We start from the raw sequence: 72,089 nt of genomic DNA on the forward strand, positions 1-72,089 counted from the left end.
GGAGCCCGAGATGGTTCTGCCTACGCAGGAGCCGGCGGGGGCTCCTTATGCCGAAACCACGCACACTGGGGCTCCTGCTTACTCCGAGTTTGACCATACGCGAGCTGGGCCGTCGGGCTCGGAGGCCCCCGGGGGCTTCAGGAGCGTGCTGTCGCCTGTTCATGCTCTTCAACGGAGTAAGGAGGCGATGTTTCCCGAGGAAGTTGCGGCGTGGACCGAGCTCCCTCTGCACCAAGTGGTCTGCCGTGCCGTTACTCACGCTATGGTGGTAAGTGTTCCCTTCTTTAGAGTTCTTCGGCTTTTATTCTTCTATTCGTTCCTTTGATCCCGCTTTTCCTTTGGTAGGTGAACTCTTCTATTCACGCCTTAGCGAACCAGGTGGAGAGATACTCGAGGCAGGCGCGAGCTGCTGAGGAGGCTGCTCGAACTGCTGAGGAGGCTGCTCGTGCTGCCGAGGCTACTGCTCGCCTCGCGCGGTCTAGGCAGGTGAGGTCTCAGAGAGATGCTGAGGCCATGGGAGTGGTGGTGAAGAATATGGCGGAGTTGAAGCTGGACCTGCAGCACCAGGTCGAGTATCTCTAGGAGGATATCAGGGAGAGGACTCAGATCTTCTCTCAAGGCATCGAAGACGCGAAGAAGAAAGCTGTCAACGATTACATTGCTTCGCCGGATTTCGATGATCTGATGGTAGACTCCTACAGGAGGGGTTTCAAGCTAAGCCGGTGGATGATCCGGAATACGTACCCCGAGCTCGACACTTGCGCCATATCCACTTCGCGCATTACTCAAGAAATGGCTAATGCTGCGGATGCCGAACCGGACTCCGAGGGGGAGGCAGGTCCTTCGGGTGTTGTTGAAGTGGCTTCTGATAACGATGAAGTAGCCCCTGGCTTGTGAGATGAAATGTACACACTTTTTTTTTTGAATGTACACATCTATTCTGAAATGAAATGCCTTTTTGTTCATGTACTGGTCCTGTCTTCGAGCTATGTTTTTTGCCGAACTGACCATTTCGGTCCTTCAGTTCGTTTTGACATGAAATGGCTTCGGGGTACTTGCCTTGGTGGCCTATAGGTAGTACCTTCTTAAGTTGACAACGTTCCATGCTCGAGGTACTTGTTTTCCTTCTAGGGTTCCGAGCTCGTATGCTCCCCCACCGAGTGCTTTCTTTACTCTGTAGGGTCCCTCCTAGTTTGGTCCAAGTTTCCCTACGCCGGGTTCGGGCACCATGACCTTACGGAGAACCAGGTCGCCGACGGGGAAGTTCCTATTCTTCACCCGCGCGTTGTAATACCGAGCTACCTTTTGTTGGTAGGCCGCAGTTCGGATGTGCGCGAGGTCTCTCACTTCGTCCAGTAGGTCGAGGTTGGTGCGTAACTCGCCCTCGTTTGTCTGTTCATCGTACGCTTCTAGTCGCAACGTAGGCACTTCAATTTCCATCGGGATCACCGCCTTGGTGCCGTAGGTGAGGTTAAAGGGGGTCTCTCCTGTGGCGGTTTTTTCCGTGGTTCGGTGAGCCCATAGAACACTTGGTAGTTCGTCTCCCCACAAACCTTTGGCTTGGTCTAATCGTGCTTTCAGTCCGCGGAGGATGGCTCTGTTCATTACTTCTGTTTGGCCATTTGCCTGCGGGTGTGCGACCGACGTGAAGTTCTGACTAATTCCCATACTTTGGCACCATTCTTGGAACTTGATATCTTCGAACTGTTTGCCGTTGTCAGAGATCAGTACCCGAGGTAGCCCGAAGCGACATACAATGTTCTTCCAAAAGAAGTTCTGAATGTTTCGGGCTGTAACTATTGCCAGGGGTTCAGCTTCTATCCACTTTGTGAAGTAATCTACTGCCACCACTAGGAATTTTCTCCCGCCTGTCGCTGGTGGGAATGGCCCCAGGAGGTCGATGCCCCATTGGGCGAAGGGCCATGGGCTGGTGAGGTATTTGAGGTCGGTAGCGGGCTAATGGTGGATGCTGGCATGCTTCTGACACTTGTCGCATTTTTTGACGAGCTCGATTGCCTCTGTCTTCATTGTCGGCTAGTAGTATCCTTGTCGAAGTGCCTTTTGGGTGAGGGCTCTGCCCCCCAGGTGTCCGCCGCACAAGCCTTCATGGATGTCGCGGAGTACCAGCTCGGCTTCGGCTCGGCGCAAGCATTGCAGTTAGGGGAGCGTGTAGGATCGTCGGTACAACCGTTCGTCTATCATGACGTATTTGGCTGCCTGGCGCTGCACCCTCTTGGCTGCGTTGCGGTCCACGGGGAGGGTTCCGTCAAATAGGAAGCTTGCGAGTGGGTCGATCCAGCTCAGCTCTGCTTCGGTGACGGGAGCGACCTCTTCTGCCCCACCGAGAATGCTGGGCTGAGGTAAGTCCTCTACGTACACGGTTCTCCTGGCGTTGTGGCTCGTGCTAGCCAGTCGTGACAGGGCGTTGGCCTCAGCGTTCTCTGACCTCGGGATTTGCTTGATGAAGTGTGACTGGAAGTTGAGCAGAGCCTCCTTTACCTTTGCCAAATATGCAATCATTGTGAGCTCGCGCGCTTCGTATTCGCCTGTAACTTGGTTGACCACGAGCTAGGAATCACTGCAGATAACCATGTGCTTTGCTCCGACCTTGTGCGCTAGGTTTAGCCCGGCTATCAGTGCCTCGTATTCCGCCTCGTTGTTGGACGCCGCGAACTCAAAGCGTAGTGCGTATTCCAGTTTTGTTCCGCTCGGGCCGCGTAGCACTATTCCAGCGCCGCTGCCTTGTTGGTTCGAGGAGCCATCTACGTGAAGGATCCAGGGCTCCTCATCCCAGTTCGCACTTGGTCTAACTAGGAGGGATGCCACACTGGCTGCTACTTCACGGGGTTCGGACTCGTTTGGCTTGGGAGCTCCGAGTTCACCCAAACTGGGGATCTCGGGCTCGACCGGCCTGGGGGCTTCGAGGCTAAACGTGCATTCTGCGATAAAATCTGCCAAGGCTTGGGCCTTAATGGCAGTTCTTGGCTTGTACTGGAGATCGTACTCGCTGAGTTCGATGGCCCACTTCGTCAACCGGCCGGAAACCTCAGGTTTGAGTAAAACTTGTCTCAGAGGTTTGTCGGTCAGGACGATGACGGTGTGAGCCTGGAAGTACGGGCGGAGTTTCCGTGCTGCTACTACCAGTGCATACGCTAGCTTTTCTATCTGCGGGTACCTTGTCTCTGCTCCCTGCAAGATTTTACTAACATAATATATGGGTCGTTGGACTCGGTCTGCTTCCTTTACTAGTACCGAACTGACCACCTCGTCGCTAGCCGAGAGGTACAGTTTTAAGACTTCGCCTTCCTCGGGCCTAGCTAAGGTTGGCACACTGGCGAGGCAGCCTTTTAGCTCGTCAAACGCGAGCTGACAATCTTGGGTCCATTCGAACCCTTTGCCTTTGATTGCTTTGAAGAAGGGTAGGCAACAATCTGCCAACTTGGACATGAAGCGGCTTAGAGCGGCTATGCGGCCGTTTAGCCTCTGGACTTCTTTTATTTTCCGAGGTGGTCTCATATCTAGGATGGCTTTTATTTTGTCCGGGTTGGCCTCGATACCGCGTCGATTGACAACGTAGCCCAGAAATTTGCCCGAGGTGACGCCAAAGACACATTTGTTGGGGTTCAATTTCATGTTATACTGACGCAGGATTTGGAAGACAGAATCTAAGTCTTGTATTAATTCTTGTGAAAACTGTGTTTTGACGACCATGTCATCTACATAGCACTCTATCTTTTTGCCGATCAGGGGCCGAAATAGCCTATTTACAAGTCTTTGAAAGGTCGCCCCGGCATTTTTTAACCCGAAGGGCATGACCTTGTAACAGTATAGACCGAACTCGGTTATGAAGCTGGTTTTTTCCTCGTCGGATTGGTCCATCCAGATTTGGTTGTAGCCTGAGTAGGCATGCAGGAAGCTTAGCAATTCATGTCCCGAGGTCGCGTCCACTAGGCGGTTGATCCTAGGAAGGGGGAAGCAGTCTTTCGGGCAAGCTCGGTTCAGGTCGGTGTAGTCGACGCACATGCGCCACTTGCCGTTCGCCTTTTTCACCAGCACAGGGTTGGCCACCCAGCTCGAGTAATGGACTTCCCTTATGAAGTCTACCGCGAGGAGCTTCTCGACTTCCTCGTCGACCGCTTTCCAGCGCTCTGGGGCTAAGTTCCGTTTCTTCTGTCTAACGGGTCTGACTAAAGGGTCAGTGTTAAGTTTGTGAGTTATAAGACCAGGGTCAATACCGGGCATATCGACCGCGGACCATGCAAAAATATCTAAATTTTGGAGTAAAAAACTTACCAGTTCGGCCCGTAGGGGTTCTTTGACAGAAGCACCAATCTGGAGTGCGCGAATTGGGTCCGTAGGCGAGGTCGGGATCGCGACTGTTTCTTCTGTGGGCGAGGCTCGTTCTTCGCCTTGCTCCGCGGGCCGCTCCAGATCGAGGTCGCCGGCCGCCTTGGTCTTTCCCTTCAGGGTGGCAACGTAGCACTTGTGGGACTCGAGCTGGTCGCCCCACGCTACCCCCACACCGAAGTCTGTAGGGAACTTCATGGCCAAATAGTAGGTGGAGACCAACGCCCGCAGGATATGCGTGATTGGCCGCCCTATTATGGCATTGTATGGGGAGGGGGTCGCGACTACCAGGAAGTCATGGTTGAGTCTGACCGCACAAGGCCACGTGCCGACTTCCACGGGTACCGTTATTTTTCCAAGGGGCTTGACTTCCTCTCCGTTGAAGCCCACCAGGGGAGTGCTTGCGGGCTTTAGTTCGCTCCTTGGCAGCTGTAGCCGATCAAACGCCGATTTGAAGAGGATGTCTACCGAGCTGCCCGAATCTACGAGCACGCGCCTAACCTCGAAGTCGCTGATCCTTAGTTTAATGACAAGCACGTCATCGTGAGGGTAGCGAACTCCTCGCACGTCGTCTTCTGTGAAGAGAATTGGCTCTTCGGTCTTTGGCCTTTTCGGAGGGTTCCGTTCCTCGAGGACCGCTTCGTGAACTGAAGTCCGGGCTGCCGCCGATGTGCACCCCGCTACCATCGAACCTCCCACAATTACATGGATGGTTCCCCGAATTGGGCTCTCTGCCGGAGGCTGTCACTGCATTGGTTCGGCAGGCCTGCTGCTAGTCTCGGGGGCGTCCTTTTCGTGCTCGCCTAGCCGATCCGCTTTATTGCCATTATTGTTGTGCTGTACAAAATTCCTTAAGTATCCGCGACGGATGAGCCCCTCTATTTCGTCTCGGAGGTTATTGCACTGCTCGGTACTGTGACCATGGTCCCTATGGAAACTACAATACAAATTCTTGTTTCTTTCGTTCGGATTTCCCTTTAGGCGAGTTGGCCATTTCACGTACGGGGCGTCCTTAATCGTCATTAAGATCTCGGTCCGCCTCGTGTTCAGTGGCGTGTAATCCGTCCGAACTGGCAGGGGAGCTCGGAACGACTGGTTCAGTTTCGGGTCCCGGGCCGGGTTTTTTCGGTTGGTTGAGTTAGAGGGCTCACCATCCCTCTTTCTTTTCTCGTTCCCGCCCTCGGTTCGCTGGTTGATTTCCTCCTCCATTCTCATGAACTTGTCCGCGAGCTTGAGGAACTCGGCCACGGTCACGGGCTGGTTGGCTACCATGTGCCATTTGAACTCCTTGTGCGTCACCCCTCTTTTTGCTACGGCGAGCTGCACCGCGGGGTCTAACCGCGGTATCTGTAAGCATGCTTCATTGAATCGTTTGATGTAGCCCCGTATGGGTTCTCCTTCCCTTTGGACTACCCCGAAGATGCTTTCCTCTGCTCTCGGGCACCGTTTGCTGGTGACAAAGTGTGCAGTGAAGACCTGCACGAACTGAGCCCAACACTTTATCGACCCGGGGGCCAGGTTCCTGTACCAAGTGCGGGCTACCCCCTTAAGGGTGGTGGTGAAAGCCACGCACATGCATGATTTGCTGGCTCTGGCGAGGTGCATTTGGGACTGGAAAGCGTCAACGTGGTCGTTGGGGTCGAAGGACCCGTCATACTTGTCTAGAGGCGGGAGCTTGAAATCTCTGGGCAGGGGGACTGCCAGGAGTTCTGACGCGAGGGGGGAAGGAACTGAGAGAATCGGGGCAACTCCTACCTCGTCCGAGCTCGTCTCGCCTTTGCCTCTGAGATCTGACAGGACGCGGGTGGTGGTTCGTCGACCTCGACGGCGCCTTCGTTGCTGAGTGGGCCGTGTACTGGCGCTGCTAGCCTCCGTGTTGCCGAGCTCGATGGGCCCGGTGTGCTGGTAGTCCGCTGCTGCCAGTGCGCCGAATCGGTTTTCCGCGAGTGGGAACTCCGGTTTGGAGCCCCGAGGTGCCGATCTCGCGGGCGAGGTTCCTGACCCGCTTGCGAGCTGCGAGGCGGGGATGACTTTTCTCTCTCTCTGGCCTGGGGACGAGGCCTGGCTGTTTGGGGGGATCTGGGGCCTGGAGGCCTTTCCTTGGTGTAAGCGTCCATCCTGCGGAGAGGCCTTGACCGGCTTCAAAGCAGGGTGGCGAGGTGGAAGTAATGGTTGGTTCGGTGGCAGTTGGAGGAACTGTTGTTGATAGTGATATTGGGAGAGGTTGTGCAACACTTGGTGCTGGTGAAGCTAGTGTTGCTGGAATTGTTGCATCTGGGCTTGCATTGCCCGCATGCACTGCATTAGGTCGTCCAACCGATTTTGGCTGGCTACCAGGGGGACGGCGGTTGGTTCAGTGAGGGTAGTTTCGATGGGGAGAGGAAAGGGGATGTTTGTGGCAGGTAGGTTTGCAGGCGCCACTGCTTGTGGCGTATTCAGATTGGGAATTCCGTCCACCGAGAGGGGGATGGTGAACTGTCCAACACACACCACGGGAACTTGAGGTTGTTCCCCGGTGGTGTTTGTCTCTGTGCCGCGTCCGGCGTTGCTGGAGGAGGCCATGAGTATTGAGTTTTTCAAAGGAGAAGAAAGGGGTATGAAAGTTTTGGAGGGAGGCCTTTCGAAGCGTATCCCACAGACGGCGCCAATTGATGGTGCACGATCCGGTCGATCTTAGCTGTCAACGATCTTGCCTCTGAACTGAGTGGCAGGGACCTGAAACGGAAGGAGAAGAGAAACTCCGGGGAGAACCCGGCGTAAGGGCTCCGAAGCTCAAGTTAGAGTCTTTCAAAGGCAAGATAGACCAGATAGCGCAAAAGTTAGCATACCTCGTTTCTGGGGGGTAGGAGCCTTTTATAACCACCTCGCACACTCACTCCCAGGCTTCTATCAGATCGGGCATGATTACTTTTGAACTCCTGCCAGTTCGGATGTCATTTCCTCTGGCCGGTCAGAACCGCCACTGTTCCTTTATCAGAGCCGTCTCTGCGGTTTGTAACGACGGTGGCAGGTGGCGGTAGCAGGAGGCTGTTTGAAGTGCGGCTGTCAGGCGTCAGATCCCAAATCAGTCAGGTGCGTCGCCCAAGGATACGGACGTCCCTGGTGTCAGGTACGTTTGATCAGCCTGGTGTTTCGGAGGCGAAGTGTTGGAGTGAGCGAGATGTCTTGAGTTCGGTTTGGGGAGTGTTCGGCTTGGGGCCCAATATAGTTTGTGCTCCTTGCAGGGAGCTCGGGTTCTCAGTAGGGAGCTCCGAGTTCTTAATAGGGAGCTTGGGCTCTTGGCGGGGAGCTCGGGCTCTTATCAGGGAGCTTGGACTCCTAGTAGGGCGGTCTGGAGTTCGGGCTCAGTAGCGAGCTTGGACTTTGCTTTCGGTGCTTGCTTCGGGCGTTCTACTGTCCCGAGTTGCTTGTTTCTGCCACGTGTCGGGTAACTGCGAGGTCGGGCCAAATTCCCCTTCATCAGGTGTAAATGTTGGTTTCCCCATGGAAGATATTTGGTTAGTTAATGAAACCTGTTTTGTGGTTTTCTTCTTTTATAAGTTATAAAGGACTGATTGGCCAATATAATTCATCATCATCCATGCCTTATCCAATTATATGGGTTGGCTATTTAAAGCCAGCTGTTAAATTATTAGTACTTAAATCATTTCTTACTACTATCCATCTGGTCTTTTGTTTACCCCAATCTTTTCTAACCTCTTCAAATTGACCATTATTTTTAGGGTATAATACAAAACACCTCCACTAAAGTTTCTAACAATCATAAAAACCTCCCCTATGGTTTCATTTTAATAAATACCTCTCCTGAACTTTTGAGAAACTCGACAAAAACCTCCCTTCTATCATCTTTTCGGACAGAAAACGTTAGACTGATGCACCAGCTTTTCACAAATACCCATTATACCCTTTTATAAGTTATTTTTCAAACCTCCTCTAATGATCATCTTCTGAAGTTTTTGTTGAGTGAAAACAGGATTATTTCAATAATTTTGCATGTAAAATAGTTTATGAAAGGGTAGAATGGGTATTTGGAAAAAATTGGTGCATCTACCTAACATTTTCCATCTGGGAAGGTGACGGAAGGGAGGTTTTTGTCAAAATTTTCAAAAGTTCAGGAGAGGTATTTGTTAAAACGGAACTATAGGGGAGGTTTTAATGATTGTCAGAAATTTTAGGGGAGGATTTTGTATTTCACCCTTATTTTTAAAAGTGAATTTATGATTTTGATGAGAACAATGCGCCCCACTGCATTTGAGAGGAACAAGAAATTCTTGTTTATCAAGACACTTATCATTTTGTATTTTTTGTCTAATATTTATGGAATTGAATCGATTAATGCAAGGTCGTGAAGCTGATTTGGTGTTAGTATAGGCATCATCATCATCATCATCATCATTTGTTGTTGATAGAACATTGGGCAGCAGAAATCTTGTTCCCTCATCCTATACCTCTGCCCATATGAACAGAGTGAAGAATCAGCATTTGTTTGGCTGAATGATGATAATGTTGTCTCTTCTTATCTGAAGCAATTCCATGAACATTTGTTGTTTCAGGCAGAGCCGCAGTGCATAGCAAAAATCAGCACGCAGTTTGTTGTACCGTAAAATGAGTTATAGATCTCCTGCAATTAAAAACTCTACTCGTTTATCATTCAGCTACATTGTGCGGTTAAATTCTCATGCTTTTATATTGTGTGGAGAATTTTTGCTTTCAGAGAATCCCATTGCTTATAAAAGAGTTCAGTTCAGATCTTCTGCAAGTAAAAACTCTATACACAGCTTTCTGCATATTGGGAATATTTTTCTAGGGTTCCACTATGATATGGAAAAGATATGATATTAGAAAAAACAATTGACCAATAAACTGGAGTCATAAACATAGCAGCGAATCAGTTGTTATTTATCAAAATTCATGGGTGGATTTTGATTGATCAAAACTCTTTCCATATCATATCTTTTCTTTATCATAGATTTTCCCTATTTATCAAAATTCATGGATGAGTTTTGATTGGTCAAAACTCTTTTCATACCATATCTTTTCCGTATCATAGATTTTCCCATTTTTCTATTAATATATGTTAAATTCATTGGTAGATATTATTCCCATGCGCTACTGGATTTCCATTATTTTAGAGTTTGTGCAAAATATTTGCTTGTAGGGAATCTTGTTGCCCTCTAAAATGCCCCTAGCTATATCGCAAGAAATGGAATAGCATTGGCATTTTTCATGGCCTGCCAGGCAATCACCCAATCAGCAAAGAGTTGGGTCGTTGCCTTCTCTTCGCTGTAAACAGCTGGATGTGTGGAAAATCGGGGCCTTACCAAGGTTCAAAAAATCGATATGATACACCCCGTATTGGGTGTATTATATCGTATCTTTTGGGTTCAGATGTTTCAGGATCCCACCCTTTTTTAACTCCCAAAATCCAAAATTTGAAAAAAAAAACACTAAAAGAAAAAGTTAATTCCGTGTGTATCCAAGTACCGATACGTGTCTACTAATACGCAAAAGCGTATTGATACTTTGAACCATAGGCCTTACCGTAATATCTAATAAGTCATTTAATTCAGCCACGCAAAATTGGTGGGATTAATAAAATAGTCCACATTGCACGTTTACTTTGTGAACTGAACGCCCACTGTCTCCAACCATGATCACCCTCTTTGCTGTCCTGTGTGGGACCCACACAGAGCCTATAAATTATGTTTAGTTAAAACTTTGGAGAGATCACTCAAGGCCATCTGTCAATTAGTTGAAGGGCTTTCTGCTTCAATCTTTTTAAGAGATTACCTGGAGTGGCTTGCCAAGATTCTATGCCTTCTTGCGCTAAACCAGTTGTGTGAATAAAAACAGCTTAGTCCTCCAAAACGGGAAACTTAAAACTCGAGGTACAAGCTACATTCCTATGCTAAGGTAACCTCCCAATCTATATAGTTTTCTTAGTTGGAAAACTTAAAAATCTGGCCTCTGTTGTTTTGATCGCTTTTGATCAAGTGGGTGTCTAGTTTAATGCAAGGTTTTAAAATATTGATATAATACGCCTAATACAAGACTTATAGTATTAATATCCAGATGTGTGGACACATAGAATGTATTGAAAATGATATGATCTATGTACAATTGTCAATGGGTCACCAACTGCCCAAATTGAACCGTTTATGTTGGTTCTCGTTTCATAATTTTGTCTTAATTAATAATTGGGTCAGTTCTGATTCTTTCTTGTCTCGAATTAATTATTTTATTAACTACATAATGTTTTGAACTTTTTTATAATTTTAATCATACTTTATGTTTGGAATGATGCATTTGATAGATAATATTAGTTAAAATTATTTAATCTATTAAAATATGACTAATTTAATATGTTACTATCATTTTTATTAAGGTTATATGATCAAAATTTAAATTTTAAGTTACTATTGAAATAAACTGCTAAAAACTAGTATATGTTTATTCTTTAGTGCTGCAGTAGGGGTGCATTTGTATTTTTTCTCTTTATTTTTTTCTTGTCTTGGGTCACCCTAGTAATACATAAGCTGGTGCCGCTAGCCTACATTTATGACTCCAAATCTTTCTTCTCTCTTTTTGAAGGAAGGTCAGGATCCACCATCTGGATGGCTGAACCATGCTACATGGCTGGGTGAAATTTCAAAAATTTTCTTAACCTTCAAGGAATTGAATTCCTTGATTTTCAAAAAACTGCATTTTTCTAAGATCGTGCATTGAAACCGAATCGGATTTGAAACCAAAATAAGAGGGAGATGTATACCTGATACGGATACCACAAGTATAGCTCCCAAGGTGGAAGTTCACCCCCAAATCAGTCCCTAAAATCAACTTCCACTGAATATGACACAGCTTGATGTTGAAGCCGGTTCAGCAACGCAATTTTCAGCAAAATTGCAATCCAACTGCTTTGATCGAATTTGGGAGGTGAGAACGAATTTTCTCCGAATTTTTCTTGCAAAAATCAAAGAAAGAACTAATCTTTATCAGTCCCAAAAGTTGAAGACGAACTAGGGTTTCTTGCGTAACAAGAGAAGAAGAGAGATAGTAGAATTTGCAGTATTCTTGAGTAGTTCACCCTTGTCTTCTTTTATCATTTTGTGGAACACTACTCCTATTCAAATTAGGAGATTATTCAAATCCTTATTTGGATCTAGACTCTATCAAGAGATAGGTCTTATCCTCTTAAGAGAATGGGTGCTCCATACCCATTTCCAAACCTAGATTTGCCCATGTCACATGACAGCTTAAGTGGTCATGTGACATCTTAATTGATTATATTAATTATGGGCTTAGGCCCATTAGTTATACGGCTCACGACCCAAGAGTGTTGCTTGGCCAATTTATGTTTGATTTGTATGGCGTGGGAGCCCACAATGACCTTACATAAGCTCACATGGGTTAGGCCTAGCTTATGTGAAAAAGCTTGGCCGAATTAATTACCAAACGCAGTGAACCCCTGAATTCATCACTCTGGGCTCAAAATGGGCCCAACATTTACAATTAAATAATCCTTGAATTTAGTCATCCTATGAAGACCCAAGGATAATGGACTTAAGTAAGATAAAATTCATCAAGTAATCAACCCTTAATACACTTAGCATCTCAGCCCTCAACGATCAAACACTGCTTGACAGAGAATGACATCTCCCTTGACTGCAAGGTATAGTGTCACATTCTCTGCTCAGATCTAGAATTAAAACCTTTTGCAAACACTTTTCTTAAAACACACACACACACACACACACACACACACACACATATATATATATATATATATATATATATATATATATAAGTATATGTTGCAAAACAAAATCTCAAACATGGTTGAAATCTACTGCTGGCAGTATAGGTTTCCATAAGAAAGAGTACAGTCCCGATCATTTACTTTGTCCAGCAAAGGGGCCAATCCTATCACTATGATCAACCATTTAAGTGAATTCTCTAACTGCCCCAACATACCTAGGTTTTGACCCATAATGGATCTCACTAATTGGCATATCAAAGACAATCCAATTTGACACCCAGTGTAGTACTATAATCAAGTCTAGGGGTTATGTGTAAATTTTCCAGTTTTATCCATCAATCCCCAAGGTCTAGGGTATAACTGGAAAATGGTCCAGATTCAGTGTTTCAACCAAACACACACTACATGTGCTTCGGGTCTAACCCTAGCAGCTGAGATAAGCTGTCCCAACTTCTTTAGCAACACATTAGTGTCAGTCTTTGCAGGATAAACTCCCCAAGTCTATCCAACGGCTGAGAACATTCTAAATTAACACGAATTTCATAAGTGTCCAATTTAAAGGGTAAATTCACAGAAATATACCAATGTCAACATGAAATAATAATATACTTTTATTCATTTACAATAAATGTATATGTACATCAATCTAATTGGAGTTAAGGGCATATACTGTCTAACACCTCTAACTTTCTAACACTTCCTATTAATAAAACATAAACAAATATAGTTTTTTAGTATAACTAGGTTTATCGGTGGTGAACTTTAAAAAATGAAAAATCATTTATTTTATATATTCTAAATGATTTTGATGGTAAGAAAGAGCTATAAGATGGTATATATATTGTTGATTGTAATGTATTTTCATATAAATCATGAAAGATTACACTTCTCATTTGTTTATAATTATTTCAATTTTGATTTATTATTATTGATGTATTTGTGGGATTTGTAAGAATTCCCCAATGTATTTGTGGGATTTATTAGTATTGTGCTTTGAACCTTGGTTTAATGCTGCACGAATCTAAGGTTCAAGTTTCATGTAAGTCGTCTTCCAAGTTCTAAGCTGGTTCATCTTATTGATAATATATAATCTTTTGATCATTTTTAATTAGCATGAATTATGAACTCATCAATGGATAAGGTTTGATTGGAATCCAAATATTAATTGATCAAATTTAGATATGACGATATTTGATCCGAGTCTAGCCCATTAGAAATCAGCATGATAAAATGATATATTAAGCATCGATTCGGCAGACAATGAATATGAAAGAGAGATTAGCCCATTAGAAATCTTCCTGAACGTAGAAAGAGGTCAAAGAACAGATAAACAGACCAACAGAGTTTCAGGGATTTAAGATCTCTAGAAAATCAGAATGGGTAATAATCTAGGGAGAAAAGTGGAATTCCACTCATGTGGATAGATGTAGGGATCTTCAGAGTCCAAGTGTAGAAGCTCTGGATGGGTATGCTGTCCTCCTTCGCCTAACACCGTTAGATTACAACTCCTAATCTATACGATTGATGGGATGTGCTGAGACCCCACAGCTAGAACCGTAGATCGTATGACCAAAGATAAAAAAAGATCCCAATACAACGGTTTTCATGCATGACCCTTCGATGTTCAAGCCAAGTTTGAAACCTGGAAATCCTACATTTAGGATTCCGTTCTGTTCAAAGCCGAATCCGGTTCTGCTGCCGAGGATTCAGAAGTAAAAGTTGCTGCTACAAAACAGAAGCATCAACCCAGATTCTGTTTACAACCAAATGCCCACTCCTTTCCCGCTACTCCACCACTCTGATGAGCAGATAAACAAGTCTCCCTCCTACCTATAAAAGCTTAACTTACCGAGGGCTTCAAGTGTGCTTAGCCACTATTTTCACTTCTCCATAACATTACACTGCTGTGCTCTCAGAAATTAAACAAACAATCATGGCTTCAGCTTGCCAATGTCGATCTCTCTGTGTGACTTTATTCATCCTTAGTGTTTGGGCTCCTCAAGCGACCTCCCGCCGGCTGCAAGAGACATCCATCGCCAAGAAGTATGAAGAATGGGTGAATAACCATGGTCGCGTATACAACAATGTTGCTGAGAAGGAGAAGCGTTTCAAGATATTCCGGGATAATCTCAACTTCATTGAATCGTTCAACAGCATCAGAAACCAGTCCTACAAGTTAAATCTCAACAAATTTGCAGACTTAACTAACGAAGAATTCACATCCACTAGCAAAGGGTACAAGCCATCCTCCAAATCAAGGCCGTTAGCTGCAAGATCGTTCACGCATGAAAACCTGACTGACTTGCCATCCAGTGTGGACTGGAGAGAGATGGGAGCAGTGACTCCTGTTAAGGACCAACAAAACTGTGGTAAGTGATAATTAACAGACACCATCTTCCATCTCTAGTGAATTGGATTCAAGATTTACAGCTATACAGTTGATTGTAATCTCAAAATGCAGGAAGTTGTTGGGCTTTCTCGGCAGTGGCAGCAGTGGAAGGGATTACTAAGATCAAAACAGGTAATCTGATCTCATTATCGGAGCAACAACTAGTGGACTGTGACTCTGAATATGATGACTATGATAACCATGGATGCGACGGTGGTTTCATGGAAGATGCCTTTGAATACATCATAGCGAATGAAGGCATCACGACTGAAGCCAACTACCCTTACTTGGGGCATGACGAATATTGTGAGATGACAAAGGAAGCAAACCATGTAGCCAGAATCAATGGTTATGGACTAGTAGAATTCAATGATGAGAATGCACTAATGAAAGCTGTTGCCCAGCAACCAGTTTCGGCTGTCGTGGAGGCCAGTGGGAAGGCCTTCCAGTTCTACTCTAGCGGCATCTTCACTGGGCAGTGTGGCAGTAACACAGATCATGCTATTACTGTAGTTGGTTATGGTATATGTAAGGATGGGATGAAGTATTGGATTGTCAAGAACTCATGGGGCTCAGGATGGGGAGAGGATGGATACATGAGAATGCAGCGAGATGTGCCTTACCAAGGTGGACTTTGTGGTATTGCCACAGATGCCTCCTATCCAACTGCATAAAACATCTAGAAAGTCAGTCATCCTTTTTAGTTTTTTTTTTTCCTTTTTTTTTTTGGTAAGTAAACCAGCTTTGTTACTATTATTAGTTTTGCTACTTTGTACAGATTTGTTAGTTATTGGATAATGGAAATGCATGGCAGTTAATTCTCTGGTTGAAATTCTGCTCTAAAGAATACTGTTTGAAGAATGACTTTTGAGTCAAAAATGACTTTATTTTAGCTCCAAAGAATCAACTCTTAGAATAAGTTTTGAGCCCCAAAAAAGAATTAATTGGAGCCATTTTTATACATCCAAAGCTTAAAAACGACTCTTAAAATTACAAGAATCATCAGAGTTGATCCTCTGAAAGCATGCCAGATGCAATCCCTTCTTAATATTAGTTTTCTAGTTTTACTGTATAAGGTGTCATATGTATGTGGTGATGATATATCAACAACCCAGCAACAAAAACTCAATGGACACATTCCACGATCACCTGTTGTTGATTGTTTATCAGCAACAGAAGCCTGTAACTTTCCACACCTGTAGACTTTCCAGCTTTCGAAGGATGACAAGTAATAAGCCTGAGTATGGTTATTTCTTATTAGAGCTTTTAGAAAGACTGGTAGTTTCCAATTGATTCAGGAATAAAGAATAACCTGAAAATGCTTGCCCAAATGAAGCTGTTTATGGAAGACACAGATTGTAGTGATCATGAATTCTGTATTTATAAATTATGGAAATGGAGAAAGACATTCTAAACACATCATACACAGAGGTCCTGAATTAATTAAGATGCAGCCCATCTAGTGAAAAAAAGTTAATAATATCTAAAGTTTGAATATCCTGGCATTACTTGATTTGCTTGGTTTGGTGGGAAAATTCTTAAAAAGAGGCTTCCAGCAATAATTACTAACAAGGAGAAACATGAATAAAAGAACAAGAGATAAAAGGTGAAATTGATTGAGAAAAAAAAAATCCCATTTTGGGAAAACAGTTGCATCTATCAGAGAAAATCTTAAAAATAGAACCAAGTTTGCATCAATCACCACACTAGGAACTTTCTATGTAAACCTGCTGAATTTTATCCAATTCAAAGGATGATGGGTCAGGCCCGCTTCCCACTATTAGGGTAAGACTTTGGGCAGAGAACCTTTCTTCCCTTGGCTCGTCTGCGTTTCAGAACAGCTCTCCCGCTAGTGATTCTCATTCGCCTTCTGAAACCATGAGTCCTAGCCAGCGACTTCCGGGACCTGTTCCTCTTGGTCTGACAAAGAGCAGCCTTCCCCGCCCTAACCACGAGACCTCTACTCTTCTCCCTTCTCATCACATTGTTCAAATTCAAGTCAACCCCCAATGACAGCCCTGCAATTTATGAATGGTTGTGTGTAAGCTGAGGTATGAAATAGCCCAGATAGAAGAACAACCACAGCAACATTATTGGCTAATGAAGAGCATGAAATCCCGTCCAAACTTGTATTTTTAATCCTTTCAAATTTTAAAAGCAATAACTAAATGGAAAGAAATGCAGATCGTTTCAGGCCCAAATTCCTTGGAAAACAGCAATGAAATACCCACTTTATTACCCACTAAAGCAAGCATAGTGTAGAAAGCAGATTTAATTGAGAAATAAGAATTCGTGACTGAGAACAATAACACGTTCAAGTTGGAAGCTGAATCTAGATAAATGGGAAGAAACCCAGGTCATATGACACCCAGATATCATTAAGAACATTAAACAATCCCTAATTCCTGTAGAAAGCAATGAATTGAAAACACTCCATTACCTGCTAAAAGAAACAAATACATAGAATAACCCTGGTTAAATCTTTATGATAATGGCTAAGCTCAATTTGGGTTTTCCCCTTCAAAGGAGATTATATCGAACGAGCAGAGATATAAACAATTTACCTGCGAAAGAAGAAGGGAAAGAAAAGGGAGTTGAAGAAGGAACAAAAGAGCAATGAAGCAACCCAGTACGCGTATTAGAGTTCGCCAAACTGACAGACGCAGTGCTTCTCCTTGAGCCCGTAAGAAAAGTTATAGAAGCTGAAGGACTGCGACTACTAATTCTTGCGCTCGGCAGAGATACTAACGACATCGAAGCCATTCTTCCTTCTCGCTGTCTCTTCCCCTCTTCGACATAATCTTTCGTCCAATGCCCGCAACCCCACTCTAAAGATTATCATTCGGGCCAGGTCCGTACTTGTGGCCTGTGGGCCATAACCCGCGCGAAGTACCACCTGTTGCTTGTATAATGTATATTCAGAATTTCAGATATGATCAGGAACCATTATTAGATGGATCACGCCTGAGTGATCAGATGATTTCCAGCCTTTGGCCTGATCGATTCCTTTCAATAATATACAAGGGGCAAGTCAAAGGGGCTGGTATTCAAGTCCAGGCCTACCCATGAAGCATTTAGCATTTTCCAGTTTGTAATTGGCGAATGAATCGAAGATAAAAGATTTTCTTGTACATTGATTCATCAAGGGAAAAATGACGAGGAGCCACTAGAGGTGTAAAATGGGCCGTGCCGTGCCTGCGGCCCGTGTAAAGTGTCAAACCACGGGCCGACTTGGGCTGTGGTGTTTTCTCCAGCGATAATTTGGGGGTCAGTTTAGCACAGCCCATGGCCCAAGCCCATACGGGCCTGTGCTATGCCATGCCGGGGGCTTGGGCTGGGCGGGCTACAGGTCGTGTTGTGGATCTGGATTGTGCCAAGTTGGGCCATAGGCCGGCCCTTAGACATGGGCCGAATTGGGCCGGACTGTTTTTTTTTGTTTTCTTTTACATTTTTTATTTTTATTTCTTTGCTAAGTAAAACTAAAATATTTAACATTCTTTTGAAAATTATTTGAAAAGTAAGAAATCTAACAAAGAAATGAAAAAAAAATACTTAACTAAATAAGAAACAAAGAGACAAAGACTCAAAGTGAATAACAAATTGGAAGAAAATAGGAAGTTTATTTCATTTAAATTTGAATGATACAAAGCATACAATGGTTGGATGAATGAAATAAGAAAATTGGAAAATAGAATAAATTAATAAAATATAAAAAAAACAATATAGTTACAAATTGATAATAAAAATTACATTATTAAAAAATATCAAATAAATTAAATAAAATTAAAACAATATTTACAATAATTTGAAACATCAGGTGTAGTGTCATGCCCTCCTTTGTTTTGTGATCTATCTTCAGCATCCAATTAATCTTTAAAGCAGATGCACATCTCTAGGCTTTCATCATTCATATAGCTTCTCTTGTCATCCAACACCCTAATACCTACTAGGGGTGAGCAACAAAAACTGAAAAACCGAACCGACCAAAAAAACCGATGGAAACCGAACCAAAAGTCGATTAACTGAATCGGTCGGTTCGGTTTTGGTAAACCATTTAAAAAAACCAGTGGTTAACCGAACTGACCAATATATATTTTTATATAATATTATATATATTAATTATATTTTATTTTTTTTAATCTAATAAAATCGTTCGACAGTCTGAGAGTGTTCAAACTGCCCAACAAAGAGCCTAAGACTTTCAGGTTTGCCAGTTTGCCAGACTGGAGAATAGCCTATCTAACACTGATAGTCTGAGTCGTCACACCCGCCGCACAGATCCCTTTCTTTCCCTCTCTCTCTCTCTCTCACTTTCTCATACTCCCTCTCTCTCTCAATCTCTCTCTAAGCTCTCTCTCTCGCCGCACGGATCCCTTTCTTTCCCTCTCTCTCTCTCTCTCGGACTCTCACTCTCTTGTATTCTCTCTCCGTTAGTCTCTCTCTGAGCTCTCTCTCTCGCCTCTCAATCTCTTTCTGAGCTCTCTCTCTCTCTTGCCTTTCTCTCTCTCTCAGTCTCTCTCTAGCTCTCTCACCTCTTGCTAGAGGCTCGACTACAAGTTAGAGACTACTGCATCTTGGCAGCGACACTGGCGATCTATGTTTTTTCTTTTTTCTTTTTTAATTTTAAGGGCAAAAAACAACCAAAATACCAAACCACGGTTAACCGGTTGTAGTGGTTTGATTAAATATAAAAACTGAACATATCAGTTCGGTCTAGAAATTTCCCCCATGGTTCAGTTAACTGAACCGTGAGCACCCCTAGTACCTGTACTAAAACAAGAATCCGATGGAACTGTAGACGCCAAAGGGGTTAGTAGATACATGCCATGACGACGAGAGCTGAATAATTTTTTGTATGTTCACTCCACCTGGCTAAAATGTCAAAATTATTTGTTCCCTTCGTGGTGAAGGAAGAATCACCTAAAGTAGAAAATTTTGTTTGTAAATAAAAATTAAGTTCAATAAGTGAACTTGTTGTCGAGGTAGTGAATTTCCACCTCTTATTAAATAAAAAAGTTTTTCTCTTCCACTATTGGACTCAAGTTCAAAAGTGGAAGAGGTAGCTGTACAAGTAGAATTTTTATTTATTCTTTGTTACTTCAGATTCATATAAACTATACATTTCAAATAATAAACTATTAATTTCTTCTTTTTTTAGGGTAAATTACAAAGACCCCCCTGTACTATGGGGTCTGTGACAAAGACCCCCCTGTACTTTGTTTTGCGACAAAGACCCCCCTATACTATGACCGTGAGACAAAGACCCCCTTGACCGTTAAGTCAGATGACAGAATGTTAATTTACCAAAATACCCCACTAAACTTTTTCTATTTTCTATTTTTGGCCCTTTTTCTCTTAAAACCTATTTAACCTATTGTTTTCCCTTTCTTCTCTTCTTTTCCCCTCCCTCACCGTCCTCTCTCATTCTTTCTCCAACTCTATCCAAACTAGACCAATCACCTCAAATTGGTCTGTCACATCCAAAAACCTTCAATACCAATAGATCAACATTTACGGGTTCCTTTTGGATGATATTGACGACAGCAAAGGGGAAGGGGCATTGTGATTCAACAACTAGACAGTCCACATCCCATTCTTGGGTACTTCTTTAAAGAAACAAATCCTTTGTACGTTGGGAGAGAGACAATCCCATCTTTATCAGGCACGTCAATTTCTGGGCAACTAGACAATCCCATGGAGGCAACTATATGCAATGGTGGGTCAAGCACGTGTACAGTCCCATGGTTTGCCATCTATAGAGGATTTGTATCCAACACATGGCAGGCAGAGGGTCAAGCATGTACAGGGGCAACTGTATGCAACCAGACAGTCCCATGGAGGCAATTGTGGATTTGTTTTGGCAATCAGACAGTACACATCCCGCTCTTCGGTACTAATAAATCAACATTTTTTGGGTACTTATCTAAAGAATGAGAATAATCGAGCCTTGTTTCTGGTTCTGGGTTATCTTTGTTTTCTTATTGAGTGCAATAGTATTAAAGAGGAGTGGATTAAAGATTTCATGATCTTTTATATGCAACGCTCCATGGTTGTAGTGGCAGACCTTCACAAGGATGCAGAAATCTAAGAGGTGGGGGCGGTTCGTTGGTTGGAGAGAGAGGACTTTGAGATCAAGAGGGAGAGGCAGGAGAGGGATGAAAGGGGAGAGATTTAAGAGGCAGGATTTTAGGTATTTCAAATTTTTTAGAGTGCAGACGTCTGTTAAGAAGAAAGGGGATGCTCCACAGTTGTAGCGGCAAACCTTCTCAATATTTGTTGTGTTTTTCTCTAGGAAGAAGAAAGGGGAGGTGAGAAAGAGGAAGGGGAAGAAGAAAGATCGGGGGAGAGAGAGAGGGAGAGAGAGGGAGGACTTCGAAAGTTTGTCGCTGCTGCAACATTAGATTGGCCCTTTTTCACTCCAAAGACACTAGTGTGAGGAAAATATTTCTTTTTCATGGTTGAAATCCATATGCAATTGGGATTAGTCAGTAACCTCTAAATCTACTTACTAAGGGGGTGTTCTATAGTGTAGTTGAAAAATTGGGTGTTCTATAGTGTATTTAATAATATTAAATAACACATAATAATATTAATATTAATAATAAATGAATAGTAACACTAATGCTATTTGATAATATTAACAACAACGTTAATACATTTAATAATAAGTAATAATATCAATAACAATTAATATTAATAAAAGTAATATTCAAAACAATAATTATAAAATAATATTAACATTATAAAATAAATAATTAATAATATTTTAATAATAATTAAAAAATTATTAATATTAACAAAAAAATATTCAAAGCTTAATAATTAATAAAATAGTAACATTAATAATTAATAAAATAAAATAATATTTGGAACTTAATATTTTATTAATAAAATAAAATAATATTTTTATTAATAAAATAATACTTAAAACTTAATTATTAATAAAATATACATTTATCTGATTAAATGTAATTAATTTTTTCATGCAAGCTCATATAGCATGATATATGCAATTCCAAAAAAAATGTTGATTTCATCTAAGTCAACTAAAAGTCAACCATGCCAAAACCATGTTTAAAAGTCAACATCATGTAATGTAAAACAAACAAAGTCAAATACATAGCAACTATCAGCTATGTTATCTCTAACGTTAGTTGTTCCAAAGTCCATTTGTTCACTATCATCATCCGTATCATCATCATAATTTTTGCCTTCATCCCCAACTGTCATGTTCTCCTTTGACCATGCATCAATATCTTTATCGTGAATAGCTTCTCTCTTAATGAAATTGTATATGATGAAACAAGCCATAACGATGTAACACTATATCTGTAAGTCAAACGATGACATGTTTTGTAAGGTAGGAAACTTCCCTTTCAATATACTAAAACATCTCTCTATAATATTCTTTCGTAAAGAATGCTTGTAATTGAATAATTCCTTCTTCAATCTAAACCTTTGATGGCCCCTAAAATCATTTAAATGATATCACTCTCCAGAAAAAGGTGTTATGTAACCATCACCAAAGGGAAATCCAGAATCTACAACATAGTACTTTCCTACATAAAACCATAGACAAACATATAATTAGTTATGCCTAAACTTGTTTCTAAACCAACAAATAGGTTGTATTATATTACCTAGAGGAGGGTGGGGGAATTATAAGTGGGGACGAGATACAGCTTTTGCAAACACTCTAGAGTCATGTATTGATCCTTCCCAACCTACATAAACAAATGTAAACTGCATATTGAATGAGTACACTGCTAACACATTTGTAGTGCAAAGCGACTTTCTTCCTCTATATGGAATTTGTTCCTCCTAATGAACCCATGCACTCACATGGGTACCGTCAATTGCACTGGTGCAATCCTATTTGGACAAGCACATGGTCAAAACATGTAAAATACACTAAATATGTACACTTGTTATGGGATGTCATTGAATTACTTGAAACCATGGATAATATTTTTACGAATGCCTGATGTGAGGATGCACTTCTTCAAACAAGGGTGGATAGATCAATTCTCTCTCAGGTCTACATATTGCTTTGCAAGTTCTCCTAAAGCTAACACTAATAATGCTCTTAGAATGTCAGAACCTGTTGGGAATAATATAATATCGTTCATTATGGCCAACAGTTAAGAGAAAAAATGCCAAAGATTCTTCAATTGTGATATTTCGAGTGTTTTACAAAAGGCCTCGTTCTCTTAATAGATTTGCAAAATTCTTAAAAACATGTCTCTCCATCCTAAAAGTATCATATACTTTGTCAGGGTGTTCTAGGTCATCTAAACATTCACGAACAAAAGCATGCCCACTCAGCTTTGATGTGCAAAAATGTTCCTTAAGGAAATATGTGTTATAATATTTCATCATTTTATTCATAAGGATGAGTTCAATAAATTCATCATCACATTCGTCCCATTCACCAAATAGAAGTGTATCTACTACACTTGAGTTATCCATTGAATTCTTGTCAATGAGACATAACATTTAAGCACCAATATTCTGTATATACAAATATAACATGATAAATTGCACACCAAAATTCACTACATTCCCTACCTAGATTCATTACAAAATTATAATCCATGTTCTTAAAAGTTCATCGGCAAATTGAAAATCACGTTCACTATAATACTTTAACTAATCATAACAAAAAAAAAGATAGTGTGTTTAGCAAAAAAAAAAAAAATCCATATAGTATAACCCTGTAATCCATCCTAACATGTTCAAATTTTCAAAATGCCACATCACATACTGAAAAAACAAACAAAGAAGTTAATAACTCCATGTCTATAGACTCTTCAACCACTCAATTTGGCATTCTGTAGTAAATGTCAAGAATGTATGCCTCCAATACTCATCCTTGAAGGCTTGAGCTGCCTTCAAGACTTGCCCAATATTGATGATTCTCATCATCAAGAATTCATTCACAACTTCCGTACATTCAGAAACTGGGTTCTCTTTACTCTATTCTTCCATTTCTTTATCCTTTCCAATTTGCCTCTCCATTTGAAACTCAATCATGTCCATCTTATGTTTGGACATCTCAGACCATATCTCCATAGCAGGCATAAGATCACCTCCTTGCCTTTCTCTCTTCCCTTTCATAAAAGATAATGGTAGGGAACCCTTTCTTGTTGACCTGTCTATAGGTGGTTGAATCTTTATGTCAATGTCAACTCTTGGTGTGTCTGGAGTGGAGGCATAAGGTGTCTGTATGTCATTGGGGGAGTTGTTACCAATCAACTCCTATGTCAGTGGGATTTGATCATTTTCTTCATTTGAAGGGGTCTCCACATTGCCCAAAGAGGTGAAACCAATTGTACTACTAGTCCCAGAATAAATGATTTCCAATTCCTCGTAGTACGGGCAACCCTTTTTCCTTATCTGTTTAGCACACTTATAGTTCTGCATGAAGTATATTTGGTGTTAGCATACTAATAATTTAAAATCTATAAATATGTCCATAATATTCTTACCGAAGCAAGGTAGTCCCATACACTCTCACTAGCACTTGGTTTCTTTGTGATTGGATCTATGGTGACCCCTGTATGGTTGCAATTTTTTTGATAATCATTGAACTTTTTCTTTAGATGTTGAAATTTATTCTTGAATTGATCTCAACTGTATGACTTGTGGTGCCTCTGGTTGAATTTCTCCACAATATTTTTTCAACCTTCTGTATTAAAAGTTGATGTTGGCCTATTGTGTTCTTTTACTTGTTCGACCATTAACTCTATAAATGTCCTTTCCTCACCCTCACACCATGTTGCAGATTCATTTGCTATTTCCTCTTGCATTGTATTTGTTTGGGTGGCCATATATTTCTGTAGAATTTGAGTGGGTGGAGTGAACACAATTGAATACATCTTACAATCTTGACAAACAACAAAGTATATACTCCTACCTAAGAGAAGGGTTATGTTAGATAACATAAACTCCAAGAAGAGTCTGAGCTATAGAACACATCAGCATGGAGTCATCATCTTAAAGATGAATATATTAAATGAATACTCAGTCATACATCAATGGTTACCAAGTAGTACTAATAGCCCCCCCCCCCACCCACACACACACATATATTGATCCAAATCCATATATGTTGCTAAGTCCATGAGTTGAAATATGTCCTAAATGAATGGTTTGGGTAGGTTCATAAAATGCTTCATGGATCTGAAATTTCTATTAATATCAAAGAAAGAAAAAGAATTGAATTCTATTAGTAGGATTTAAGCCAATTGTTAAATTTGATAATTTTAACTTAAATATTTTATCATATATACCAATGAAATTCCTGAAATACCTAACACCCAAGCACCAACTAATTACCACACTAACTAGGGAGCTCAAGGCAATTGGTCATTGCTTCACTGTAATAATAACACAAATGAAGACAAATTCCTGGTCTCCTTGAGGACCTTGATTCTGTAACAGATCTTTCAAAGGTCAATGCAACTTCTCTTATGACAGAGGATCTTGCAATTAATGCCATTTGTTGAGTGGGCCGACTTGTGTTTAGTTTATTTCCTTCTAAATTAAGATGTTGTTGGGCCTTGGGCCCATTAGTCTTTATTTTTTAAAGAGTTGTAATTACTTAGGTTGAGTTGCCGCCCTACTTTGGGCATCTTTGTAATATCTCATACTTAAGTTAATTATAAATAGAATGAGGGGTTGGCAGCTAGGGTTAAGTTAATCTATCCTAGTCGACCTTCTTCTCTTTTCTTCCCTTTCCTTTGTCTCTTGTTGAAATCCCCAACTTTCTACTCTTCCTTTCACAAGAAGCTTGGCCGAAATCAGCACATAAGGTTTTCTACTTGGTATCAGAGCGGGTTGAAGGTTCTTGAAGAGATTCGTTCTTACAGCCCTAGATCGGCCGACTGCATGGAGATTTAAGAGGCTGATCGAAGCTTTCAGGTAAGCCCAGTTTTTGGGTTTTCTTGGTGAATCTGTATGCCCTATAGCTGGTCTAGGGTTTCTCATCAGAATCAGGAAAAACTGGAGAAAGGGGAAGAGTCCTGATTTTGTTGGACTCTTCAATTTTGACCTAGGTAGTGGCGCCCTATTTTTTTAGGGTTCCTCTGGGTTTTTTGTAAGGGGCGATTCAAGTTCCATGTGGTTTGGAGGCCTCTAGAGAGGGCAGTTGCTTCTTCTCTCTCTTCTCCCCATCCTACCGAAAAGGAATCTTTTGTGGGAAGAAAGTCCAGGACACCAAAGGAGTGTCGTTGGTTCCAGAAGGTATTCTATTTATTCTTGTTGCATTTTTTAGCTGTTTTCTGTACCTCTTTGAGACACATGGAGGGACACAGAGTTGAATATAAGCCCGGGAATGAAATGAGACCAGTGAGAAGAGGTGTTGGAGACCCCTTCGGAGCCGGAACCATTACTACAGTTAGGTTGGATGGTACAAATTACTTGGAATGGTCCCAATCTACAAAGATGGCCATTGGGGCTCGTGGAAAATTGGGGTATATTACTGGTGAAGAGGTAAAACTCGAAACTGGAAACTCCCGGTGGGTGCAAGAAAATTATATGGTAATGACATGGTTGTGTAATTCAATGTTGCCACATATAAGTAAAAAATTTTTATGGGCAAACACTGCCAAGGAGATATGGGATGGGGTGGCAGAGACCTATTCACAGAAGGAGAATGTTGCTAGGGCTTATCAACTAAGAAATCAGATTATTGCTACTAGGCAGGGAGATAGATCTGTTGCAGCTTATTTTTCAGTCCTTAAGACCCTATGGCAGGAGATTGATCACCTAGAGACCTTTGCTTGGGAAACCACCAAGGATGCAACTACCTATTAAAGACACTTACAGAAGTATAGGGTGTTCGAATTCCTTGCTGGCCTTAACCCTGAGTATGACATTGCACGATAGCATCTTCTTTCCAAGGACAATGTCACTCTTTCCCAAGCATATGCATTCGTGTCAGGGGAGGAGTGCAGGAGGGAGGTAATGATGAAGAATCTCATGACTGATCAGTCTGCTATGGTAAGTGCTGTGAAACCTAAACAGAATGGCAATGAGAACAAGAAGGAAGACAAAAGGGACTTAGTCTGTGACTACTGTAAGAAACCGAAGCATACAAGAGATACTTGCTGGAAGTTTCACCCACATCTTGTGCCAACCAGATTGAAGAATAAGATAGGAAATGCACATATGGCAGTTACTGGTGACACTCCGGCCCCTCCTACTACAACTGCCTTGGAGTCTGTTGCAGCTGCTGTAGTAAGGGCCGAGCTTGAGAGGTTTGGGTTACTTCTGAATCAGAGGGATACAACTAGTTCCAATTTAGCCGCAACCGGACAACAAGGTACAGGTAGCACAGGTGGAACTGACTCTACCTCCCTTGCCCACACAGGTAGTCCACGTGTCACTGCAAACTATGTTTCTGCTTCAGGTAAGGAGAGATCTCCTTGGATTATAGACTCTGGAGCCTCAGAGCACATGACCCATTGCTCCACCATTTTCTCCTCTTACCAGCTCAGTTCTGGCAGAGATAGGGTCTCTACAGCTGATGGATCCCATGTTCCTATTGCTGGGAAGGGATCTATCAAGATCAATGATTCCATTTGTTTACCCTCTGTCCTCCATGTTCCTAGATTGAGCACCAACTTGTTATCTGTTAGTAGTTTGACTAAGAATCTGAACTACTCAGTAATTTTTTCTCCTGGACATTGTATTTTGCAGGATCTAGATTCAAAGAGGATGATTGGGAGTGGTCGTGAAGTGAATGGAATCTACCTCCTGGATACTCTTCCAATTCACCAAAGTCATCATGTTTGCAAGGGCAGTGAGTCAAAACTTGTAGATCAGATTATACTTTGGCATAATCGTCTGGGCCATTTGTCTTTTTCTTCTTTAAGTTATTTGTTTCCAAAACTGTTTGAGTCTGTGAGTCTATCAAGGTTGAAGTGTGAAGGTTGTGAACTTGGAAAGCATTGTAGACACTCTTTTAAACCGAGTAATAAAAGATGTTCTTCTCTTTTTGATGTTATTCATTCGGATGTGTGGGGCCCTTATCATGTTCCCTCTATGAGCGGCTATCGCTATTTTCTCCTGTTTGTGGATGATTTCTCTCGATATTCCTGGATTTACTTGATAAAATCACGTGATGAGGTACCATCCTTGGTGAGACAATTCCATCAGATGGTATTAACACAGTTTGGAACTAGAATCAAGATGTTCAGATCTGACAATGCTAGGGAATATTTTGAGAGACATCTTGCCTCATATCTGTTGGAGTATGGTGTTGTCCATCAGAGTAGTTGTTCCTATAGTCCACAGCAGAATGGTGTTGCAGAGAGAAAGAACAGACACATTGTTGAGACGGAAAGAAGCATGATGATCACAGCGACAGTTCCGGTTCATTTTTGGGGTGATGCTGTTCTCACAGCAGTATATCTGATTAACAGGATGCCTTCTCGTATACTTGGATTCAGCACTCCATTTAGCCTTCTTTTTCCTCAGGGGGAGATGTTTCATATTCCTCTAAGGGTGTTTGGGTGTGTTTGCTTTGCGCATATTCTTGGTCCTTACCGTTCGAAGCTTGATCCCAAGGCAAAGAAATGTGTCTTCCTTGGATATGCAGAGAATCAGAAAGGGTACCGCTGCTATGATCTAGTCTTTGGGAACCGGTTTGTTACTATGGACATCACTTTTTTTGAATCTACATACTTCTTCTCAAGGAATCCTTCTCAGGGGGAGTGTTTTGGGGAAGTAAGTCAGCAGTCTATCCCTCTCCCAGTTCCAGTTCCTGTACCTACTACTGTGCTTGACAACCATTCGATGTCACCTACCTTGCCCCCCCCCTTTGTGTTCCGTCTCACAGTATTATTCACGGCAGAGACTTCATAAGGAGGTTGATTCCACTACAACAGAACTCACACCACTTCCTGTCGATCCCTTGGAAACTCCAGATTCGGCTGATACAGATCTAGGTATTCCTCTTGATCCCTCTACTATTTCAGTTCCCATTGGTCCCACTAACACTGTTACAGATAACCTTGATCTCCCTATTGCTCTTAGAAAAGGGAAGAGGAAGTGCACTGCTCATTGCATATCACAATACTTATCCTACAGTGGACTTTCTCCTTCCTACCGTGCTTTTCTCTCTTCTCTTGATTTCGTGTCTATACTCAAGGGTGTTAGTGAGACTCTCTCCAAACCTAAGTGGAAAGCAGCTATGCAAGAAGAGATTGAGGCTTTGATTAAGAATCAGACATGGGAGATTGTGGACCTACCAGAAGGCAAGGAGACAGTTGGATGCAGATGGGTTTACACAGTAAAGTACAAGGCAGATGGAAGCATAGAGAGGTACAAGACAAGACTTGTTGCAAAAGGATACACACAGACCTATGGCATCGATTATCTAGAGACTTTTGCACCAGTTGCAAAGATGACCTCTGTTCGGATACTCCTTTCTCTTGCTGCCTCATACTCTTGGCCCTTGTTTCAACTGGATGTGAAGAATGCTTTCCTAAATAGGGATCTGCAAGAAGATGTGTATATGGATCTTCCAACTGGTTTTTATGATAATGCTAAAGAGGGAAAGGTATGCAAGCTGAAGAAGTCACTATATGGCTTGAAACAATCCCCTAGAGCATGGTTCGACAGATTCAGAAAGGCCCTGATTGTTTTTGGCTACACTCAAAATCAATCTGATCACACCTTGTTTGTGAAGCGCAGGGGATCATTGGTGTCAATCCTAATTGTTTATGTGGATGATATTGTTGTCACTGGGAATGATATGAGTGAGATTGATAGCCTGAAGAGGAACCTGCATAAAGAATTTGAGATTAAGGACCTTGGAGAACTGAGATACTTCTTAGGCATTGAAGTTGCAAGATCGAAACATGGATTTTTTATCTCTCAAAGGAAGTATGTCTTGGACCTTCTCTAAGAAACAGGGAAACTTGGAACAAAGGCAGCTAGCACCCCCATTGATCAGAACCACAGAATCAGTGCATCAGAAGGTGAACCAGTAAAGGACCTTGGGAGGTACCAAAGACTTGTGGGTCGGCTACTATACTTGTGCATGACAAGACCGGACATCTCCTATGCAGTAAGTGTAGTGAGACAATACATGCATGCTCCACGAGACCAGCACTGGAAGGCAGTTGACAGGATCCTTGCTTATCTGAAGGGACATCCAGGCAGAGGCATATTGTTTATTGATCATGGACAGCTCAAGCTAGAGACCTATACAGATAAGGACTAGGCAGGATGCCTCGATGACAGAAGATCAACTTCAGGAGTGTGCACCCTAGTTGGGGGCAACCTAGTCTCATGGAAGAGTAAAAAACAAACAGTTGTGGCAAGATCAAGTGCAGAAGCCGAATATAGGGCCATGGCACATGGAGTTTCAGAACTTCTCTGGATCTGTCCTCTATAGGAAGAAATCGGTGTTCGGGCAGAAGAACCTATGATGCTATACTGGGATAACCAGGCAACAATTAATATTGCTCATAATCCAGTCCAGCATGACCGAACTAAGCACATTGAAGTAGATAGACATTTTATCAGAGAAATGGTAACTTCTGGAGAAGTTTGTCTTCCATACATTTCTTCTGATCTGCAGCTTGCTGATGTCCTCACAAAAGGCGTTGCAAAGAATAAGCTGGAGCATGATCTACGCAAGTTGGAGATGTATGACATCTACTCCCAACTTGAGGGGGAGTGTTGAGTGGGCCGACTTGTGTTTAGTTTATTTCCTTTTAAATTAAGATGTTGTTGGGCCTTGGGCCCATTAGTCTTTATTTTTTAAAGAGTTGTAATTACTTAGGTTGAGTTGCTGCCCTACTTAGGGCATCTTTGTAATATCTTATACTTAAGTTAATTATAAATAGAATGAGGGGCTGGTGGCTAGGGTTAAGTTAATCTATCCTAATCGACCTTCTTCTCTTTTCTTCCCTTTCCTTTGTCTCTTGCTGAAATCCCCAACTTTCTACTCTTCCTTCACAAGAAGTTTGGCTGAAATCAGCACATAAGGTTTTCTACTCCATTGACTGGAATATTTCTCTGGAAAGATCTCCGATTGATGGGGACGTTGGGGTTGTGGAAGAAACGAGTGATACTACAAATGAACTAGGTCCCTATGAAATGGTAAATATCTGTGATGCCATACAGGATTCATCAAAAAACAATGGCATGAGTTTCCTGTAAGTAAAGTGGAAGAAGGCATTGCCCCAGAGTTTCATACATCCGAGATATCTTGGGATATTAATGTTGAAAATCCTGAAAAGTCCCAGAAATCCCAGAAAGTAATGCACACAAATGATTGTTACAGAGGATGTCAAGCATCCTTATTTGAGTGGACATTCAGTTCTGCATTCTTGTAAAATCAGTACCTATGTTATTGGTCACACAAATAATTTTTTCCTTTTTACTGTTTTATTGTTATTTTATTTGCTTTGAGTTATTGATGCATTGTCTGGAATATGAATAAAAAGGAATAAATCAATTGACTGTGAGAACCATGTATTAGTGTACAAGCTTACAACAAGCTTATTGACTTTTCTAAGACTCTAGGACTTATAAGCTTATTGGCAGGGATCCTGACTACAAGCTTACAACAGGAAAATTTGTCATAACCTTACTGATTCGAAAATTACTTTTATAGTAAAATAAAATTATTCATTAAAAGAAAAGACCTAGGAGTCTTCTACCTGGTAGGTTAGTTTAGAGCTCTGGAGTCTCCTCATCCTCTATCTATGGGAAAAAAAAATTCTGCCTCAAAGACATTGTCTTGTGGTCAAAATAGACCCTTTTAATAAGCAATTTCTAGATTAAAGACTTACAAAATTACATACAAGGATCAATATAGGGATGATGTACACTGCATAATTGAACAAATGGCCTATCTAGCTAGTGGGTCCTCCATCTATGACTGGTCTGGGTTGAGCACATGATCCCTCCGTGTGGCAGACACAGGTGGTGTTGTGCAGGGAAGCTCCCTAACTGACCCAGTCAGTGCTACATTGGTCTTCTTCCTTAAAATACCAAGGAGAGCCATCTCCCAGTCAAAGACAATAGCCAGATAAACTCTGCACTAGCTTGGCTCAGGGCTGAAAGCTACCATCTTGATGATATGTTAAGAATAAGAAAAATAAATCAACAACCATTGAGTGCAGATTAATAATAATAATAATAATATAGAAGGCGTATTTTTTCCCAGCCAAACTTAGAGGGGGGTGGAGGGTGAAGTCAAGATCACTGACTTTACCAGCTAAGCCAACTAGCATATTCCAAAAGTAGGAAAGATTGCAGCACCTATGTTACCAATGTCTGGCAAGGACATGGCTGGATACATTATCAGGTACATAATTATACTAAAATTTGAAGAACCCGACATGATATGGCACCTTTGTACAAGTATCCAGGTATCATAGTGCAGCAACAAATTTTACCACCAAATCAATACTCAAGTAATAGCTATTGATTGTTTTCTTTTTTAATGCAAAAATTTGCCATATGGGAAGGATTATATGACATTTGGTTGGGGCTATGAAGCTGAAATTTCTCACATAACTAGAGGGTGAAGGGGCGAACATGTCAGGCCCTTTTGGGCTCAAAACAACATTGCCACATAGAAGATTTCTAGGTAAGTTTTGGGCTCTCTAAATTCTTATTTTCCCTTGTTCAAACAACAAAAAATTCTACATACTTCAATTTTGAATGCAAACACGATACCATCTTGATCAGTGTGATGGTGGAGCTGCAAACCAGATATGACTTTCTTCTAGAATTTTGGAGTTTTATTTTTATTTTTTTTAACTTGCTATCGGCATTTTATTCTCAGATCAAATCATTTCTAAATCAACGATTAATGGAATTGATAAGTGAAGAGACTGCATCTTTACAGCATCAAGTTCAGGCAGTTGCTCCATTTGTTCTGCAGCAATACACTGCTGATGCCATTGAGAAAATGTTGGCCGACATTTCCCTGTTAATCATGATTCTGAACTCCAGAAGGTGGATAGCTTTTTTAGCATTCATTTAGACTGGTTTGATATAAATTTGCTTCCCATTAAAGTTATTATTTAATTTTTTTCTGAGAAAATGTAATGTAGTCTATTTAAGGGCTGAGAAAAGTATCATGTACAGCTCTTCAATCTGAAAGACACAGATAGTGGCATCAAAATGATATGTATAAGTGAGGTTTATCCACATTTTTACGTATAACCAGCAAAGCCTTTTCTCATGCTTGCTCATGCCTATCTGAATAAAATCCCTTCTTCCTTGCCTAACAGCTCTTCTGATGAAGATACTCCATTCTCAAAGAGCCCCCTGTTCCTCTCAGTCTACAAAGCCCAACTTTCTTCTCTTACTGAAACCAATATTTGGCCATGTGTTGAAGGCTTTGAACATCCCAAATATCACTCATCGCAAGCCAAAAAGCTTCACTAATGAGATATACAGAATACAAGAAGTTCATTGAGGACTGAAAATAATTCTACCCAGTTGTTTATTTAAATCCCAAAGGTAAATTAATTATAACAATTTATTTGAATAGAATCAATTAGTATCCATATCTAATCTGACTAATTTCAAATTCAATGCAATAGACAAATATCAGAGTTCAACTTAAACAAAATGGATTCAAATTGGAATGGACTGAATTCAAATTGTGTTATTTCCACAGGGACCAACAAATGACGAGGTATTGGCTTCCAAATCATATCAAGAAAAGTTGAAAACAAAAGGCCAAAAAAGAACGAAGAAAATACTCAAAGAACATGCCATAGAGGACCTCAACGTCTACGTTTGCAGAAAATGAACACCAACGAAAGTAAAAAAAAAAAGAAGCCAAGTGGTAGCCAGAGAAGGAGCTTGAAGTTGCAGAAGCAAGTGAGTGAGCACTGGTGGTTGGAGTTGCAGCGGCAAGCGCAGAAGCAGGCAGCAGCGGCTGGAGAAGCAATTTGGTGGTGCTTGAGATACTGCAACAGTAAAAAAATAGGGTTAGATAGGATAAACTTTATATGTGTAATACAAAATCAATGCTTAAAAAATAATCAGGGGTTGCGTGGTTTGACCTACGAGAAAAAATTATGGTATGGATCAATCCACGAGATAGCATGGATCGATCCACACCACAGGCGAACCGAATATCTATTTAGGTATTGTATATTCCCAAACGAAATATATCATGGAATGTCGCTTTGGAAAAGTTACAAACTATCAATTGCCTTTGGCATGGATAATTTTGACCATTGTATGGTATGTTTGAAACCTCTTTTGTGATTATACAACCAATAGTCTCTTGCACATTTTTCAAGAGCCTTATGAATTTTGGTGGGAAGGATTGAGTAGGTCAACATTGTTTGCACAATGACTTAATTAAAGTTATCCACACTTGTGAGAGGAACTTGGAGATCCATGAGTTAACCCTTGTTGAGGCTCGATCTAAAAGGTCCATGTAAGAGGAGCAATGCTTGTACCTTAGTGCAATGTTGGCCCCTAGGTATTTTGAACCCCCATATTGATTTTTTTTTAATGTGTCTCTTGGTGGCGATTGGGGATATTACTACTAAACATAATGGAGGACTTAACATAGTTAATCCGTTAGATCAGAGAAAGTGGAACTCATTCAATATCCAATTTAAAGCATGAATCTACTGAACCTTAGCTTTGCAAAATGGAATGATATATTGTCTGCGAAGAGGTGTGAGGTTATTAGGCCATCTCTCCCAATTTTCATTCCTTGCACGATACCGTTTTGTAGTGGCCTTGTTTAAGTTGGGTGAGAACTTCCATACCAATGATGATTAGGTATGGTGAGAGAAGATCTCCTTATCACAAACTTTTCATAGGCTTCCCTACCAATTTGATACATGGAATAAGTTGGTGTGGTGATACATTGAATAATTAGATATTTTGCACCATTTGACAGGGAAGTTCATTCTTGTTAGAGTTCCTGTTAGATAATTTGTTTGGATTTGAGCTCACTAATTAGATATCTTCAAGGTTACAACCAAAACAAATCCCTTCCTTAATTGCTTGGACTGTCAATCTCTATGGATAGACATGAGGGCATATATATATATAATCCTATAAAGATGATGAGCCCCCTTATAATTAATCCCAAGAACCAAACCAAAGCCTACACAAGTGTCTTTAATAGATCCATTTACATGTACCTTTATACTTCCTTCACTATGTTTATGCAAGAGATTGATAGATTTAATTAGGAACACTCGACTTTTCTATACTTTCACCATTGCTAGATCCTTCAATTGGGCTCCTAAGTTCAGCTACTTGTGCTTGTGCCAACAGTATAGTGGAAAAGGAGTAAATGTTCATTCCATCTATTAACAGTGATCGGTTAATTGGTGTGCTTTTATTTGAAAGTTCCGTCCATTCTGGCAATCTTTAAGACTATTGTATGACCTTCCTGTTCCACCCGCAAGCCCAAATATGGCCCAAACAAGACCCTTTGAGCCTGAGAATATGGCGGACTAGTTCCTCCTAACACATGTGAAATAGAATATAAGCTTTCTAAAGTCTTCTCTCTTCCTCTGTGTTGAGCTTCTTTTTACAAAGAGTTATTATGTTTGGTTCAATTCTCATTCTTTCTCATTCATACTCAAGATGAAATTTTAAAATGGAAAATAATGGGTAAAAATAGGCAGAATTAGAAAATATTGCTATGAACCAAATACTTTTTTCTTAAAAATGAATTCTTTTCAGACTAACAAGTTTCCTATGTTACTCATTTTCATTCTTCAAAAAAAAAATTGTCGGTATTCACAAACCGCTAGCCTAGGTCTCTAGTAGTCAATGTTTACCAATTGGCATAGATGTTTTGTAAAAGTGCATTTACAAAAGTACTTTTATAAAAAAAAATCTTTTATAAAAATACTTTTGTAAAAGTGTTTTTATAAAAGTAATTTCAAAAAAATGATTTTATAAAAGTACTTTCCTAAAAGTGCTTTTGTACTTTCGTAAAAGTGCTTTCATAAAAGTACTTTTGGAAATGTGCTTTTATAAAAGTGCTTTCATAAAAGTACTTTCACAAAAGTACTTTCATAAAAGTACTTTCGTAAAAGCGCTTTTATAAATGTGCTTTCATAAAAGTACTTCCATAAAAGTGCTTTTATAAAAGTACTTTCGCAAAAGTGCTTTTATAAAAGTACTTTCGCAAAAGTGCTTTTATAAAAGTACTTTCGCAAAAGTTATTTCATAAAAGTACTTCCATAGAAGTGTTTTTATAAAAGTACTTTAGTAAAAGTGATTTAGTAATGTACTTTTATAAATGTGCTTCCGCAAAAGTGCTTATATAAAAGTATTTTCGTAAAAGTACTGTAAAAATGCTTTTGTAAAAGTACTTCCATAAAAGTGCTTTTATAAAAGTATTTCCATGAAATGCTTTTATAAAAGTACTTCCATAAAAGTGCTTTCTTAAAAGCACTTCCAACAAAGTGCTTTCATAAAAGTGCTTTCATAAAAGCACTTTTATAAAAGTATTTTCGTAAAAGTACTTTTGTAAAAGTGCTTTCGCAAAAGTAAACATCCATGGCAATAGTTTTATAGGTAGAATTTCCTCAAGGAATGAAATGAGCAAGATGGGGCATGATTATTTTTCATGTTGCAGGCTGGTCAATTTTTGTGCTATGGGACTTATTTTTCATTCTAAAAGGAATGTGGCCCTCCACAAGAAATTTTTAACCAAACACTCTAATGTTATTCATTCTTGCCCATTCTTACTTAGAATAAGCAAGAATTAAGAGAATGAGGCCTAGAGCAGTAAACCAAACATGGCCAAGCATCTTCATATAAATATAGCCACTTGGAAATGAACTTTCTTATATCTTTCTATAAAAATCAGACCATATGTTCAAGTAAAGGTGTTTGGTTTTTCCTTTAAATCCCTACAAAATATATTTGCAAAATTTGTCCAAATCATTACAATTGCAGTTGGTAGTCTCATGATGCTCATGAAGTAGATGGGGAAGGAGGAGATGTAGACTTGATGAAAATTGATCTCTTAGCTTGTGATAGAAATCTTTGATTTCTAACCAATGAACTTTGACTAGTCCTTTTCAAGAACAAAATTATAACATTCTTTTCTTGATTTCGGAATCAAGATCATCAGGTTACCTAGATACTTTTCATTCGGCTTTAGTAATTGGACTCCAAATGCACCAACTAGCAACTTAACAGTGCCTTCAATAAAGGTTGTGATTGAAAACAACATTTGGCCTCTCAAATTTAGCCTCTGAAAAAGATCATAACTCATATCTCTTCAAAATTTCGTTAATATCATCAATTTCAGCAAGAGATGCCTTTTCAAACATCAGGAGGGTCATCTACAAACACTAGATGACTTATTTTCAATGATTCTCCTATTTTCACCCCTGACTTCTCCCAATTGTAACAAACTTAACTAGCATTTTGGAGTAGATGGTGAATAAGTACGGAGATGAGGGACATTCTTACCAAGTCCTCTTTTTAGTTTAAAAGGACTCCTAGAAATCCACCTATGATCTAACTAATAGCTAGGTGAAAGGTGTGAGCTAGCTTGTCGGTAAAGTCTTTAACTGGTTGTGACAGAAACCTGAGATCAAACCCCACCATCACCAGGGTTGGGGGAGTTTAGGGGTTTGGAGAGGGCTGCCCCCTATCGTGTAGCCCATTTGGTGGATCTAGAAATTAAATCTAACTAGCAAGTAAACCATGTATGGGGTTAAATTGAAATTTGGTTAATTTGGATGAGCAAATTGGGGTTTTGACATTAGTTTGGGTCAAAGCTAGGGTTAGCCCTTAACCTAACCCAATCTATCTCATTTAACCCCCTACTTTATTAGAGAGAGCTAAAAGGGGTTAGGAGAAATTTAAAGGAAAGGGGGATTGAAAGGGTGAGAGAAGATGTTACAAACATTGACTATTAAAGGAAAGAGGATTTAAGAATGATCTTATCATAGAGTATATATGTGGATTTTATGAGAAATTATGAAGACTCATGACCAAGAGGGATTTTATTTTGACTTGTTATATTTTTAGTATTTTAATTTAAAAATAAATAACCCCATGTGTGAGAAATGAGAGGAAGAGGAAGGTGGCATTTGATAACACTTTTCAGACCTCTAAAGTCTGAAAATGTTGCTTTTCAGACGCCACCTATGTTTGGGTTAAGTCTGAAAATTCAGATCTGAAATGTATTTTTAGATTTGAATTTATAAGAGGCAGGCCCAATAACTTAATGCGCTCAAACATTTTTCAGACCACGTTAAAAGACAAAAATGCCCATCCTCGATTTCCCTTACCCTCTCCCTCTCTCTCCCCTTGTCTTCCAACCACCACCACTGCAACTCTCAGCAGCAACGTTTCCCTCTCTCTCTCTCTCTCTCTCTCTCTCTCTTTCCCCTTGTCTTCCCTTTACCATTGCTACAACTCTTAGCAGCGGCGTTTCCCCCTCCTCCTTCTCTCTCTCTCTCTCTCTCTCTCTCTCTCTCTCTCTCTCTCGCCACCACCGCTGCAAAGAGTTGTAGTGATGTTCAATTTCCCACACCCTCTCACTCTCCCCCCCTCTCTCTCTCCTGTTGTCTTCCCGCCACCGTTGTTGCAACTCTCAGCAATAGCATTTCCCCCCTCTCTCTCTTTGTCTTCTCGCCATCATCGCTGCAAAGGGTTGCAGCGACGTTCAATTTCCCTCTCCCTCTCCCTTTCTTTCCTTGTCTTCTCACCACCACCATTGCAACTCTCAGCAGTGACATTTCCTTCTCTCTCTCCCCCTGTCTTCTCGCCACCACTACTGCAAAGAGTTGTATTGGCATTCGATTTCCCTCACCCTCTCCCTCTCCCATCTCTCTCTCCCCCCATCTTCCGATCACTGTCATTGCAACTCTCAATAGCAGTGGTCGGGTTCCCTCTCCCTCTCCTTCTCTCTCTCCCCCTGTCCTCCTACCATCGCCACTACAACTCTCAGCACCAAAGGTTGGGTTCCCTCTCCCTCTCCCCCTCCCTCTCTCCCTCCCTCCCTCCCTCCCTCCCTCTCTCTCTCTCTTTCTCCCTGTCTTCCCACCACCGCTGTTACAACTCTTAGTAGCGGCGTTTGAATTTTATTCTTAATAATTTATTACTATTTTAATTTTTAATAATTTATTTTTAATTTATAAATTTATATGTTGTTCCAATTTTATTCTTATTTTAATAATTTTTTATTTTTTTATAATTTATCATAATTTGTTCATATTTTTCAATACTATTTTGAATTTAATAAATTATATTTTATGAAATAGTACAAATTGAACTCAAAATTACCAAATAGTATGTTCTAGGGGTAAAATAGTAAAATTAAGGAATTTCAGATGCTAAAGGTTTGATCCAATACAAACAACATTCTTTGTTCAGAGCCTCTAAAAAGTCAAAAAGCATTTATATCTTTTTTCAGATTTCAGACCCCATTAATATATTATTAACTTTTTAGATTTATGAAACACCACTTAAGTTTTTAACATACCTACTCTTATTCTATTAATTGAACATTATAATCTATATCTACAAGATAAGATAGGTCTCCTCTTTCCTCTTTCTATTGTAGATATAGATTATAATGTTCAATTAATAAAATAAGAGTAGGTATGCTAGATTAACTAGAAAGAAAAAGGTACAAATTGTTGGGTGTACTGTTGTGTAATTTATGCACAGTTAGTTCAGGCAAGTGTACATTAGTCAAATGTGCGTATAATGATGAGAAAAGTGTTGATCCCATAAAGACTAGATCATAGTATCAAATCAATTTTAAACTAACCTAAGTTGAACTCGTGAATCAATTGAATGAATAAAAACTAAAAGAATTAATGCAAATCCAAGAACTTAATAAAAACTGAATTGATGGATGAATGCAGATATGGTTTAGATTTCATTAAATCAAGGTTATATAATTATCTATTTAATCCAACTCAAGACCGAAATTACCCTAAGGTATATTAAAGTTATTTGCATGTGATGGTGGATTTTCCTAAATTAATTAATAAGCTTTCTCAAGTCATATTAATCTTTTATTAATCCAATTCTACCATCAAATTTCTAAGTGATTGTCAAAAGGAAAAAATAAGTATTAATTTCTTTGGAAACCTCTAATCATAGAAGGGGATTTAACTCACTAAGCTTCCTTGATTCCCACACATGAGCTAATCATCTTTCGATATCATAGTCTATCATGCGATTTTTATTGCTTAGGGATCTAATTCATAACAATCATTTGGTCAGTCATGCATGAATCATCAAATCATTAAGAGATTGGCCAATTCTTTTAAAGCATTAAGCATAGCAATAAAAATTCCTCATGCAAATAATAAAGGTCTTGAATTGAATTAAGCAAGTAACTATATAATCTTAAGATCAAAATCCATCTAAACCCTAGCTAAGAGAATTTAGCTAGACATCATTAAATTCAACATACTCAAGAAAATTAAAGGGGAAACACAGCAATAACACATCAAAGAACGAATAGAATAACAAGAAAATTTTAGCCTTTGGAGGTCGAAGACAAGTGCAGCAACTAAGTCTTCCTCCATCTTGGATTCGGATTGTTCCTCTCCTTCTCTAGTATGCTGAAATTGTTTCCTCTTTTCTTCTGATGTACTGAGACTACTTCCTCTTTTTTTTCTCCTTCAAATTCTCTCTAGAGATGTGCCCCTTTGCCTTGAGTCTATGGTCCTTTTTATAGTACAGCCTCCCATCAATTGCTTCTCAATGCAGACTCCTAATTCAACACAAATTAGGTCTCTTAGTCTTTATCTCATTTGAATTTCTCTCTTCTGCATTGCCAACTACTAGACCCGAAACTTGTAGCTCGAATTGCACCTGGTTGGCGGCGGAATTAGGTTGAGTGATAAACACAAGAGTTGTAGCCCTATCTCTTAGCTTTAATTAGCCATTTGAATCACCTCAATCCGAGTTGTAGGTAGAAAGTTATGCCCAAAATATGAGAATTATATCAAAACAGGAAATTTCCCGATTTTTGTGCATACATATCAAATCCGATTTCAATGGATTCTCTCCTTCGTGGCTACATCATAGAGCATCATTGCTGCATGGTCATTCATTTATGATTATCTTGATCAATTAAATCAAATTCCTCCTTAAAATTGCATAATTAAACTCCAAATCATCTTGCAAGACAATTTTATTAACTAATGCAATAGCATACTAATTCTAAAAACATTATTATCAAAATCATCAAGTTAGAGGTATGAAAATATGTACAAAATATAGGCTTATCATATACTAAGTGCTCCTAAAACAAGTTGTGGTAATCAGAGTGTATCTCAATTCTGAATCAGTCATGGAAACCTATCTTATCTTGTAGGAGCATAGTAGTTCAAAGGAGGGTGCTTAGGCTTATTAACAAGCTAGGTTTTCGAGTCTTTTCAATATTAATGGTTAACAATGTAGCCACATATATAGCTAAAATACTTCTGGTACAGGTGTAATATGGGCGTGTCGGGCCTTGCCCGGAATCTCTCAAGGGAGAAGTTTGGGACAGCTTGAGGCCCAAGCTCAAGGCTAGGAGTGGCACAATTTTTTAAAAATTGAAAAAATAATGACAAGTTAAAATAAATTAAGAAGATAAATAAAAAATTGAAAAAATAATATCTTAAAATTTTATTTAATATGAAGTTTGATGTATACAATTGTTTATATATAGAATAATAAAATAAAATTAAAAAAAATTACAATAAAAATGTATTATATATATGTTCGTGTATAATGGACCGTGGGCCTCAAAAATCACTAGTCTAATTAACCTAAAATAAGATATAATAAGAGGTTGTTTTAGCATGATTGGGAAGGGAAGAGAAAACATATATAATCCATTCCACGAAATAGGCAAAGAAAGTGGATTAGTTAGGATAGGTTTTGCTTATTGAATAAGCAAGGCTAATAAATAAATTAAAAGCCACTGAAGTAGGTTGAAGTGGGGCTCAACCTAGGATGGCCCAGAACCAGCTAAGCTAATTAACCCAATTTGAAGTGACGTGCCTTGACAGTTCAACGACTGCTTCAAGGCAGCCTGCAGCCTGGTGCCTGCCACACTGTTCTTTCTTCTGTGCCCCTCCTCTTAACTCTTACAACTTCTATCACCTCAATTCAGTAAACCTGAATTCCAAAAAGCCTGACCCGACTGCCTCACGTCCTCCCTGTACCAAGTAATCCTCCAAAAATTTTTATAAGGGACCAAGTAATACTCAGCTCGATTCGATTAATTAATCAAGTCGCAATCCTAAACATCTTATGGTAAAACATTAAAATTTTAATATTAATTTATTTATAATTGACTCTAATCGAGCTGAGCTCAACTAATTTCTGAGTATCAAAACTTGAGTCACCGTTTTTTATATAGGTAAGCGTCACATACGATACATGTAATTGTCAATCAGTCGACCGTTGGGGGAAACGATTCACTGATGCATGAAACACCTACGTGGCATTTCATGCATCGGTGGAATCCCAATTTACGAGGTATGCCAGTTTTTTAACATTTTTTCAAAAAATGCTTGAACCAAACAATCATATATGTGAGCATTTGTTGAAACGTCTACATTGATCTAACGTGACACTGTTTTTCAGAAAAACAGCCACGGTTCCAAACATCCCCTTTAATAACCCAATACTCGACTCGGCTCAACTCGGTTCTGCTTAGAACTCGGTGCTCAAGTTTATCGGTGAGTCAGATGAGGTCAGTCTTTATCAGGGTACGTTGGATTGAATCTGACCTGACCCACCTCAAATCCGACCCATTATTAAAAAGATGTAAATAAGATCCAAGCTTAGGTTTGTTGGAGACTGGAGGACGGATTGGATTCGGTAATCCTATTCCATTTAGGGTTGGGTTCAGACGTTCAGTTGGTGCAAGTGTACGTGCAACTTAATTTAGGTTCAACTGAACAAACCAAGATTATACTAATAACCAGTTAATTTATGATGACAGGTATCCAACACTTATTTTCTGCACTTTTCACTGCACATCCATTCAATTACTTGTGTATGGAAGTGCAGGAAAAAGATGAAGGAGATCCAGAGGATGGGACTAGAATCATGGGGCAACTTTCAATATTATTTAGTGATATCTATCCTTAGAATTATTGAAAGAAAACTAGTTAATGGGATGATCAGGATAGGCCATATAATAATGCTTTATCATAGATCTGATGATTATTTTATGGTTTGTGAATGACTCAATCAAGCAATTACAAGCACAATACAATGAAGTCTCATATTGTTTTCTAGCTCTTTTCTTGAGAATTCTATATTCCATCTCTGAATTATTTTTTTTCAATGCTACCCACTTACAAAGGGAAGCTACTAGATCTGAAAGCATTTTTAGTCCTCCTTTTCCTATATCTCATCATTTCATTTATTTATTTATTTTCTTCGTTTCGTTATGGTTACAATGAATCAATCATGGAAGGTAGGTCACAGTCAAATACTTGAGATTTCCATTGCATCCTTTTGAGTGGTAAAGCATGCGTTGAGCACTCACTGAAGGTGGGACTTTATCTCTTCAGTCTTTCATCTCATCATCGATCAAGAATTTCATCAATATGCAGACCATCTTCAGCTCTTCTTTAATTAATGCAGCTGCTGCAAATTAAACCATTTGTTTGGATGATCAAAACTGGTCAATCTCTGGTTTTTTATTTGTTTATTGATCCATTTACGAGACTTCCAGCTTACGTGACTTGCGCGGCCCCCCACCGACAGCACCAACCGCATAGATAAACTGGATGAATCAAACTCCATTATTAATTTATCAACTGGCTGATGATGAAGACTTTCAGAGTCATCAGTCATGGGGACCATTAATTCTAATTGCTTGAGATCTAATGGGATAATTCTGTATTAATTTCTGTTTATTTTGATGAGCTGACTGCAATTCCATGAACTGTGTTGTTGCTGGGTTTTTGCCTCTGAAGAAATTCCAGATTCCCAGGTGGGTCAGTGTGGATGGAGAGGCTGCATATGTCGTTGCACACTTGCATTGACAGGGTTAGGCCTAGATAAGAATGACAACTCCAAGAACAGGACTACCCCACACCCACAGACCCACGCACAGCGTTGAGCCTCTGTGTGTGAGAGAGAGAGAGAGGTAGACATCTCGCCTTGCTGGAACAAAACCATGAAAAAGCTTGTGGGACCTCCAACTGTTGCTTGATTTGTTCAGCTACGACTCTATAAAAGAAGCAGCAGCCCAGTTGCGATGAAGGAGAAACAGCACTGAAGACATGGCTACCCACTGCATTAATTGATCTGGTCCCCCGGCCAACTCCAATTTGCTCATCAAGCGTGGGTTTTACACCAAAGCTACTAGAAATGCCTACACCCTTATTTCTTCTTTCCTTCAATTTCAGTTACATCTGATCACTCCTTCACATGTGTGAATTCACTATTCAGTGATGGAGTGTCAAATGAACAGAACCAGAAGGAAAGAGTGATCCATCTGGGTCCAATAAATCTTAGATATATCATCAGTTTTTGTTCAGATTGGAACAAGTGTTCTTTCCGTTTCACTCCCCTCCTCCCCCAACCCACACCGAAACCAAAAAAAAAACATATTGAGTTAACAAATATGCAACTCTTTTAATTTGTTCTTCGCCCAACAGACATGGTGAGAGTTGAGAGCATGAAACAACATAAAACAAGACAAAGTTGGATTTGTCTTGCCATGGCTCAGACCTTGTTGTGTAGAGAGAGCCAAAATTTGCTTAATGTGGTTATTTAATTAATACTTAATAGAATATCCAAGCATTCCTTTGGGGTTTGGGAATTCTAACTCAAGGACAATAATAGATAGGGAAATTTATGCTAAACAGGTCCATGACAGTTTATTATTTATTTATATTAATAAACAAGTATATTTTATTTTAAGGATTTAGGGTAGCATTTTCATGAATAAAAGGAATTATTGAGAATATAAATAGACCCATTTCAGAAGAGTCACACCCCGGGATACTTTCTCTCTAATTTTCTCAAAATTTCACCATTTTTAATATTTTACTACCAAAAATCTGCCCAACACAGACAAATATGTATGAAGAAGGTTTGTCTAGACGGCTCAGTTTGGTGTATTCTCTGAGACAACATTGGCTCCATATATACCCCACCATTAATTGGATCTTGGATCTTTCCCAAGTGATATTAACATTTGAAAGCTCCAGGTCTTTCTTCGCAAAATGCCTAGAAAAGGGCTTAGTTTCATGAACTGATGGATGGAGGAGAATGCATCCAATGGAAGATAGAACCCTTTTAAGCAGCCAGCTATGTCCCCCACCTCCCACCCTTCTCCCTGGTAGAAGCTCTTCTGTAAATGACTCAGCTCTAGCAAAACCACAAATAATGGCGTATACGTTTATAGTTGATGTGAACCTGGAGTGAACAAGCAATGATTTCAGAAGGGTTTACCATCCAATGGAAGGCTTGGTTTGACTGAAATGAGAATTTATTTAGAGAAATAGCCTAAACAGCTAAACTGATCCAGTTTAGAAAATTATTTTCATACATAAATACATACGATACAGAGACTGAGAGAGGGTTTATTTTCAAAAAATTTCTGTTTCAAATAATTCCTTTGTTTGGAAGAAAGTCCTAGATTCAATCACCTACTTCCATTAGAGGATAAAAGAAACAACAAAGTTTTTAGAATCAAAGAATCAGATTTGATTTTTCCTTTTAGAAAACTAAAAATTAAGAAATCCGATTCAACCCCACATGTTACACTACAAGTCGTACATCAAAACTTTCCCACCTCATGTCAGAAATTAAAAAATAAGATGTTGTGGCACAAACCATGTGAGCCCAAGAATCCCCAGCTCCATTGTTTTTTCTGTCCCTTTACAGTTTTGCTTTTATCAACTGTTACCTCACTCTTTCCTATACATCCTCTCTCACTGTATATATAAACTCGGTCCGAGAGACTGAGGCTGCTTTTTGTTCAGTCCTCCCTCGTCTTTTTGTTCACTGTTTGGAATCGAAATCCGAGATGGGTTCTCGATTCCAAGCTTTGTTCTCCGTGATTTGCTTTCTGTTTGTGTTCCTACAACAAGGAAAAACAGAGCAGTTTTATAATGTGAGCAGCTTGAGGGGTAGAAAGCCAGCGGGTAGCTGTAATCTGTTTCAAGGCAGTTGGGTCGATGATTCTTCGTATCCTCTCTATGATTCTTCTAGCTGTCCCTTCATAGATCCAGAGTTCGATTGTCAGAAGTATGGTAGACCCGATAAACTGTACCTGCAATACAGGTGGAAGCCCAGCAACTGCGAATTGCCAAGGTACGTAAGAATCCATCAGTACATCTATTTCGGTACTTGCTTTTTGTTTTGAGCTTGCATCAATGGAGGTCTCTGTTTCTTCACTTCCATGGGTTTTGATAAATGGGTCCTGTTTATCTGTGAATACGTGTTTCACTGTTTCTATTCATCATGGCTTCCTGTAGGTTTAATGGGGTGGACTTTCTGACGAGGTGGAGGGGGAAGAAGATTATGTTCGTGGGCGATTCGCTGAGTCTGAACCAGTGGCAATCGTTAACGTGCTTGCTTCACGCTTCTGTGCCCAACGCCAAGACTACAGTGACGAGGAGCACGCCGCTCTCCTCTGTAATATTCGAGGTCAGCTCCTTCTCTTCTCTTCCCTAGCTTCTCTTTTTCTTTTGAAGTGGAGACAAACGGCCCACTTGCAGTCATTTTTCAAAAACAAAATCATTACTAGCCACAGTCCATGCCTTGTGCTTTTCAAATTCTGATTAAAGGATTTCTGATTTCAATCCTGTTTGGGACCTCCATATCTTTTTTCTCTAGATGAGATATATAAAAATTGATAATAATTGAGAATGAATTTGGACAAGACCCATATGAACTCATCATTTGTAATACATGCACCATCATTAAAGCAACAAAACAACTCTGATTTTGGGTTTCATATCTATTTTTCTTATTGTCTGAATTTTGGTTTTGAACATGGAATCCGAAATGAGATAAGGTGACTTTTCAAGGAATTTCAACCAAGAAAACTGTGCTCACTTTGGTCTTTGAATCGATAGTGATGATTTTCTTTTATCTGTTTCTTCTTTTTGTCGAGTAAAGTTGGAGCGGAACATGCAGTAATCTTGGTTTTCGTTGTGGTTTGTGAATCAAACTGAGCTCGGGATACTGTAATGTGGAAACTCACGCCGTTTCAAATAAATGGGGTTATTGGTTTCCTGTTTCCATGGTGAATGCTAATCTCTAACCTTTTCTCGAAAGGACTTGTGGAAATCCATTCCAGACTCCACTACTGCAATTCTAAGCCTAGGTTTAGATCTATGTACAGTTCTATAGATGAACCAGGGAATGATTTCCTTCTCTTTATGGAAGTAACGAAGAAGAAGAAAATAAGGATAGATTCAGGAGGGTGAATGAAAATGCCAAAAACGAAAAAGAACAAACGGAGAACAATTTGATTCTTCTGTTTTTGAAATCTAATCAGATGGATGAGAGATGAGCTTGGATTCTGAGGAGGGAAAAGAATTCCTCTTTTTGAAAGTTCGAAATTCTGAACCAAGCATGGTACACGCACACACAGTTCGGTGTTGTTGGAGTTTGGAGACATAGCAAGACATGGGCCCCACCGGATGAATGTGGGCCATGTGATTTTGTCACTTTGTGCGGTGATGATAACAGATCCATGTGGGGTTTACTACCTTATCTTACACACGGTCACATAGGGAGGTTTTTTTTCAATTTTCACTGGTGAATGGTGATTTGTTGCCCTGGGCCCCACCTCTCTGTGTATAACAGTAATTAACTGTCAAAGCAACTGCTGCTCCAACTGAGAGTGATTTGAGGGGGTTAAAAAAGGATGGAAAAGTGAGAGGGCTTTTTTGTAATTTCTGTGATCAACAGGGGCATTTTGCCAGTTCAGATATGCGCCCCACAGCACATTCCCACCGTGTATTGGAAACATTCCCGATGGCGATATCATCGATTTTGATACTATCATCGGGAGATGTTCCCAATACACGGCGGAAATATCCTGTGGGACGTTGTGAGGCGCAGATGTGAATTCCTGCATCCACATACTTTCGTTACGAATCGGGTCCCCCCACCTTTCTCCCTTTGCACGAGCTGTCAACTTCACTTTTCTGGTTGGTGGCTTGGTGCGAAGCCAAATAGCGACAGTTACTCTCGGGAACACCGAAACTGCCCCTATTTTACTCTTAAAATAACGAAAATACCTTTTCCCCAAAAATTATAGGGCTCCACCTCCACGGAAATGCCTGGGCCTGGCCCACGATGTCCCACTGTCCAGAATCTATTGCAGGTTTGCAGCTGAAAATTCCTCCCGTAACAGCTACGTATACTCCATGCATTTGACTTTTGATACAGACAGTTGATATGCTGTTTGGCAGGATTACGAAGTTTCGGTGTTGCTCTATCACACTACATACCTGGTGGATATTGTCCGGGAAAATGTGGGCCGGGTTTTGCAGCTGGACTCGATCTCGGCCGGTAATGCGTGGAAAGGCATGGACGTGCTGATCTTCAACACGTGGCACTGGTGGACCCACAGAGGAAGAAGCCAACCGTACGATCCGCTCGTCAAAATCCATCAATTTCATGCCCCTTGTTGTCTTGTCTTATTACATTTGAATTTGCCTTCAATCCAACGGTCTGTGTTTTGACAGGTGGGATTACATTCGAGATGGAACCTCATTGTACAAAGACATGGACCGTCTGATTGCATTCTATAAAGGGCTGATGACGTGGGCCAGATGGGTTAACTCCAACGTCGATCCCACCAAAACCAAAGTGTTTTTCCAGGGGATCTCTCCCACCCATTACGTGTAAGCATTTCTAAGTGGCAGTATTGATGTGAACAGACGTTGTTTTTCATACTCCCAAATGTACCATAATACAATTGGGTACGTCAAAGAAGTGCTGGCCCATAATTTCATGGGCTTCACAACGGACAGATTGGTCTGAGAGGAGGCCCATCCAGTAATACTCCTATTTCTCCACTCAGGGAGTTCAAAAGCTGAACTTTCTAATGTGGTAATACAAGAGAGAGCCCAGGCCCACTTGAGCCTATCCTTCTGCTTCTGGACCCTTTGCTTTTTATGTAATACTGTAATGGTTTGTAAACTTGTTTGCATGTTAATCAAGAAAACCATACTGAATTCATTGTTTAACAAACCAGAGGCAAGGATTGGAATCAACCATCTACAAGTTGCAGTGGCCAGATGGATCCGGTGTCTGGGGCAACATACCCGGCAGGCATACCTCCGGAAGCGATTGTAGTGAACAAAGTGTTAAGCCGGATTAGAAAACCGGTCTCTCTGCTTGACATCACTAGGCTCTCACAATTGAGAAAGGATGCACACCCCTCTGCCTACAGTGGTGAGCACAAGGGCATGGACTGCAGCCACTGGTGCCTTCCTGGACTGCCTGATACTTGGAACCTGCTCCTAAATGCAGCTCTCATCCTTTGAAGATGACAAACAATTGCAAACAAAAACTCATTGTTTGTATTAGGTGGAATTTTCTAGTTATTCTTTCTTTCCTTTTTCTTTTAAGTTACTTGTATTAGGTTAGAAAATAATAGGGATAATGCATCAAAGTTGTAAATTATTCAATCCCTGAAGTTGCTTGGAATTACTGTCAATTTCATTTCTTATGCAGAATTTTAAATGATACAAGTCCAAATTGGGAAGTTTGTTATATTGAATATGACTGTAAAAATTGAGTAGTTGAACTCATTTATTTATTTGTCTATTACATTAATGGCCTATATTGGGCTCAATGGTCCATTATGCAGTTGCACTGTGGCCATGGATTATGGATACACATATAACAGTGAATTTTTTTTTCCCACAAAGTGAAAGGAATTGAAAGAAAGAAAAGATGTGAAATTCTTTCTGTTAATATGGATAATACCTTTGGTTTATAAGCCTAAACAGCTAAAAAATTGAATTAAAAAGAAAAAAAAAAAAAAAAAAAAAAACTTTTGTTTACAAGCCTTGCAAAAGAGGAACTGAAAAAGAAAAAAAAAAGACCACATATCAAGCTAATGCAATGTGCTACTGAACAGAATTGAATTTATATTTAGCTTGGAGATCTTGGTGCATTGATGCTTTAATATGCTACATCCCTGTCTGCTGTCTACTCCTTCACCCAGAGTGTAAAATAGACTGATTTTTATTAAAAGGAACACTGCCTGGCATTTAACTCCCTGAGATGCATGCTATTATATCTAACCTGACTACAGGCATCTTAATAAGATTTCTTTTCTGGGATCAAATCATCATAGTCCATAAAACATCCTAACAGTATTGTCTATCCCAATTCTAAGTTGGTTACCTTGCTCAGATGTCTTTCCTGGGACCAACATCACCTTACTCCATCTAATCCTCAGTGGTGCCTATCCCCTTACTCAACTTGTAAAAGTGGGCAATAGTCACAAACATAAGCCTTGTTACTGTATATCTGCAACTCAAGATGGATTCCTCAAACCCAATACAATCCAAGAGAAAGGGTTCTCCCTGTTCCCTGTTTCTTGTACCCAATACCATCTAGACCCAAACCCATAGAGCTGATTAAATAGGAAATTTGGAGACTAAATCACCAAGAGCGAGTTTAAAGAGTTCATTTAGCATTTTTCCCAACACCAATGATCGATTTCTTCTATTCCATGGAGTATTACTCATCTTCTTCATGAAAATTTTGACATCGCTACCTCAATCAACTGCAGCTTTAGATGGATTCCAAGAGAACTAAATCAAATGGTAGATTCTTTTTAACTAGACCTGGTTTGGGAAGGGATTTTTTGTATAGTGCAAATTCTTTACCTGTTTGTTGTTTAGCCCTTGTTTGTACTTCTTCTCAGGTACATAATTCCCTTTTATGAATGAAAGTTTTCTTTTCTTAAAAAAAAAGAAAAAAAAATAAACTGCATGTATGTTGGCTCAATATAACAGCATTCAGTGTTGCCTTTATATTAAGTAACTTGCAGCCTAAAGATAAAGGTTTAAAGGGACATTGCTCGATGAAACGGTAAAATCCTGAGTTAACAAGTGTGAGAATGTGGTTTCAAGTGTAGAGATGTTAATTTATTTAAAAAAAAAAAAAAGCCACAGGTTAGACCCTATCCAGTTTATCCCTCCAAGACCCAGCTCTCTGGGGCCATCATTAGATAACAACCCTTTTGCTTAAAGACAATAATGGAGCAAACATAGGTGTGCATGACAAAGATGAACTCTCAATGCTATACTGACTAGCATTCAACTTTGAAAGAGAATTGAAAGACTATTCTTCCAAGAAGTGGAAGCATGCTTATAAAACTCTGAAATAGATGGGAAAAGAAGACTAATAACCAACATAAACTGCGGCATTGACAACATAACAGTCATCATTCTTATCTCCCATTTCTTCCACACATACACCACTTGAGCATACAAGTCCACCATCCACAATGTCAACATTCAAAATTTTGCCACTGAAAACATAAAAGTAGATACATATTTAAGTAATATTCTTGTAAGAAGTTCCTAATTAGTGCCATTTTTAAGACAGTTATATAAATAAATCAGATACTTTCAAGTAATACATGTTCACAGAATAGAAGTATAATCACCGGCCAAACTTAATTTCAACTGCATGCAAAAGGGAAATAGGAATTAGAGTACAAGGCTATGAGGACATCATTAGTTGAAGTTTTGAATTGATGTTATCACACACACAGTGTTTTACTCACACCTAACATGTATAGTTAACTAGAAAAAGCTTTCAAAGGTGTTGGAGGCTTGGAGCTCAGAAGTTCGAATTCTGATTTTAACCATCTAAGTAGAATCTGTGGAATGAGCGTAGAGAGTTTGTATGTATGATGAATATCAAATAAAAGGCCAAAGGACCTAAAAATGCAAAATAAAGCTCAGAAATTTTAATTTTCCCCCTCTGCAAGAAACATACATGCTCAAGTATCAAACTCATATCCTAATAAATTGGGGTACAACTACAACATGAGAGAGGAATCTTGGATAACTGACCAAAGTGAAATTATAAAGGAAGAAAGGAATGCTAATTCATAAAATATATTAAAGGATAACATTAATACCATGGTTTTCGAACCGCCGTTGACCCAGACGGTCGGACCGTTCGTCCTGGGAGGAACCGTCCAGGCAACCGGTTCTGTTTTACCCCAAACCTGGTCCCTGGCCAAAACCGTTGAATCAGTCAGCAACCCGTTGACCCGGGCGGTCAAACTGTTGACCCGTTCAACGGTTTTTGGCGATTTTTTAATTTTTAATTATTTTTTTTAATTTTTTGTCAGAACGGACCGTCCATTCAAACCGGACGGTTGAACCGTCAACCCGGAGACCGGTGGCCAGAACGGTTCTGTTTCCGGGTCGTTTTTTAAACCATGCATTATACTTGTATTACTACAATTCCCTTCCATCCAGTTCACACATGCAGGGCATTCAAGATGAACCAATTAGAGGAAAGAAAGACTTCTATCTGGAGTTTGAATTAAACAACTAGCTATGATCCAATGGAACTGCTTTTGGGCCATTATATTGCAGGCAATACATCACAGACACATTTAGATTTAGGATAAGAAATTACAGCTTCTGGACTTCTTTTGTCTTGAAGATTCATAAATAGCATCTAACATTGGAAAAAAACTGACGGTCTATCCCTAAGTTTAAAACTCACAAGGACAATTAAGAATCATATAATTGAGAAACATTTCTAGTTCTTTAATAAACTTCTGATTATATTTTCAGATAAAGGAATTATTTTCCCAAGTATAGAATATTTTGATAAGCAACAGATAATTTTCCCAAGTATAGATTCAACAAATATAAAATTAAGATAAGTACATATGGAGCTGTAAGCCTGTAACTACTTACTAAGGGAAGACAGATTTAACTCTCTCAATATCCAGAAATTGTTGGAGTTGTCTAGGAACTCCAAGCTTGATCTGAAGCTTCATCTGATCAAATGCAACACCAGGTATGGAGCCTGCACCAATACCTTAGAAGTTAGAACGTCTTAATTAACCAAACCAATTTCTTAAATAGAAGAACCAAGTTAAATTCTTTCTGAAACCCAATAAAATACGGGAACTTCAGATCTTGAAACATGGTAGAACTTATTACAAACAACGAAAAACCAAAAAAGTGATATCAAGACCAAGCATAGCTACGAATAAGATCATCAAAAAACAGAGAAAAGTTGAAAAGGGTAAAGCATACGGTGCAACAAAGCTGCAATTAACAAAGCCAGTCAAAACCCAAATAACAAAAACAACAAAAGTAGGAGTCCCTCATCCCGCCTCAAGATCCATCTTCAAAAACAAAACCCACATGAATTACAATATATTCAAACCCTCCCCACCGAAGTCTTACCAATAGCTCAAATACCAAAAAGCAGGCAAACTTCTCACACCCGCAACACGAAAAAACAAGTTCTAAGAAGAAGGAAACCTCTTCGGAAAGCAGGAATTGAATTGGAAGAGATTGCATCTCTGCATGCCCGCATTGCTGCCGCCGTGATGTCTTGCCTGAGCATTTTATTTCAGATAGAAAGGAAGTAATACCTAAGTGATTCTGTAACAAAATTTCAGCTGAAAATTGATAATAGAAAGAAAAGAATAGAGAACTGGACATACCCATGTTGATCATAGCCAACACCCATCTCGACAAACAAGAGTTTCATTGCCGGAACTACCCCGCTGGGAATATTCTCGCTCTGCTGGCCTTCCATGGCTGCTGCAGCTACAATGCTCGACGACAGTCGATGAGATCGAATAGAGAATCGAAGTGGAAGAAAGCGGTTTGTAGCAGAGAAATAGTGGTCTTTGCAACGACCATCACGGAGATAAAAAGACGGCGAGTTGAGGACGGAGAGTGTTGTCATCTCTCTCCACTGATATTCTCAATCTTGGAAGGCCCACTCCGGACTCCGCCACACGGAGCGCGCTACCGCTACTAGTTGGGGGTGCAACTTGGGCGGGCCAGACCCGAGCACGAACCGGCCCAATCCGAAATTATACACGGATTGGGCTTGGATATTCGGTCTTCGGGCTGAGCTCGAGCCTAAATAATTTGGTTTTTTATTTTTCGGTTCAGATCCGGACCTGGCCCTTATATATATATAGTGGAGGCTGGGCTTGAATTGGAAAAATTGGGCTTGATCTCAAACTCGGTCCAAGCTCAGGCCTTAAGCCCAAATTTTAGGACTAAACTCGAATTGACCATAAACCCAACCTAACTAGCCCGGCTTATACCCTTACTCCTAGTTTTCAACTCTATACCTTCGTTAGTTAAAGACTAGAGCAAGCAATATCGGGTCGGATCAGAAAATGCTAGACCCTAACCTTGACCCTAAACATTCATGTTAGATCGTTAGGGTTGCCCATGAATCAGATGGGTCAATCGTTTAACTATTAGGATCATCTGGTCTTTCATCAAGTCAACGTTTTTAACCAAAAATATGGTTTTAATGGTCTAGTTTGGTCTAGTTTGAATGGTTTGGACAGTTTAATCATTCGAATTAACGTTGATTTGAAAACGTTGGTTTAAAAAGATGTGGCCTAGCACCGACAGTGACCCATGACCCAATTTGACCCAACCCAAAAGGAATTCAGGTTGGGCCATATCATGATACCATCCTAATTGTTTGGGTCGCTAAATAGGGGTCCTGATAGGAATGGCAACAGGGCGGGGATCATATTCCCCATCCCTGACCCCAATTATGAAATTAACCCCATCCTCGTCTCTGATCTTCATTGGGATAAAATTTGTCCTCCTTTTTCGATTCCCGATGGGGATGGGTTCTTTGTGGGGACCTAAATCCCCGAAATTTTTTTAGATAACCGTATTTTTTTTGAAAAATAAATTTATTTAAAATAAATAAATAATGTTTTGATATATAGAAATAATATATATATATATATTTAATATAAATAACATTTAATATATATAGAAATAATATATAATATAGATAACATTAAATATATATAATCGAGATCGGATCGAGGCGGGGATCTCAATCCCCATCCCTAACTCCATCAGGTCTGGGAAGTCAGGTCCCTGTTGAAGATGGAGAAGATTGCCATCCCTAGGTCTTGACCCACTTTTTTGGGTTGGTTTTGCAAGTTGCGTCAACTTTTTCCAAGTCTACTTTTAAGGCTAATGGATCTTTGCACGCATTGAATCCAACTGCACATTATGAATATTTTTCATACATGTAAGAGCTATTCATATGGTTATATGCCCATATTTTTCAAAGTCTATGTAGAGTTTTGTAGGAGATTTGGGGCTTATTCGTTTGCTCTGAACTCTAACATCTAAAAGTGCACATTAAAAGGTATATTGGTATTGGTGAATTTTTCTTTCCTCTGAACTTTGAATGTAAATGTTGTTCTGAATTCTAAAAATTGTCAAATATCCATTTTGACTCTATATATGAGAGCTTTTATTTGTCTTTTTGGGGGTATCATTGGAGAACAAAAAGTTATATGATTGTACTTCAAAAGATAAGAAATAAGAAGAAACGAACAACCATTTTTCTTTTAAAGTTAAAAGATTCCTCTTAAGATATAAGAGTTAAGAGGAAATGAACAGGCCCTAATGAAAATATGTCATTCCAAGGTTCATAGTATCAGAAATGCTTAGGTTGGTTTGATACACTCTGTATTGGGATACATCTAAAATATCCATGTGTATTGAAGAAAATTAAGATATGCATTGAAACATTATAAATAGTTTATTAAATCATGATAATATATCAATAACACTAAATATAAGGCCTTAATGAGGTATACATATATTAAATAAATATATTTTAATGGGTTTTATGAAGAAATACATCGTAGTCAATTATAATTTTCATTAAAAAAACCCTATGCTTAACTATAATTTATAAATTATAATTCTTAAATTTTAAGGGATGGGAAAAGCCCAATTATTCTATCCAACCATAAAACATGAATTTGCATAACTTAAAAGTGAAAATATAATTAATAATTATTTCTCATTTAAATATTTAATATCGATTTTTTAACTTCAATAATTAAAAAAAATAAAAAATATATAAACACTGTATAATATATTTAAAAGTAATTATTGAAGAAGAAATTTCAATTGCTCTATGGATATGATAGATCATTGATAGATCCATATTAATTGATTTTCAATTTTTAAAATATAAAAAAGTCTTGAAGAAATTTCAATTTCTATATGGAAATGATAGATCATCAATAGATCTAAAACATATTAAGTCTTTATAGGCATATAAAAAAAGACATTTTCAATCTTCTTGTTAATTTATATTTTCCCAAATCTCTATAAAATTTCCATAGATATACACATAACACTAAAAAAAATTGTGATTTTCAACACAAAAAATGTATATCAACATAGATTTAAGAATTTTTAAGCATTCAAGGAAAAAAAAGAAACAACAAGATATTATGAAAAAAAATTAAAAAATACCTTTTTTGCAATATGTTTCAAAACATGAAAAATCTTTAAAAACCTTGATGATTCACACTTGTTTCTTATTTTATTTTTCTTTTCTTTTGAAAATCTAACACTCTCGGAATGATGTTTGGAGGCTTAGAGTCATTTGAGAGGGGGGTGAAAAAAAAAGGCTTATTTTGGGGGAAAGAGAAGCCTTCTTTTCCCTTTTTTTTTCGTTTTTTGTTTGAATATTTTTTGTAAGGTATCGGTCGAACACCTGATATGCCATCGATATACTACCAATACACCCCGATATCAAGAATACCATGTTGAAATTTTAAAACGTTTGTCATTCTAATGCTATTGGGCTAGATTATCTTGGAGGTTAGTGCATGAAATCCTTTTCTTAGGAGTTGTTTACTTTCATATCCATTTATTAGAAAAGCATGGGTTTAGTAAGACATTTTTTCTTGAAAATGGGGACAATACATTTATTTTTACGTTAGATAGCTAGGTGCCACATAGACCAAACAATAAAAAAAAAAAAAAAAACACTTTGCCATTGGGGGGAGTTCTAATCTAGTCCCAATACAAGTCCCAACAACCATTGCAGCCGTGCATTGGGAACATTTCCCTTGTCATTCATGGTTAAATGTTTCATAGACAACTTCAAGGGTTGTTGGGACCCTACGTTGGAACCTGATCCGGATTCCATTTGAAGAAACCATCATTTTGACATTCATTTCAATGAATGGCTCTCATACAAAAAAAAAAAAGAAAAGCATTTTCTTAAACAACTTAACCAAACAAAATTTCAAGCTCCATTAAGGGAAATGCCTATTTGGTGTTGAGCTTAGTGCCAATTTTAAATAAATGGCAATCTTAATCAACCTCAAACCAGTTAAATGTGAAACTCGTTCAATAGGGGGTCCTGGTTCTTTGGGGCCCAATGGTCTAACAACTGAAACCTCCAGTGGACCATTTTAGCATGAGTTCCACATTTAGGTGCAACTCTAGCTGGTAGTAATATAGTCAGTTATGGGGGCCACAACCAACCTAAGCCCAAAGGCTTAAGGCCCATACCAAACTCAAGAATCAAGTTGCTAAGTATACCCATAAATGTGATAAATTGTTAATGAGTAAACTGATGAAACTCAAGTTGGTTTGTTGGGTTATATACTTATTTTACGACTTGTGCATCGTAAAAAATTCAAGCCTTATAGTTGGACGCAAAAACTCTAGTTCGGTTGGACTACCCAAATTACAGGCCTTATTTTGATTAAAGGGTAAACTAGCGGAGTTACCTGTGCTAAGCACGGGATTGCATATTTGTATATATATATATATATGTATATTTTGTTTTAAGTGTATTGTTTGGTTTTGCTTAGTATTAATTGATACAATGACAATTAATTGAGCAATTTAATTTAATGTATGAGATTTTGGGAGTATTAATTGTATCTGATTTATGTAATCATATGTAGCATTATAGGTAGAGAGAGAGAGAGAGAGAGAGGGAGAAAGAGAGATTTTAATTTGGTACATAAGAGTGGTTTGAATTCTGTTTGCTGAGCTTGTGGATCTGTTGATTATTCAATTATTGATTTTCCTTTGTTGCTTTTTCCTTCATCTTTGATTGGTTGTGTATCCGGGTAAGATTAAATAAAAAATTATTATTAAATTAATTTAGGTAGTATTTCAATTTATGAAGTTATTGAATATATATGATGCTGAAAATGCATGTGTTTAGAGTTCTTATCTTTTGTAGCTTCATTATTACTGTTATTAGATTTGATAGTTGCAATTTTAGTAAGTAGCCTTGTTGATTCTTGAGCCCAATTCACATCAAAGATTAAGATAACTATGGGCATTGTTTGTCGAGGAGGTTTAGTTAGTAAGATGTGGTACTTCCATAAGCAAGACTTTATTAAACGTGGAAACTCATCATATTCATCCTCCTGTAATAAATTTTTTGTTATATATTATGAAGATATTATTCTAATGATGTTGTTGATGTAAAAATGTTGTTATTTTTCGAACAAAGAATTTTACTAGACATACCTTGGAGAGTATTTGTTTTAATTCCGATACAGTCATTCCCATAATATTTTCAACTTGCTTGTCAAATACAATAAAATTTTGAGTTGTTGTTGGATCTTGACAAGTGATGGATATTTTGTATCTGCAATTAAACATAGTTGTTAGTATGACATAATTTAGATATATTAAGAAGATAGTTTGTATTTCGAAATTTACCTTGTGATTGTGTTGATGTATTTTTGTTGACAGTTTGGACAACTGAAAATTTCATTTAATTCAAGTGCTTTTTTTTTGCAATTTTTGCAAGCTCTCATACCAAAATCCACGATCAACATCAATAGATGTGATACATACAAAGATATGATACCTGATTTCGTGGTTTTATTTTTGTTGTATTAATGTTTTGAATTCGACAAGGCTTATATATTTTCCTAATGACATTTCTTGAGTTGATGAAGTAGCAATTTTTTATTGTTTGAATTTCTTAATTGCTTCTTCATTTTGTTTAAACCTACAGTAATAATTTCATTTTTAGTTTCTATAGAAATATAATCTAAATTTTATATAGATATAAGTCTAAATTATTGTATTACCATGAGAGGAGGTTGCTTGTTTCTTTTATTTCTGCATTGATGTTGATTCTTGTGAATTTGCTAGTAAAGAGTGATAAGCTTGCATGACAAAAAGTATATTATTTCATGATTTCTTATAAGTTAGAAGAAACATAATGTTTGCTTACCTTAGAATGTTGTTACTCGAATAGAAGAATCTATTAATGTACTAGGTTTTGCTTCTATTTGAAGTAATTCTTCTTTACTAATGTCTCATTGTGTGTCCCATAGAGTTAGACTTATTGGTAGTAAGCTTTATTTGTAAAACATAAGATACAATGATTAAAATTTAATTCATTATAGTATAAATTTGATTTTTCAAAGATTTTTGTTGAGAATTACTTAATTCTCATCAAATATGGTGGCGTCTCTTTTCTTTGATCCTGAAGCAATAGTGTAGGTATTGCTTATATAAACAATTATTGCAACAATATCTACAAGATAATAAAAACATTTGCTATTAGGAAATGTTAAATATACTTATGTTTATTTGAAAATAGATAATTTGTAGGTATATCGATAAATTTTTTTTTCCTTTGAATTGCTCAATCTTGTCAAATGCAACAAACTTGTATTTGTATAGGGGAAATTCTAGATCATTATCTCTTTTGTAATTTTTGTCTTGCTTGTAAATTACAAGTGGGTGTCTGTTCGAACAATTGTATATTCTTGGTCAATTAAAAGTGCGTGCAGGTGGGATATGCTACACACTTTTCCTTATTAAAATTGTTTGTAGAACCTGTCTATAAATCATATCAACGTTCTTATTTCAATGTCTTGTCCCTGCATTTTTAATGCTAAGTTAGTACTTTTTAATTTTTGATTAGGCATATTAAGGATATGTGTCAAAGAAAAGTTGATGCTGTAACTTTTTGATCGATAAAGATCATCCTACATATTTTTTGAGTTTGTTGCCTTCTTTGATAGTATGGACTCCTATGAATCTGAATAGCCAACCTTTGAAGTCTCAATAAGGTTAATGAATGTGCATGAGGTATATTGGGGCTGGTGAAAATGACATCCTACAAGAATAATTTTTAAGTAACATGATGTAATTTTAATTTTAATATACAAGAGTTTGAAAATAATGTGATGCATAGTATTTAAAAAGAAAAATACTAATTTATAATATTGTAGTTGAAATTTCATTGAGTACTTTGTAGACAACATTTCTTGTATGAATCTTTAAATGTTCTTTTTTATTATTTATGAGGATTTTTGTGCCAGATTTTGATGATGCTCTAGAAACCACTACGTATAATTGCCCATGTGTGAAGACTGGATCTTTTAGATATACACCAACATGTTGTAGAGTCTATCCCTATCTTTTATTGATTGTCATAACAAATGAGAGCCTAATTGGGAATTATCATCTTTTGAAATAAAAAGGGAGTGATACTCCTGTTGGTGTTATTATTACTCGTGGAATGAAGACATTTGAACCAACATGTGTTCCTATGATTACTTTTGCTTCTATGACATGATTTCTATGTTTCTGGATGATAAGTCTTGTTCTATTGTAAAGATCGTGTGATGGGCCTAGATTTCTTAAGAGCATTATAGGAACTTGGACTTTTAGATGCATAGAATAGTTTGGGATGCCTGCCAACTTAATAGAGTTAAGATATTCTGTTGGGTACATACTTGAGTGCTTTGATGTCAATTCTTCTTCTTTGGTTATTGTATCTGCACTTAGATATGTACGGACATCGGTAGGTAAAAGTTCTAGAATGTATAAATTTATGTCTTCAACTTCTTCATTTCGTAGAGCAAGTATTACTCGTTCTAATAGGTAATCTTCATCTATAAATTTTTGTTGAATGCCTGGAAAGATGCTGTCAACCAAAGGTTTTATCTTGATTCCATCTTCTTTTATTAGAATACCATCCGGTATTTGTATTCAATCAGACTCAACATTAGGTTCTAGAGAAACACATTTGATATCACCATTTTTGATATGAAGGACCCAATTATCATTTTTTTTTATTTTTAATAGTTGATCAGATGTCTCTTTATTTGTTAGAAGCCTCATGTTTGTTGTTAATTTGAAAACTTGACATTGCGACCATAATTCTGATCTTTGCAATGATGTAGCAATAATTTATTGTCTTCATACTTTTGGAACAATAAGTAGAATTTGTCTAAAATCTTCACCTAAGACAATAGTTTTACCACTAAAGGGTTTATTGGAGTTATGTGATGCACTTACTCTCATGATATCTTTTATAGTGCGGTCAACTGCTTCAATTGCATATCTATGACCCATTGGTACTTCATCCCGAATGATTAACTTTGTTTGTTGAATAAGTGATGCTAATTGAGACTTTTGATTAATAGAACATGTTGAAGTCTCATGTAACTCAAGTGGTATTTTGAACCTTGAGTGTCCTATTTTTCCACCTTGTAGTAATAGTGTTGCAATTCTAGGCGTTGTAGCCACAAAAACTATTTTTTTCTCTAATCTTAACTTTGAAATCAATGTATTCCACAAATATGTTTTGCTTATACCACCACTTCCATAGATGAAGAAAAACCCACCAATTTTAGTTTCACATGAATTAATGGTTTTATCAAATATTATCCTTTGCTCCTGGTTTAATCCTCCATATAATCGTTGAAATTCTTTCCTTGAAATATTTTTATCATATTGTAGTTCTTCCCATAGAAGTTTGTTTATGTTGTTGTATGTGTTGTTCTTTATAGGAATTGGCATATTTGGGAAATATTGTAGAGATTTCCCATTTTTGGTCAAGATTGAGTTAATCTCATATAGGCCACAATTTCGTAATTGTTGGTTAGATAACAAGTTTGAATCTTGAGTTTTTGTTCTTGCTCTTGCTTGTATGTCATTGCATAATTCTTTCCAATGAATATCCCATAGTTGTTTTCGATTTGTAACTTTATTGAATAGTAGAATCGTTACAAACATATGACGTAATTGATCTCTAGTTGCCCAAATGCGAGTTTCAGATAATGCTTCATGCCATTCGTTATCATCTTCTAGCAAGTCAAGAGCTTTGCATGCTGACTTTTAAGTTGGATGTTCAATGCCATCTATTATTCTAAATTCTTTATAACTCCTAGGTCCACGAATTACATGTAATAGCATTCATAAGTAGAACTTCTCTCCAGAACCAGGATGCGCATAGTATTTATCTTCTAATTGATCGGCCTTTTTTTCTTCTTGTCTAAATATTTTCATCTTGGTTCCAAACTCACTTTGTAGGAAATTCTAGATATGTTAATTCTCAAGCATCTAGGTATTTTGCATTTGCTTCAATCCATGTAGTAAACAATATTCTCTCAATATCTGTTTTTGATACTACATGGTATAAGTCATCTGTATCACTGAAAATAATTGTCTATTGATTTTCTAAATGATATTGTAGTCTTTCAACATGTGGGTTCTTATGTTTTAAAGGGAAATCAAATATTCTCCAACATGCTTTAGAGGCTGATACATATCTACATCCATATATTGTTGGATCTCATTAATTCCTTGAATTAGCTCTGTACTTCTATTTTCTTCAGTTTGATTCATTTAGAGAAAAATGGTTGCTTTGTCAAATCCTTTGTGTATGTACTTGTATAAGTATTTGACAACTTGAAAATATCCAACAATTTCGACATTGATATGGGCATTATACTTTCGTGACAAATCTTTATTGTAAGAAACAACCCAACGATTATCAACTTTATATTTTCCAACTTTTACTTTCCATCATTCCTCATACGGTAGATAGGATAACCACTTTCTTTAATAATGGTTTCTAAAGAGAATTCTCGTGGGTAATGCTTTGTACACGTGAACTCAGTTGTGCATGGTGAGTTTGGATTAATCCTTCCACAAGGTCTATGTATCATAAATTTCATGATGGTTTCATATAATAGAGGGTTTTCATCTTTGTCCAGTATTTCGGCACAAACTATTGCATCTATATCTGTAGAGGTACGAGGCTTATCTTTAGGATAAAGTGTGGCTAATATATATGCATGTGGAACCCCTTTCTTTTGAAATTCAATGACATGTAAATCTGAAAGTTCAAAGTGAATGTTAGAAGACAACTAAGAATATGGTTTTTATAAAATCGTATTAGTGGATAGAGATTTGTATGGACAAACATGGAATTACTTTTCCAAAAATCTGTTAGACCTTAATATCATCTAGTGGTTATTTGAGCTTCATTTTGAATACATGTGTGATGATATCAGGACGATCATTTGGTTTTAACCAAGGCATTTCTGTCATAGTTGCTGTAACCTCACTCTAATTTTGATTTGCTGTGAATGTGATGAAAATATTTAGAGGGCCAAGTGCTCGACATATTGCTATTGCATCTTGGTAGTTTTGGATCATGTATCTTGATCCTCCTATAAATGTAGAAGGAAGGACAAGGCGACAACTAACTAATCAAGCATCATTATCTCCTGAAGTTATTGCATCTTGCAAACTTTGGTACAACTTGTTTCTCATTTGTTTTTGGCTTAATTTGATAAACCTAAGGCGTTCTTCCTCTATAATTGCATATGCATCAGTTAGATATTATCGTAACAGACAACCACCTTGTAATAGTGTTTTGCCTTCTTATATTCGTTCTTGAAGTCGATTTGCATGAAACTCTCTTATAGAAAGAGTGTCTCTTTGAATGCTTCTAATGACTCTAACTCCTTTACGTGGAATGTTAATGCTCCAACCATCTTTGCCATATGGAAACAGTAGGGGGTATTGTAGCGACATATAGTTTGGATGTGTTTCATCTATTTTTTGAAGTTTATTGTCAATGGTACGGACAATAATATCTCGTCGATGTGTATTTTCAGACCCATCACCAACTATCAATGCTACAATTCCATATGATGGTTTGTTATACTGGTTTGTGTTTGGAACTCTTTTTTCTATTATTCTAATGTGTAGGTTAAGTAATTGATTATATTGGAGGATATCTCTTGCCTTATGAAACACCTTTACATAAGGATTGAGCTCATTCAACATCATTTGTAGTTGTTCTACTATGCCGGGAGTCCAGCTCTAGCCATCTCAAAGGTGGTTTTTGTATTAGGAACATTAAATACAAAAAAAAAAAACCGCCATGTGGAGTCCTGTTCTAGCCATCTCAAAGGTGCTACTTGCAATCAGATCAATATTCAGCAATCTGAACATAAGAAAGTCTTTCCATGCTCTTAGTATACAAATCATTAAATACTATACCTAGTGTGCTGAATATGATTCTAACCTATTTTGTTTATTAGATTTTGCTTCATATGTTTTGACCACACTCGGCATTTCCAACTACTAAACTTGCATATTAGACTCTTTGGAGCTGGCTCAGCTATGTGATCATTTTATTATGTCTAGACTAAAAAAAGACTTGGTCATCCTCTTTGTTAGCGTAGATCTTTCTCTCTCTCCTGCCTTCCCCTCTATAGTTATCCCTTCTATAGAAAATGTCTTTGCTACTAATGTTTGGCATGGATAGTATAGAAAATAAAACTAATTCAATTCCCACACATACTAAAGAAACAAAAATAAAAGAATACACAAAAAAGAAAGAAGAGAAATATCTATAAAATCATATTTTCCTTTACATTTATGTACACAAAAAGATCAAAATATAGTTTTTGAAGTAGTACTCTTTTCAAACCAAAAGAGTAATTACACTTTTCAAGTAGTACTCTCACAAAATTCACTAGACCTAACTTAAAAACTAGTAAAGTTACAATTCTTCATGCTACTCTTTGTAAGTATTTGATAAAGTTAAACTATAAATTTTAAGACTGTTGTTCATTTTCTCTCTCATCTGCACTATATTCATTCTCTTCTACTGTATCAAGAAGAGTTTCTTTTGCATGTATCGCATACCAACTTTGCATTATTTCTCCACAACCTCCTAATAAACATTTTGGTTAAAAATTTTGCAAATCTATCTACACCTGCATACACTGGCTAGAAATGTTAGTGAAATTTAAAAGGACATCTCTACCCTCCCATGAAAACCAACTTCCACTAGAATATTCATCAGGTTCAACTATATGACAACTATTGATTCGAAGTTGTTTGATAATACTTTCAAATTCAGATTTTTTGGCCCTTGTTTCAACGAGAATAACCACAGTAGGTCTATAATCTTCAATTAGACCATTCATAATCTCTGTGAACATATAATCTTTAACTCCATGAACATTCCAGCAAAGTATCTTGATTGATGGATAACTTGCAATTTGAATCTTGTTTTGAACTATGCTTAACTGATTCATTTTTCTTGCACTTGGTAGCTATGCCTCCCATAATGATCCTTCATTAAATTCATTAATCATTGATCTCATTGAGAGAGAATGTTGCCACATTTCTGAATGAAATTTAAATCGGCGAAAGATATTAACAGTTATAACACGTGTATTCTTATGAGGTTGTATCATTGTTACTTGCCAACGCTGTGGGCCAAAGTCAAATTTTAATGGATATTGATTAAGAGAAATTTTCCTACTAATACTAGGAACATATGTGCATGTAGGACTCATCTTTTATAGTAGCCCACAAGGTTTTCCAAATAGAAACTTTTGCACATATAAACAAAAAAATAAATAAAATAGCTAAGAGGCTTTATATTATTTGTAAGAGATATAACACAAAGAAAAAACAAATAAGGGGCTTTACATTATCTGTAATTTATAATCAGCTACATATCATTTTGTTTAAAAGAAGGACATTAATCTAAATTAAATATCAAGAAATTATAAAGAACATGAACAAATAAAGCAAAAAGCAAAACTAATTTGTAAAGAAAATTGAACATTATCATTAATTATGTATAGCATGTGGCAGATTTTCAAAACCCCATTTGTTATTTTCAGAAGGGAAGAGGTTCCATAGTTAGGCTTATTTTAAATTTCCAATTGACATTATATTGGTGTTACTCTGCTACTTGAAATTTATCTTCAATAGATTCTCCATGAAAAAATGATTTTTAGAGAAAGGGATAGACTCCATTTGTATTTGTATTTTTACTCTTTCCAAACTGAGCCTAATGGTTAGATTAACATGTTTTAGTGGCAGCATAAAACAAACAACCAATGCCATGAGGATTTAATTGAAAGCAAGGTGTTGTTTCTGTTGGGAAGGCACCATTCTCACAATATCTTTCTTCCAGGTCAAGACCATGAACCTTCATCAGAAATAACCATTAATAGTTTATCACTTGTTAAGAGTGCAATGTAGTTGCATGGTTGAATTGACCTAGGTAATGCTCCTGAGATCACAAGGTGATCTTCTTAGGTGAAAAATAAAGTTAGCTTGATGATTCTAGTTATCTCACATGTGCAAGTAATTCTTTTGATGAGCAAGACTTAGGTTAACTTTCATGGTTGACATGTGATATGGTCCTGCCTTGAAAGCAAAGCATGTACAAGATCTTACATCAAAATGTGACAAAATCTACAAAAATGAGAGCAGGTGAGTGGCCTGCTGACCATCCCAGAAGATAAGTAATAATGTTTTCATATTAGAATGTAGCATGTACAATAGCTCATATATGGATATTGCTCTTAGTGTCATATTAGAATGTCATGTGTAAGCACAATAGATAAACCAATCCCATGTGGATTTAGGCATAAAGTTTTTATCCTATGCCAATGAATTTTGTAAAGGTGACCCTCCTATTTCACATCGGTAGAAACTCTGTTTAACTTTGGCATTTAAAGTTGTAGACAAAAACATTCTACCAACTTAATCCCCTATGTGAATCAAGTATTACTTTCTTTCTGGGACAATAGTGTTTAATAATTATTGAAAGCTGAAATGAGTAACTACAACTCAAGGCCTAGAAGTGGATATACATTTGTGATGTGAGGAACATATAGTAATGCACATAGAGATGGAAGAAAAGTATTTCTGAAATAAATTAACTTTTCAAGTTGGAGACACTACAGTTTGTTGTCATTTTGTAGATGGCACAAATACTGAGGCACAGAGGACCATGGAATACATGCGCCTAAAATGCAATTGTGCTTAATGCAATTTTTTTTTTTTGTTTGGTCTTTCTTGTTTAAATTCACCATATCCTAACTAACAGAACTATAAGTATCCCCATGAAGGATAGATAATAAGCTAACCAGTAACAGAATACCAAAAACAGTTGCATGCTTTTCTCTTCTGTTCTTTTTCATTTTTTCCTGACGCTCTGTCTCCTAACATTGTACCACTATTCACATAGACTTCAATCATTAATCGTCTATAGCAACCAAATGGCAAATTTTAAAAACGTAGCTGAGCATAGCACGACAACTGTGAAATAAAACATGCAGAAATTAAATTAAAAAAACACAAGCAGTAACCACCTGTAAACATGCAAAATATGATTATAAGATAATAAGAAAATTTAACAGTCATCTCATAAAAGGGCATAAGTCGGTCTAATTGGAGATCCAATTGTCTTGGTGTGGCTCCTATTTGCCCAAAAGACAAAGGGTCGACGTACTCGAGCAGGGAAGAGAGAATGGCAAAAGGAAACAAAGACACAGCAACTCACAGTGACTGAAATCTTGAATTTCTTTGGCCTTAGTCTTGTAAAGAAAATGATAAAGCTGCTTTCCTCGATAGCTTTGTTGATGAATAATTCAAATTTCGAAGACGTACTTTCCTCGATTGCTTTGTTGATAAATAATTCAAATTTCTTAAATCACCCACAAGATTCCTTGCTTGCGGACTCCAACGCTCATGGCACCACCCATGATGCTGGAGCTATGCAAAGTCGCTCCTCCAGCTTGCTCAGGCTCCGACTCAGTCATCGAAGCATCACTCCCACTTCCTTTCTTTGACTTGTTCTGGTTGCTAGTGCCACCCATGCAACTCCTTTACTTCTATTGCTTCTCTCATTCATCTACTCACTTCAGATAGAGCCTCCTTCCCCGCATCAAACACTCACTCTCCCTCACCCTCCTCCGCTTCTACCCCTTAGTCTATAGCGACCTGCTGGAGCTCTTGCTCGGACATGACAATGGCGACGCGAGAATCTATCCAAGACTGAGAAACGCAGGGCAGAGATGGGAGGGAAATGGTACACAAAGGAGAACCACTATTTCTTGCTGCCGCCCTCTTAGTCTCTAGAGGCTCTCAGAGTGAAACCAATTACCGTCAATGGGCACCATTGAATTTGAAACACAACGACTGTTGGAGAAGACAACACACAACGAACAGCTTTCACGTGATGAAAAACTTCACATGTGGATACCTCATCCTGCTGGAAGTGATTTTCGCACGCGAAATAAAATTTCAAGTGTGGATACCCAATCCTGTGGGAAGGAAAGGCCACGCTGCCCAGACGAAGGCCCTTCCCAGCTTAGTATACATAATAGACTAGAGCTTTCAAGATATAACCTTTAGGCTATGTTTCGTTTGACAGAAAATAAGCAGATAGTGAGGGAAATTTCTTACCAAAATATGTGAAATTATTAATAACTTTCTCCCAACTTTTGGATTTTCTCCTACTCCATCAAACCAAACATAACCTTATCGCCTATCACTTTGTCAGCAACCATGTGATGTTGCTAATTTTTGCTCCGACTTTGATGAGTATTTTCCTTGTTGCTTTGTCCTTATAAAACGGTGATGATAAAATATGATTATCTTTTAAGCAGATAATATGTTCTTTTCAATATATAAATCTTATAATATGAACCTTCTCTTTTGTTCTGATCCATTGTAAAAAGTGGATGTTTAAATAAGAAAGGTTTACAGTGAAATTCAACTTTACTTTCTAACTTTTTGTTTCTTTCTTATTTTCTTTCAAACCAATCTCTATAAACATAGAGCTGCAATGGGTTGGGTCTACCCACAGAACCAATCAACCAGACCAATTATGTTGGTTTTGGTTCTACAATTTTATCCTAATTAATGATTGGGTTGTTCTTACTGTTTTGAATCTATCAGACTCAAACCAATTATATAGTTAATATATAAAAGGCCTATTGGTTTTTCTTATAATTTTTGTTATATTTTATGTGCAAAAAGGTAAATTTCATTGATAGCATATACGATAAGTTGTTCAAAAATGCTTATTTTATCAAAAGATAAATTATTTACTATTTTACTATCATTTTTATTAAGGTTATATTATCAAAAATAAAATTTTAAGTTATTACATATCATAAATAACTATAAATCTATCAAGTATAATAATGTATAATTGGGTCAAATCCAATTGTCTCGGGACGATTTCTGGATCCATCATTAGTAATCAATTAATAATCGGTTCAGAACTAGTATACCCGGTTTTGAATGAGACTTGATCCATTGACAGCTCTAACCAAACATAACTTAAATTCTAACTCTGATAAATAGAAGTTAAAGAGGAGATTCGGAAATTTAGCCAAACCATGGAAAGATTGACTTCCTATACTTGTTGCTTTGTTATTATAAATTAAAAGAAAAGGACATGGAAAATCCTGTATTTTATCCATATTCTGTTAAAAATACGACTAGGCCTGTAAACGGATAGAATTCGAATCGAATCAGGCTACATTCGAATTCGAAATCGATTATAAAATACAATATTCGAATTCGATTTGATATTTGACGAATATCGAATGTTTCAATTCAAATTCAATTTTGATTATTAAATTGAATATTTGAATCGATTTGAATTCAACCGGCAAGAGGCATAGAATCTTAAATGACTGAGTTTGCAAAGAAAAGCAAGTGATTAGCTTGAGAAAAGAGGTAGGGGATTGATGGCGACAATCGTGGGTTCCTGGCAATGGGTCAAGTGTGAGTGTGTGATGGCGGCAATCATGGGTTCCTGGCGATGGGTCAAGTGTGAGTGTGTGATGGTGGCAGTCGTGGGTTCCCGACGATGCAAATGCGATGGTAGTGAGCAATGCTGGCTAGTGAATCTGGACTGTTGTAGCACAATGACCAGTGATGTTGGACAATTGAGGGCCTTGAGGCGTTGAGTTTGAGTAGTGGCAAAAGAGATGGTAGTGGCTGATGACCGGTGCTCGACTACTATCACAGACGCTGTCGTCGGTGCTCACAGATTGCAAAGATTAGGAATAAAAAAGGGAGGAAGAGAAGAGGAGTGCGAATAAAAAAGATAGAGGGGGAGAGAGGAAGAGAAGAGGAGGAAGAAGAATGAAATTAAAACTTAAAAAAAGAAGAAGAAGAAAGGACAAGAGAGAGAGAGAGGGGGGGTGAGGACCGAGAGGGCGAGAGGGAAGGGGAAGGGTCATCGAGAAGAGAGAGAGAGGGGAGAGGCCCGAGAGGGGAGGAGAAGGATCATCGAGAGAGAGAGAGAGTGACATCATTGCATGTTAGCTTTTTTTACGAGGGACATGATCCCTCTTTAAGACTTTAAATATATATAATTATTATTAATATATATTAATGTATATAATTAATCGAATTGGAATTTTAATCGAATGGGATCAACACGAATTTGAATTCGAATTCAAAAAATTAATCGATAAAATGTATAAATTTGAATTCGACCGTTAAATTTATCAAACCATTCTAATTCGATTTGATTACATCAGATATTGAATTCGGAATTGGATAATCGGATACCGTTTACACCCTTAAATACGACAAAGTATTCCCCTACTTTGTACGTGCTAGATTGCATGATTAAAAAGGAAATAAATAAACCATAGAATATTATCAAATGTAAAACATATATATTTTCACTTTCGAAAGTGAGCTCGGGATTTTCAATCATAATGGAGGTATTTTAAGCTCAGCTTGGGAGGAATACAAATACAAATAAAAAGACCCCTTGAACTTTAGCATTAGACAAAGACCCCCTTAGCCATTAAATAAGATGATGGAAAACGTTAAATTATCAAAATACCCTATTAAACTTTTTCTATTTTTTTTTCTCTTAAAACCTATTTAACCTGGGAAATGGATATTTGCTCCTTTCTCGTCTTTTCGTCTTTCGATAGAAACCCCCTGACCAAAATAACAATTCCAGAAATCATGGAAAAATCGAAAGACCAGTTCGACCACGTCGAAGCAGAACGCAGCATGTGCTCTACTCAACCTCTCGTTAATCGAAGACAAGAAGCAATCGGTGCTTGCAGAGCGATCCCGCCGTTGGTCTCTTTTCTCCTGCATTAACAGCCCTCTCTTTGTGAAAGACTACCAGTATCCTCAAATTGGATTAATATCTTAATGAGGTAAAGCTCATTTTAAAGGCTAGATACTGATTCTTAAGTGACAATTTACTGGAACCATGCTGTGATCACCAAGCAGGTAAGCTTTAAAAGGAGAGAAAAAACGAAAACAAAGCAAAAAGAAAAGGACTCAAATGACAATTATTCCCAGACCAAAAATACCACAGAATTTAGAAAATGTAGACTAAAAACCCAGAAAAATAACTTAGAAACACCAGTACTAGAACATAGGATTGAATTCCAAGACATTAAAACGGTCTGAAAGACTGAAACTAATATTTTCTGTTGAGATGGGAAATTTTCATTTTGTTTGGAAAAATAAATGAAGACCAAAATGAAATTTAACCATGAAGTCTGTTATAGTAAACTGACATAACATTATACATACAAAAATGGTGAGATTACAACAACACATGTTTTGAAGAATCACAGTCTCTACAAGTAGAAATAGACAAAACAAACAACAGAGTGATCAAAACTTGAAATTAGACCTGAACATGGAATAAAGTGAAGATCCTCGCGAGTGGGTTTGGGCGAGTGAATTCGAGGGAAGAAAGACGCGCTTACGACGCTCTATAAGCTCTGTTCTACGAAACAGAACAAAGAGAGGGCTGTTAATGCGGGAGCCGTGAAACCGCTGGTGGACTTGATTTCAGAGCAGGGGAGCGGTTTGACGGAGAAGGTGATGGTGGTTCTGAGCAACTTAGCTGCAATTCCAGAGGGCAGAACTGCCATAGTCGAAGAAGGAGGGATTGCAGTTTTGGGTGAAGCGATCGAAGACGGGTCGGTGAAAGGGAAAGAGTTCGCGGTACTGACGCTTCTGCCATAGTCGAAGAAGGCGATGGTGGTTCCCGCCGCTTGTTGCGCTCTCTCAGATGGGCACGGCTCGAGCAAAGCAGAAGGTATTTTCCGTTCACCATTGCCCTTTTAAGCTTTAACCTTTATGGTGTTCCCATCACTCGCTCCACATTGTGAGTTTGACCCGTGTTCCGGTCTCTGAGAGGAAAATGAAGAGCCTCTCCCTCTAATGGCCTGGCGTGCTTTGCCTATCTCTACGGCGGGATATTGATGGATGCGGAAAGCGTCTGATTGTGGTTGTAGTAGAGATGAGGCGAAGCATGAAGTATCTTGCAACGGAATGACGGCACAAGTCGCTGGTTTTCTTTCCTCTCGGAGAATCAGATCTTGCAGCGGAACGGACGACGCTCGTTGCCCTCCGGATGGCTGTTGGTGGAAGGTCGCTCTTGTGGAACACAACTGTCGGAAAATCAGATCTTGCAGCGGAACAGACGGCGATCATCGCCCTCCGGTTGGCTGTCGGTGGAAGGTCG

At 38.5% G+C, this 72,089-nt stretch overlaps 4 protein-coding genes and 1 long non-coding RNA gene across 5 annotated transcripts in view; 3 read left to right on the plus strand and 2 right to left on the minus strand.

Moving 5' to 3' along the window:
* Nucleotides 1–13,331: 13,331 nt before the first annotated feature.
* On the plus strand, nt 13,332–15,166 carry LOC104613097 (senescence-specific cysteine protease SAG39). Its single transcript, XM_010280789.3, has 2 exons — nt 13,332–14,472; nt 14,565–15,166. The coding sequence occupies exons 1-2, from the start codon at nt 14,037–14,039 to the stop codon at nt 15,164–15,166; spliced, it is 1,038 nt and encodes a 345-aa protein (XP_010279091.1). The 5' UTR covers nt 13,332–14,036.
* LOC148803803 (uncharacterized) lies at nt 14,309–16,237 on the minus strand. The gene is made up of 4 exons (XR_016080120.1): nt 16,220–16,237; nt 15,642–15,729; nt 15,116–15,158; nt 14,309–14,448 (listed from the first exon to the last, which is right to left on the minus strand). It is a non-coding gene; the product is annotated as an uncharacterized LOC148803803 (long non-coding RNA).
* A 29,081-nt stretch (nt 16,238–45,318) lies between these two features.
* LOC104613096 (protein trichome birefringence-like 38) lies at nt 45,319–49,267 on the plus strand. Its single transcript, XM_010280788.3, has 5 exons — nt 45,319–45,776; nt 45,941–46,112; nt 47,891–48,066; nt 48,167–48,325; nt 48,679–49,267. Exons 1-5 carry the CDS (start codon nt 45,490–45,492, stop codon nt 48,968–48,970), a joined length of 1,086 nt encoding a protein of 361 aa, XP_010279090.1. The 5' UTR covers nt 45,319–45,489; the 3' UTR covers nt 48,971–49,267.
* Nucleotides 49,268–50,666: 1,399 nt separating this feature from the next.
* On the minus strand, nt 50,667–53,452 carry LOC104613095 (50S ribosomal protein L34). Its single transcript, XM_010280787.3, has 4 exons — nt 53,149–53,452; nt 52,964–53,040; nt 52,388–52,499; nt 50,667–50,973 (listed from the first exon to the last, which is right to left on the minus strand). Exons 1-4 carry the CDS (start codon nt 53,394–53,396, stop codon nt 50,844–50,846), a joined length of 567 nt encoding a protein of 188 aa, XP_010279089.1. The 5' UTR covers nt 53,397–53,452; the 3' UTR covers nt 50,667–50,843.
* A 17,671-nt stretch (nt 53,453–71,123) lies between these two features.
* LOC148803804 (uncharacterized) overlaps nt 71,124–72,089 on the plus strand; it is an 11,619-nt gene continuing 10,653 nt past the window's right edge. Inside the window, exon 1 of the mRNA XM_088894188.1 lies at nt 71,124–72,089. This exon is cut by the window's right edge and continues 2,363 nt beyond it. The gene's annotated coding sequence lies outside the window, so the exon portion shown is untranslated.

Source organism: Nelumbo nucifera, chromosome 1 (assembly GCF_055504915.1).
Source record: "Nelumbo nucifera cultivar China Antique chromosome 1, China Antique-T2T, whole genome shotgun sequence".
NCBI classification, from domain to species: domain Eukaryota; kingdom Viridiplantae; phylum Streptophyta; class Magnoliopsida; order Proteales; family Nelumbonaceae; genus Nelumbo; species Nelumbo nucifera.

Excerpts from the sequence above, each read along its gene's own strand:
- LOC104613096 (XM_010280788.3), top strand. The coding sequence starts at position 45,490 with ATGGGTTCTCGATTCCAAGCTTTGTTCTCCGTGATTTGCTTTCTGTTT. Across the intron at positions 46,113-47,890 it reads TCTCCTCTGTAATATTCGAG|GATTACGAAGTTTCGGTGTT; the intron begins GTCAGCTCCTTC and ends GCTGTTTGGCAG. Across the intron at positions 48,326-48,678 it reads ATCTCTCCCACCCATTACGT|AGGCAAGGATTGGAATCAAC; the intron begins GTAAGCATTTCT and ends TTAACAAACCAG.
- LOC104613097 (XM_010280789.3), top strand. The coding sequence starts at position 14,037 with ATGGCTTCAGCTTGCCAATGTCGATCTCTCTGTGTGACTTTATTCATC. Across the intron at positions 14,473-14,564 it reads TAAGGACCAACAAAACTGTG|GAAGTTGTTGGGCTTTCTCG; the intron begins GTAAGTGATAAT and ends CTCAAAATGCAG.
- LOC104613095 (XM_010280787.3), bottom strand. The coding sequence starts at position 53,396 with ATGACAACACTCTCCGTCCTCAACTCGCCGTCTTTTTATCTCCGTGAT. Across the intron at positions 53,041-53,148 it reads GTTGGCTATGATCAACATGG|GCAAGACATCACGGCGGCAG; the intron begins GTATGTCCAGTT and ends TAAAATGCTCAG. Across the intron at positions 50,974-52,387 it reads GTTAAATCTGTCTTCCCTTA|TGGCAAAATTTTGAATGTTG; the intron begins GTAAGTAGTTAC and ends TTATGTTTTCAG.